The 63327-nt window shown below is 56.7% G+C and overlaps 4 protein-coding genes and 2 long non-coding RNA genes across 11 annotated transcripts in view; 2 read left to right on the top strand and 4 right to left on the bottom strand.

The window, feature by feature from the left end:
- Positions 1-4016: 4016 nt before the first annotated feature.
- On the bottom strand, positions 4017-14392 carry PLEKHO1 (pleckstrin homology domain containing O1). The gene is made up of 6 exons (XM_062632677.1): positions 14069-14392; positions 13183-13329; positions 7907-8047; positions 6841-6945; positions 5409-5510; positions 4017-5003 (listed from the first exon to the last, which is right to left on the bottom strand). Exons 1-6 carry the CDS (start codon positions 14096-14098, stop codon positions 4242-4244), a joined length of 1287 nt encoding a protein of 428 aa, XP_062488661.1. The 5' UTR covers positions 14099-14392; the 3' UTR covers positions 4017-4241.
- Positions 14393-21952: 7560 nt separating this feature from the next.
- On the bottom strand, positions 21953-42341 carry VPS45 (vacuolar protein sorting 45 homolog). Its single transcript, XM_062632699.1, has 15 exons — positions 42093-42341; positions 41874-42008; positions 41718-41778; positions 40544-40623; positions 39967-40035; positions 39582-39719; positions 39063-39173; positions 38713-38847; positions 38375-38488; positions 37702-37869; positions 35255-35413; positions 33620-33727; positions 33259-33380; positions 28791-28922; positions 21953-22190 (listed from the first exon to the last, which is right to left on the bottom strand). The coding sequence occupies exons 1-15, from the start codon at positions 42183-42185 to the stop codon at positions 22103-22105; spliced, it is 1713 nt and encodes a 570-aa protein (XP_062488683.1). The 5' UTR covers positions 42186-42341; the 3' UTR covers positions 21953-22102.
- LOC134170912 (uncharacterized) lies at positions 28289-28784 on the bottom strand. Its single transcript, XR_009967409.1, has 2 exons — positions 28644-28784; positions 28289-28599 (listed from the first exon to the last, which is right to left on the bottom strand). It is a non-coding gene; the product is annotated as an uncharacterized LOC134170912 (long non-coding RNA).
- Positions 42342-43180: 839 nt separating the features above from the next.
- CD48 (CD48 molecule) lies at positions 43181-45753 on the bottom strand. Its single transcript, XM_062632676.1, has 4 exons — positions 45645-45753; positions 43942-44262; positions 43595-43858; positions 43181-43412 (listed from the first exon to the last, which is right to left on the bottom strand). The coding sequence occupies exons 1-4, from the start codon at positions 45751-45753 to the stop codon at positions 43327-43329; spliced, it is 780 nt and encodes a 259-aa protein (XP_062488660.1). The 3' UTR covers positions 43181-43326.
- Positions 45754-46729: 976 nt separating this feature from the next.
- On the top strand, positions 46730-50586 carry LOC134170911 (uncharacterized). 5 transcript variants are annotated; one of them, XR_009967406.1, is made up of 3 exons: positions 46730-46931; positions 47239-47382; positions 47975-50586. It is a non-coding gene; the product is annotated as an uncharacterized LOC134170911 (long non-coding RNA). The 5 variants fall into 5 exon arrangements; XR_009967408.1 differs by having other exon boundaries at positions 46730-47382; positions 47975-48343; positions 48904-50586; XR_009967407.1 differs by having other exon boundaries at positions 46730-47382; positions 47975-48362; positions 48904-50586.
- Positions 50587-57162: 6576 nt separating this feature from the next.
- The window catches only part of OTUD7B (OTU deubiquitinase 7B), a 30835-nt gene continuing 24670 nt past the window's right edge, over positions 57163-63327 (top strand). For both annotated transcript variants that reach the window (XM_062632698.1, XM_062632697.1), the window contains exon 1: positions 57163-57213. The gene's annotated coding sequence lies outside the window, so the exon portion shown is untranslated. The remainder of the gene's footprint in view (positions 57214-63327) is intronic.

The following is a 63327-nucleotide window of genomic DNA, read 5'->3' as shown; positions in this document are numbered from 1 at the left end:
CAGGAAGAAAAGCTTCTTGGTTTGTTGGGTTTTCACCGTTTTCCTTCAATTTAGGAAGTTCTTTTCATCACAGCCATAAAATCAGTCAAAGCAAAGAGCAGACTGAGCCGTGGCCCCGGGTCTGTCCATAGGGAATGTTTCACTTACAGGAAGATCAGTGCAGATAGTTTTACCCAAAGGAACAACCCATTCCATTCCTCCCCATCCCAATCCCCCTTTTTTAAGAAGAGGAAAAGAGAACCTGGAATACAAATCAAAAAGGAAAAGAATTGATCGGAATTGAGTGCCAAGAACTTGTATGATGGTTGTAAATCTGACCTGGAGCACAGGAATAGCACCTTCAAAGAGCTGAAACGAGCCCGAGCCGTGCCGTGATGCTTTGCTTATGGACTGGTACCACTGCTGGCTCCTTCCCAGGGCCTGCTGTTCACTGCAGGCTCTTGCAGCTCCGATACAAACAGTTCCCTTCATCCAGAATCCATTCCTGATTTATCCCAAGGGGAGGACATGGCCAGGGAAGAGCTCATCTCAGTCTCCCCTCGGGCAGGTTAAAGCCATTCCCCTTGGCCTGTCCCTGCATCCCTTGTCCCAAGCCCCTCTCCAGCTTTCCTGCAGCCCCTTTAGGCATTGGAGCTGCTCTAAGCTCTCCCCTTCAGGAGCCTTCTCTTCTCCTCTTCCATGACCCCAGCCATAGGTGCTCCCTGTTGCAGATGCTCTTGGCTGCTGCGGAGCTGGGGCCATGCTGAGCCTTGGAAAACAGGCTTGGAGCTTCCCTGCACGCACATGGAGCACAAAGGGATCCTGCTCTTTGAATTCTGGAGATGCTCCCGTACAAGTGACCTGGTGCTGCTTGTTCCCCTGGCACATTTGGCCTTGCTGGGCTGGGAAGCATCCCAGGTATGAGCAGCAGGAGGGAAGGGGATGGAAGAGAAAGGTTTAAGCACCAAGGAGATAGGAAAGCAAATTCCAAAAGCTCTCAGCTTCCAAGTGGACTCTGCCCTTCACCCTGGTGCGGAGAGACCCGGGGTTGGGACAACTCTTCATTCTCCGTGCTGGTTTATTCACTTCCTGGAAAACCCTGCCCGGTGCTGAGAGCAGTTCCCACTGGAAGACACCTTTGAAAAGGATCCCGTTTTTCCAGGAGCGTTTGAGGCTTTGAAACCTTGGAACCTTTGGGAAGGATTCCAAGGATTTCGATGATGGGGGGGGGGGGAAGTGTTCTGGGGAAACCACAAAGCCATTCCCAAGCTGCTCCCAGCACCACCAATTCCTCCCCATTCCCTGGGGCAGTAGTTCACTGGGATGCAGGCGATTCCCATGCAGCCGCCCTCCCCGCTAAGAGACTCCAGAGAATCAGTGCAAGTGTGGCTGAATCCATTTATTATTGCAGTTTGTAGGGATTTTAGGGGGGAAAAAGGCAAAAAAAGAGCAAAGTTTCTACCCAGTCCTTTCCAATGTGGCTCAGTTGAGAAAAGAAGGGTGGGAATGAAGTTCAGTGCCTCCTCCCCTGCTTCTATGGCTAAACAGTCTAAGTGGGATCTGTCAAGGAATGGGTGGGAGGAAACGGGCTCAACCCACCTCTCCCTCCCTCTGGAATGGTCCCCTCCAGCATTCCCAGCCACGCTTCCTCGTCATTCCCATGTTCAAGGGGGGAAGAAGCAGCAGCACGATGTGACTGGCATGTTTGCATCCACATGCCACTCTGGCTCGTCGCTGGCTTTTTGTCTCTAATCCCAACCGTGGGATTGACAGAGGGGAAAACTATGCCAAACGACAAATAAAAGAGAATCCAAAGAGGGCAGAATTCCAGGTGGGAGAGGAGGGGAGAGGTTCCCATCCTTTCCATCTGTGCAGCATCTCAGGTCAGAGGCTCCTAATGTAGGAATGATGGGAGCATCGCATCAGGTGCAGAAGCCTCTAGGCTGGCTCTGGTGCATCCCTGGGCCTCCCGGATTGAAGTGTTCCCAGTCTGCTCCTCAGACCCAGCTGGATCCGGGCATCTGCCTGCGGAAGAATTCCACCATTCCGGGTGAATTTGGGATTGAATGAGAGCAGTGTAAAAATCGCCTGTGGGGAAAAACCAGCATCAGGCTTCTGGAAGGGGGCAGTTGGGAAGAGGAAATGTTTTCTCAGGGGGGTTTTAGGGAAAAATGGACATTTTATAGAATACAAAAATATTCCCAAGTGAAAAATAGACGTTTTCTACTCTGAGAACTCCTGGTTTTTCCTTCCTAAACGATTCCTTTGCCCTGGGCTCTGTCACAGATGATGCTTTCCAAGAGGGAACGTTTCCAATCGATTTGGGAAATAGGAAATCCTCACAAGATCCTATTCAGCTGAGATAGGGAGCAGGGAGGGAGATGGATCAGATCTGGGATCTTGTTTGGAAACCAGTCCTAAATCCCCTCTTGTGCTTGCCTGATGGGGTTGGAACTGGAGGAGCTCTAAGGTGCCTTCAACCCAACCCACTGCATGGTTCTATGATTCCATCGTTATCACCGTGCTGCTTAAGGTCATTTCGGATGAGGAGCAGGAGGATTTCCCTGCTTCCTGCTGACTCCAGTCCATGAAGCAGCCATAACCCACACCCCTCCCAGCCCAGTGCTCTCCAAGCCTCCAGGCTTGGATGTGCCACATCTGGAAACCATCTGCATGTTTCCCTCGCTCTCCCCATCAAAGAGCTGAAGGGCTTTATCAGAGAGGCTCTTTTTTTACTCCCTTTTAAGGATTATGGGTTTTCCTCTGATGCATCCAAATGGATCCTTCAAGTGTTAGCCAAAGGAAGGAAAACAAAAGGGAAGGAAGCAAACTGCTGGCTAAGGGACAGGTCCAACCTGCAACACGCAGCGCTGCAACGAGGGTGCTGCCGCTTCCGAGCAGGGGCACAAGTGATGGGTTGTGGCAAGGGCCAGATCTGAGCTTTGTAACGTGGGAGATCTGCAGGAAGCACCAGTAATGATTCCAGAAGTGATCCCAATGGGAAAGTGGGAGGAGCAGCAGTAACGGACCCCCTCAGCAATGCTTCCACACCAGCACCGAGAGCCTGAGGAGTGAAGACCAGCCCCAAGCGAGCAACCCGAGGGAGGTCAACCAGGAGCAGCCCCACCAGCAGCGACCAGAGGGGTCAATGTCCTGGGCTGTTTGCAGGGCAGGGAAGGGAATTGGGATCCTTTCGTTGGAAAACGAGGAGCAAAGGTTGGGCTTTGAGACCCGGGAGAGGCTTCACCTCCTCCTTTCTTTGTCTTTCTGCTTCCAGGCCTGAAAACTGAGCTGCCAAGTGCTTGGCATCGCCAGAGGAGGTACCTGAGCTCTCTTAGGGGCTCAGCTTTCACCTCCCTGGGCCTGATTCTGCTCTTAGGGACTATCCGTTGCAGAAACCAAGCCTGTGCATGCAGGAGGACAGAACCCAAGCTACCAGAATACTCCGGGCTCCTGTGCACAACCCCGATGTTTCCATTTCCCCTCAAAGCAAAGGCAAAAGAAGAAATGGTCATGGAAAAGCCAGAAAACACCCCCCAAAGAACCCGGATGGGCCAGCTCATAGATTCCAGGCTTTCATCCTCTGTTTGCATGGAAAGGAAGACATCGAGCTGCTAAGTCCCATTGCAAGGGGGTCTGGGAAGCATCAAGGGAGAGCCAGGCTTGGGCTGAACGCAGGTTGGATGCACAAGAGCAAGAGCTGCCGAGCCCAGGAGGTTACAGGAGGGACCTGTGCCAGGCCAGAGCTTCCAGGATCTTCAAGACAGTTCCTGGCCGATGGGGGTTTCCTGGGATGGGCACCTTTGGTTTGGTCCCTTCCTTCCAGGAGCACAGGGAGGGAGCGAGGCTCTTGGTCAAGGAGCTGCAATGCTCAGGGGTCAGAGCAGCGAAGCCAGGGCTCAACCAGCACAAGAGCATCCGTGCCCCCAGCGCTGCTCCGGGCATGCAGGGCCATTCCCTAGGGACCCGCTTCTGCCCTCCAGGCACGGCAGGAGCCGGGGGCTTGCAGTGCAAAGGGTGCTCTTTGAGAAAGGAGGTATGAAACTGGCAGTGAATTTATTGGAACACGGGGCGGTTGCAACCAGGGGATGCGGTGGAGGGAAGGAAGGGGTCAAGCTTTGAGAAGCGGGGTTTTGGGGGGGAACAGGCACCTTGTCACTCTTGGAACACTGTCAATAATAATAATAATAATAATAATAATAATTAAAAAACCAAAGGACCAAAGGGCCTCCCCTGCCCCTCCCTCCCCCCGGCGCTTGCCTTCACATCATGCTCTTCCTGTACTGTGAGCTCTGTCTGCCCCGCGAGTCCGACTGCTGCAGCTCCAGCTCTTTGTACAGGTCCCTCAGCTCCCTGATCTCCTGCAGCACCCTCTTGGCCTGGCTCCACGTGGACGAAGCCTCCCCCAGCAACCTCTCCGATTCCTGCAGGATCCTGTCAGAGTCCGACTTGGAGGAGGATGAGGAGGAAGAGGAGGACGTGGTGGTGGTGGTGCTGGTGCCGGAATCCTTGGGCTTTCTCTTGCCTTCCCCGTAGCCCTTCACCTCCGTCAGCAGTTCCTGAGTTTTTTCCAGTTTCAGTGCAACCAATTCCTGCAGCCGGGACAACCGCTCGGGCTCTGCGGGGCCAAAGGGAGCCTCCAGCCCCTTCCTCGGCGCCCGCTGGGAGGCAGAGTCCCTCCGGGACAGGATCTCTTCCATGGAGGCACATTTGTTCTTCTCGGAAAGCGACAGCTTCTTGGGGACCTGCGGGGTGTACACGGGGCCCTTGTCGATGGCCTCGCCGCGCTGCCCCGCTCGGACCCACGCGCTCCCGTCGCGCCGCGGCAGGCTCCCTGTCCGGCCCTTCTCCCACGCCGTGGTGTCCTGGGAGCCGGAGCGGCGCCGGCCCGCAGTGAGATGCGCCATCGACTTGTCCAGGTCCACGCGGAAGCTCCCTTCGCAGGAGCTGTGGTCCTCGGGAGAGGCGTCCTCCTCCTGGATCAGGTCGAGGGTCAGCATCCCATCGGAGGTTGAGGTAGATGCCTGGAGGGGCGAGGAAGAGCGGGCTTGGCGCAGGGATACGCGCGCACTGGGGCTCGACGCCTGCGCCGGGATGCAAAGTGGGATTGGGAATACTGGGGTGAGCTATGACAGAGCCCCAGCTATGTTCCAGCTGAACGGCCTCGGAGGAGCCATCTCGAGCTGTACCGGAGCTGGATGGCTCCTCTCCATTGGGAGCCTGAAGGGGCGTTCCGTTGGAAATGGGGTGCCAGTGGTGGGAAAGGCTCTGCCCGGGGCTCTGCTCCACAGGAGCGGAGGGCAGCACCCGAGGACCCTTAGGACAACGGCGGGCTCAGGACAGAGCTCACGCCCCAGCTCCTGTCGAGCTTCCCTACAACCGCAATGGGAATTGCACCCAAGGAGGTGCCGGGGATGGGGGGCACCTACCACAGCCATGAGGTGTCCCCGCGTCGGAGGGCGTCGGGAATGCTGGATTTTGGCTCTGTCCCGCGTTGGGTGGGCGAGGAAACTGTCCTCTTCCACAGTGACCTGCGGGGGACAAAGACGGGAGCACCCGGGGCCGCTCCTGGTGCCTGTTCCAGGCTGCGCTGGCTTGAAGGGACCCCAAAGCCCACCCAGCTCCAGCCCCTGTGTCCAAAGCCCCTCTCCAGGCTTCCTGTAGCCCCTTTAGGCACTGGAGCTGCTCTGAGGTCTCCGATAGACCTCGAGTTCACCTCTCAGAGTATGAAGGGTTTTGTGGAGCCAAATCCCATTCCTTATTTCATTTACTCCCGTGGGATTCCCTTTCCCTGGGACCAGGCCGTGTGCTGGGGCTGAACCTCTCCTGTATCCCTCTGGGCCAGCATCCTCCACACTGCTCCCAGGGGCCACCGCTGGCCCTGGCCTCACTGGTCCATGTGCTTACAAGGATGCCCGTGTTTGCAGGGAATGGGGTGGGGGAAGCTCAGAAGAGCCTCGGGAATGTTTCCCTGCTGCCTCCCCTCTGTGCTTTGGTGGGATCAGACCTCCTGAAGCCATTCCTGACCTGTTGGATGTGTAAGGATTTGGGTGCAGTCTCTCCCGGGAGCACTTCACACCCTGTTTCTGAGCCGCCTCCTGCTCTAAAGCCTTTCCTCTGCTCGGACCTGCCTTTTCCTTCACTGCAGGCCTTTGTGTGGCACCCCGGAGGACAAACAGCATCCCGGCAGCGGCCTCCTGGACCGCAGGGAGCGACACAGACCTGAGGCAAACCTCAAGCTCCTCCTGGTGTGGTCCCACAGAGCCCTGATGCCTCCTCTCTGCTCATCCCTCCTTTTGGAGCGCCAGCCTTGTCCTGACGGCAACGCATGCGCCGCGCAGGGATGAGGAAGCAGGATTCAGCATTCCTGGCTTGATCCTTGACCAGTAGGGAAGGATCTGCATGCACATGGTCCTGTTCTTCACCCCAGCCTGTGCCTTGGGTAGGTGGGACGCCCACGTGGTGCCATGAGGGTGCTCTGTGGGATACGTTGGGTTTCCCTCAATTCCTTCATTCGGTGCCACTGCTTAAAGCTTCTTGGCGAGCACGAGCAGAGGACGGGAGGGAAAAAGACTCTCCAAAGCCCTGGGAAACCATTGCAAGCCCATTGCCACCATCCCAAAGTGAAGGCATCGCAGTGGGGCCGGGGGAGCCTGGGCAGCTGCAGTCAGCGCAGGGAGGATCCAGCTATCCCCGAACCCATCCCATCGGGGCTGCGTCGGAGGGCAGAAGCCCCCATGGCTCTGCACCCCTTTCCAATAGGAGCTGGAGAGGGGAGGAGCTGCTCCAGCAGCGCCAAGCCCTCACCCCAGATCAGAGCTGAGCCAAGTCCAGGGTCCGGGAGCCCAGCGCCTTGCTCACCTCGTCCAGGATGCGGTTTTTCGCCCGGGTGATGGCAGAGTTGAGGGCGTTGATCCAGGATTCCTTCTCTTCGGGACTCACAGCCAGGAAGATCAGATTTGGGGCCTGCAAAAGAGGGAGCTGAGCTCAGCGCTGGCTCCTCAGGCTGCAGGGATGCTCTCCCCCTGTCCCTGCCCACAGGAAAGCCGCATGGAGCTGGCCCCGCTGGGATGGGCAGAGCAGAGCTGAGCCCCGCATGCGGGCTCCGGGGCAGAGCAGGGCAGGGCTCCTCCAGCACCCAGCTCAGCACCACAGTTCACCCCCGTGGCTGCAGTTCCTCCTTCCTGCCCACACAGGGCCTGGGGTTTGGCCCCATCAGACCATGAAGCAGCTTCCCTGGGCAGCTGCTGCTCCCATGAGCCTGAGCCGGGGGCACCTCCGGCTTGGCCGGGGGCTGCTGAAGGAGCCCACGGGTGGGTTCCCATCCTCTGGTGCACCCGGAGTTAAAGTCACGCAATGACAGGACAGGGTGCAAGGGGCCTTAAAGCTCCTCCAGCTCCAACCCCTGCGATGAGCAGGGACAGCTTCCATGGGGGCAGCTTGCTCAGAGCCCCATCCAGGATCCTTAGGGCTGGAGCAGTGTAAAGGCTGGCTCCAGAGAGCCGCAGCCCATAGGAAGCCCTGTTCCGGGGTAGCAGTGTCCCGGAGCTTTCCTCTGGGAGAGGATCAGTTGGGATGGGATTTGGGGATGGGATCAATTCCCATGCCAAATCCAGGCAGCAAAGCCCGGGCCCATCAGCATCCCTGATGGAAGAACAGAGGAGCACACTCAGCTAAACCACAGCTGCCTGCTTCCGCAGGGAAATTGCTTTGCCCTTGCTCCTGGCCCATGTTCCAGCACCTTTCCTTTCCCAAAGCTGGAATGCTCCCAGGGAAGGAGCTCCAGAGCCCCAGGGGCTCTCCCAGCACAAACCCTGCTGCTCCATCCCCCTCTCCCTCGTGCTGGGAGCCCTGCTGGGAGCAGGTAACCTGGGAGCAGCTTGGCCTGCACCGAGAGCATCCTGGTGGGGCTGGGAGCAGCACGCACCGTGTTGCCGGGCTGCCTGCAGTGGGCGAGGGTGAACTTGCTGTGGTTCTTCTTGCTTCTGCTTTTGGACTTCCTGAGCTCTTCACACTTCTCATAATCGCTCAGGTCGAACACTTCCTGCATGGTCTTTTCGTCCTTCACCTGCAAAACAGCAAAGGCACCATGAGAACCCTGCAGCTGGTGCAGGATGGGTGCTGGTGCCTCCCGGGTGTTACCCGGGCACCCAGACCTGGTGCTGAGGACACTGATGCAGCAATGGCACCGTTACTGGGGGGTGCCACTCATGGCTTTGGGGGGGAGCAGAGCAGATTTGCACCATGGCAGCTCTGAACCTGCTGGAATGAGGGGGCATAATTCGGATAACTGGGACATCCCGGTCTCCCAGGTTTGCTGCAGGTTCCTTTGGGATTTCACTGCCTTTCCCACCCCCAAAGTTACCGGGGCAAGGAGGAGGGATCAAACGCAGCACTGATGCTTGTGGACCCTCAGAACAAGCAGGATCCCCCCCCCCCAGCAGCAAGCGAGGACCCTGGGTACCAGGATGCTGGGAGGACGGGGGCTTGGATCTGCTGCCCAAAGGAGCCTCCACATCAGTGCTGGCAGCTCCTCTGGAGCAGCTCAACAGGAGCCTCGAGGGTGAAGCTCAGCATTGCTCTGCTTCACGTGGTGCCATCGCTGCAGCCTGTGCTCACAGCTGCGGCAGGGGGTGAAGCAGAGCCAGCACATCCCTGCCCTGTGCTGCGCTCCCTTCGCCAAGGGGCTCTGGACACAATTCCCCAGGGATCGCCCACATCACGGCGGTGCTTTGGTCCCATTCATGGGAGGCTTCAAGGGATGCTTCAGGAAGGTGCAGGGATGGATACCCCAGGGCCTGTGGGAATTCCCCAGGAGTTTTCCAACAGGATTTAAACACAGATGCTGGCTAGGTGCTGTGACCAGCTTTTGAGGCCCAGGGAAGCTGAGCAGCTGGACTCGCACAGGCACTGCAGGTCCTGCTCCATCCTTTCATCTCCTATCCCCACTCTCTTCCTTCAAGAACCGGGAAGCAGCCACCACACAGCTATTCCTGAAGGCCCAGGAGCCGCCTTCTATTCAGGTATGGAAATGGCCCTCCCAGCTGATGTCCATCTCTGCGTCCTCCCCATGGAAGGGAAACAGGCACGGGGACAGATCCCAAAGTGTCCCCACCACCTAAACCTGAGCCAGGTTGCAGGCAGGTGAGCCCCGGGGCTCTCGGTGCTCTGCTGGGCTGTGCCACAGCTGCAGAGCCAGGAGAGGAGCTGCGTTCCTCACATCCCAGCAGGAGCCAGGCACGGCAGCGCTCCCGGTGCTGTGGGATGCGGTGATGCTGTCCCATCGGATCACGAACCACGGTCCTCGGGTACCTCCCCTCCCTGGGTTATCACATTTCTGTCCAGCCTTGCACCTCCTTGTGCTGCCCAAGCTCCGTTTCCTCCATCCCAAACCCCTCTGTGATGCCAGGACATTAAACTGGGCTCTGCCCCAGCTCCATCTGCTTCCTGCCCTTCCGGAGCCGGTGCCACACACACACACACCCCCCCCCGGATCCCTGCCTCATTCCAGCGGGATTTCAGCAGAGCTCTGCCGGAATCTGTCCCTCGCTGTGGTGGAAGTGCTCAGCCTGAGGAAGTGAAACTTCCTCCATGCTGAGGGGACCACGCTGCAGATGCTGTCCCCACGTTCGCTTGACTGAGTCTGCAGGTTCCTGCTTCCCCCCGAGCCACGCGGGGACCTCCGGGGCACCCCAGGGATGCGTCACGCTCGGTGTTGTCTGATTCCTGCCCCTTCCCCATCCGCTTCCCATCGCAGGGGGAGCTGCTCGGGCCAAACCCCTCCAAACAGCTCCAAGGACAGCAGGAGCTCAGGCTGGTGACTGAGGAACAGAGCCCTGGCCTGGATCACTGCACAGGGAGAGCTTCTGCCTAAGAGCTCATCTCAGTCTCCCCTCTCTTACCAGGTTCAAGCCATTCCCCTTGGCCTGTCCCTGCATCCCTTGTCCCAAGCCCCTCTCCAGGTTTCCTGCAGCCCCTTCAGGCACTGGAGCTGCTCTCAGGTCTCCCCTTCAGGAGCCTTCTCTTCTCCAGGCTGCCCCAGCCCAGCTCTCTCAGCCTAGCTCCATGGCAGAGCTGCTCCAGCCCTCGCAGCATCCCCTGCCTGGGGCTGCACCCAGAGGGGCATCACCTCCATACCACATCCATGAGCACACAGAGCAGCCCAGGGCACGCCTGGGCCATGGATGTGGGCTCCAGACACACACGGGGCCCCTCATGCAGAGCACAGCAGTGGCTGCCGGTGCCGCACACACGAGGAGTGGGAGCCCTTCAGTGCTCTTGTGCCAACTGAGCCGCCGCTGTTGGCAGTGAACAAGAAGAGGCTTCAGGGAGCGTTTCCTCCTTCCCAGCTCCTCATCCAGGGGCCCGATCCTGCTGCTGCTGCCCAGCCCTGGGCTTCCTAAAGGGAAGCGAGGACCCGGCTGTGTCTGTGCCCGTGGTTCCCAAGTGCAAAGCAGGAACAAAGAGAAACCAGGGAACAATGACCAGAAACTTGCAGGAGGGAGGGACCGGGCCTGGAGGAGATCGGGAATGCAACAGGATCCTGAGGAGGTTTCCCTGCGCTCCAGCACAGCTTGTCTGGGCCTTCCTGCCCTGGATGCTTTGCTTTGGCTGGTAACCAGCAGGAATCAGTGTGGGTATTGATGGGATATTGGCACTCTGGGAGCTGCCTCTTGGAATCCCATCCCCGTTCCAGACTGGAGCTCGGCTCCGAGCACTTCCCCTGCAGCATCACTGCCTGCCCCACTCCCAGGGGATTCCGCAGGGTGCACGGACAATTCCCCTTCCTTGGCGCCCCGTTCCTTAGGCAGGTGAGCACTCCCCACCACCAGTGCTGCTAAACCCCCTCTGCCTTGGAGCAGGCGCCCACACGCGCGTTCCCGGCCGCGTGTGCCCAGCACCGGAGCCCCTCGCAGAGGTCCCCTCTGCCACCACGGCGGCCCCGGCACCACGGCGCTGCCAGAGCGGGGCAGGAGGGGGCTCGTGGTGCTCACACAGGGCCGCTGCAGAGGAACTTGGGGTTCCCCCCATCAACAGCCCCAGGCCCCATGGAGTGAACCCGTGCTCGGGCTCAGAGCGCGGCAGGGATGGACACGGAGACCTCCCCTGTGGAACAGAGGGATCCCAGCCTGGGAGGGGATGAGGCGAGCTGGAAGCTCATCCAAAGCCATGGCAGGGACCCCTTCCACCGGAGCAGGATGCTCCAAGGCCCTGTGTCCAACCTGGCCTTGAGCACTGCCAGGGATGGGGCAGCCACAGCTTCTCTGGGCACCCTGTGCCAGCGCCTCAGCACCCTCACAGGGAAGAGCTTCTGCCTAAGAGCTCATCTCAGTCTCCCCTCGGGCAGGTTAAAGCCATTCCCCTTGGCCTGTCCCTGCATCCCTTGTCCCAGGCCCCTCTCCAGGTTTCCTGGAGCCCCCTCAGGGCCTGAGCATCTTCCCTGGTGCTGGTTCCTGTGGGAGCTCATTCCCTTCCACAGCCTCTCCCGCTCCTTAGCCAAGCTCTTGCTGTCAGTTGGTTCTCCAGGGTTCAAACTCTTGGGGTACCAGAGGGAGCCGCCAGCGCCCAGCCAGCAGTGCCGGCACATCCCGATGGAACCGGCACCGTTCCAGCTGGTGACTGTGGCCGGGCAGGAGCTTGGGAAACGCTCTTGCTTCCCCAGACAAGACCCAGGGTACTTCCCATCAAAGGGAGGCTGCTGGGGGGTGCTTTGTGCCACATGGCACAAGTCTGGGATGCAGATGGAGGGTCCCGGAGGATCCTCCGGTGCTGACAGCCCCAGAGCCTTGTTCTGCCTTCGCTTTCTCCCTCCATTCACCCACATGGATCCTGCCCCTGCCCAGTGGTGCCGGGGGACAGGGACCCTGAGGGGTTCCTGTGTGTGGGGCTGAGTCCTCCCCACACAACCTCCTGCCAGCCCAGGGGTGGATCTCAGCTCCATTGGGCACCATCCAGACCCATCCCGACGCTGCACATTCCTAAGGCATCCCTGAAGCATCCTGCTGAGATCTGCCCAGCCTGCACTGACTTCACCATTACCTGCCCCAGCTGATTCCCTGTCCCTTCCCAGCAGTTCCACACAGGCTGCTCCAAGCAGGCAGCTCCTTATCACAGCATCATGGAATGACTTGGGTGGGAAAGGACCTTCAGATCATCTCACTCCACCTCCATCACCTGGCCTTGCTCATGGGAGCTTCTGTTCCAGCTCCTGGCTCCACCAGCACCAGCTCCAAACCCGTTTCTGCCTCTAAGCCTCGCCGAGCATTCCCAGCCTGCAGACAACGTTTATTCCCTACACCTGCGTGTGCCTCCGGTTCTGGAGCACCCAAGAGGGGAACGGGAATGAGCTGTGGAACGCCAGCCCCCAGCTAAGCACAGGGGCGCTCAGTCTGCTTTAGGCTGTGCTCTCCCAGCCCCTGCCCCAGCTGCGCTTTGCCACGTCCCGGGCTTCACTGAGCCTCTGAATCAAAGCACGCTCTGGGTCCTGTTATCCCTCCACATCCTAAACTGGTAACATCCGGACAACCAGGAATCACCCCTGCTTCCAGGGGGAACCCCCCCTGCTCCTTTCCCTGTCCTGGCTCCGGACTGCCCCTGTGCCTCTCCTGGCGCTAGCGATGAGTTCCACAGGGAGATGGATGGGAGGGAGGAACGCTGCTGCCGGGGGGATTCCTTCCTGCTGGATTCCTCCAGGCAGGGCCAGCCGGATGGATCCCAGCCGGCAGCTCAGCCCGACGCTCACATCCAATTAGGGCTAATGGGAGCAGCGCGTTAAATCCCGGTCCTGGCCGGAGCGCGGAGGGGGAGGAGAAGGGGGAATGCTCTTCAACAAGGTGTTGAATCCATCGTTAAATGTCCCCCCAGAGGCCCCGGGGAGGGGGAATCACAAGATAAGGGACCCCTGAATGCCCCGATTCCAGCCGGGAGGCGACAGCTCTTCCCTAACGGAGCAGAGCGGCGGCTGGGAACTTAACGCCGGAGGGCAGGCACAGACGGGAGCTGCCGCTTCCGCTGAGGAAGGATGAGGCTTGAACCCTTCCTAAGGGAATCCTCCCATGCGGGAGCGCGTCCCCGGGGCAGGGCTGCCAGGGCAACCCGGGGACCCCCCCCCCCCGGACACCTCCCGCATCCCGCCTGGCGCTGGGGCCGCTTTGCATACGCAGAAGGCCGGTGCCGGGGGGGGAAGCGCGGGGCCGAGCCTACCTCCTTGTCCGAGATGTGGAGCTGGTCCCCCTTCAGCACCGCGTACCGGGGCTTCCACAGCTCCCGGAAGATGCCTTTCCCGCAGTATTTCCGCACCCACCCGACCTTCTCCGGCGGCGCGGGCGGCTGGGTCCCATCCTGCTGCCCCTGCCATGGAGACGCACGGGAGGGAACGGGGGGAGAGCGGTCACATCCCTGCCTTCACCCCCTGCCCCCCCCCCCCCCCGCCACCCCCCCCCCCCCCCCCAAGCCCAACTTCGGCCTCGGCTCCCTCCGGCCCCTTCTCTGCACCCAAAGTGGGAGCCGGGGCCTCGGCTGCATCCTCTCGCCGCGGGCTTTTCCTGCCGCAGACATGGAGCGACAACAGGGATACGGGGAGGACAAGGCAGGGTTTCCCTCCGTGCCTTATATAAGGCCGTTGTGCTGGATCCAGCTCATCCACGGTGCCTTTGCCCGTGGAAAGAGGAAGAGGAGGAGAATTCCAACGGGCTCTTTGGGGGTTACTGCAGCGAAAAATGCAGCTTTGAGCCTTTTATAGGCACGGTTCATGCTGGAGGTGGGATCTGTGGGGCTTGTGCCTGGGGGCTCTCCACGAGCGGGGCCGAGGTCCGTGGGCACAGCGCACACGGACCCACGGCGCGGAGCAGGCACCCGGAGATGCGATCCGAAAGGGAAACTGCTCCGCACCGCCCAGCAAACAGCATCTCCCGCTGGATCCAGGAGGAAGGAGAGGCCCTGGAGACCGGGGGCTGCCTTTGGGTTTGTTTCCATCTGGTTGGGGTCCGGGGCGGGGTGGGGGGGGGGTGTCGCAAGGCAAAGGGAGCAGAGGCAAAGGGAACCACAGCCCCCCCCCCGAGCCTCCCCCAGCGCATCCCCATGGACTCACCCTTTTGGCAGGGTTGGTTTTCTTCATCATTCCTCGGTGCTCCGCACTGGAGGGCGATGGAGCGGGGCGGGGGATGCGGACAGGGGCCTCCCCTTGGCTGGGCAACGCGGAGGGCAAGGCCTCGGTGTCCGCAGCGGGGTTACAGCGGCTCCCCGGGTACAGGCAGGGGCGCCCGGGTCCCCAGCGCGTCCTCAGCCATGGAGCCCGAGCATCCCCCCCCCGGCACCCCCAGCGCCACCATCGCGCGGCTCCGCCGGGCTCGCACTGCGCGGCCCGGGGCTCCCGAGCTCCATCTATAGCCCTGCGCCGGTGACGTCTGGGCTGCACCGCGCGGGGCCAGCGCAGCGCCCCGGGCCCGGCTGCCCCTTTGTCTGCGGCAGCGGGGCCGCGCCGAGAGAGCCTGCACGGGGCCCTGAGCTGAGACCCATGGGTGCCCTATGGGTGCCCTGAGCTGAGACCCATGGGTGTCCTATGGGTGCCCTGAGCCGTGATCCATGGGTGTCCTATGGGTGCCCTGAGCTGTGACCCATGGGTGTCCTGAGCTGTGACCCATGGGTGTGCTATGGGTGCCCTGAGCTGTGATCCATGGGTGCCCTATGGGTGCCCTGAGCTGTGACCCATGGGTGTCCTGAGCTGTGATCTATGGGTGCCCTGAGCTGTGACCCATGGGTGTCCTATGGGTGCCCTGAGCTGTGACCCATGGGTGTCCTGAGCTGTGACCCATGGGTGCCCTGAGCTGTGACCCATGGGTGTCCTATGGGTGCCCTGAGCTGTGATCTATGGGTGCCCTGAGCTGTGACCCATGGGTGTCCTATGGGTGCCCTGAGCTGTGATCTATGGGTGCCCTGAGCCGTGACCCATGGGTGCCCTGAGCTGTGACCCATGGGTGCCCTGAGCTGTGACCCATGGGTGTCCTATGGGTGCCCTGAGCTGTGATCTATGGGTGCCCTGAGCCATGACCCATGGGTGCCCTGAGCTGTGACCCATGGGTGTCCTATGGGTGCCCTGAGCTGTGACCCATGGGTGTCCTGAGCTGTGACCCATGGGTGCCCTGAGCTGTGACCCATGGGTGTCCTATGGGTGCCCTGAGCTGTGACCCATGGGTGCCCTGAGCTGTGATAAATGGGTGTCCTATGGGTGCCCTGAGCCATGACCCATGGGTGTCCTATGGGTGCCCTGAGCCGTGATCCATGGGTGCCCTGAGCCGTGACCCATGGGTGTCCAGTGGGTGCCCTGCACTGTGATCCATGGCTGCCCCATGGGTGCCCTGCGCTGTGACCCATGGCTGTCCCATGGGTGCCCTGAGCCGTGATCCATGGGTGTCCAGTGGGTGCCCTGCGCTGTGACCCATGGGTGTCCCATGGGTGCCCTGATCCATGACCCATGTGTGCCCTGCTCCATGTCCCTGCTCATGTCCCTGCTCATGTCCCTGCTCATGTCCCTGCTCCATGTCCCTGCTCATGTCCCTGCCCATGTCCCTGCTCCATGTCCCTGCTCCATGTCCCTGCTCATGTCCCTGCTCATGTCCCTGCTCCATGTCCCTGCCCATGTCCCTGCTCCATGTCCCTGCTCATGTCCCTGCTCCATGTCCCTGCTCCATGTCCCTGCTCCATGTCCCTGCTCCATGTCCCTGCCCATGTCCCTGCCCATGTCCCTGCTCCATGTCCCTGCTCATGTCCCTGCCCATGTCCCTGCTCCATGTCCCTACCCGTGTCCCTGCTCCATGTCCCTGCCCATGTCCCTGCTCCATGTCCCTGCTCCATGTCCCTGCTCCATGTCCCTGCTCCATGTCCCTGCTCCATGTCCCTGCTCCATGTCCCTACCCATGTCCCTGCTCCATGTCCCTGCCCATGTCCCTGCTCCATGTCCCTGCTCCATGTCCCTGCTCCATGTCCCTACCCGTGTCCCTGCTCCATGTCCCTGCCCATGTCCCTGCTCCATGTCCCTGCTCCATGTCCCTGCTCCATGTCCCTGCTCCATGTCCCTGCCCATGTCCCTGCCCATGTCCCTGCTCCATGTCCCTGCTCCATGTCCCTGCTCCATGTCCCTGCCCATGTCCCTGCTCCATGTCCCTGCTCCATGTCCCTGCTCCATGTCCCTGCTCCATGTCCCTGCCCATGTCCCTGCTCATGTCCCTGCCCATGTCCCTGCCCATGTCCCTGCTCCATGTCCCTGCTCATGTCCCTGCCCATGTCCCTGCTCCATGTCCCTGCTCCATGTCCCTACCCGTGTCCCTGCTCCATGTCCCTGCTCCATGTCCCTGCCCATGTCCCTGCTCCATGTCCCTGCTCCATGTCCCTGCTCCATGTCCCTGCTCATGTCCCTGCCCATGTCCCTGCTCCATGTCCCTGCTCCATGTCCCTGCTCCATGTCCCTGCTCCATGTCCCTACCCATGTCCCTGCTCCATGTCCCTGCCCATGTCCCTGCTCCATGTCCCTGCTCCATGTCCCTGCTCCATGTCCCTACCCGTGTCCCTGCTCCATGTCCCTGCCCATGTCCCTGCTCCATGTCCCTGCTCCATGTCCCTGCTCCATGTCCCTGCTCCATGTCCCTGCCCATGTCCCTGCCCATGTCCCTGCTCCATGTCCCTGCTCCATGTCCCTGCCCATGTCCCTGCTCCATGTCCCTGCTCCATGTCCCTGCTCCATGCCCCTGCCCATGTCCCTGCCCATGTCCCTGCTCCATGTCCCTGCTCCATGTCCCTGCTCCATGTCCCTGCTCATGTCCCTGCCCATGTCCCTGCTCCATGTCCCTGCTCCATGTCCCTGCTCCATGTCCCTGCTCCATGTCCCTACCCATGTCCCTGCTCCATGTCCCTGCCCATGTCCCTGCTCCATGTCCCTGCTCCATGTCCCTGCTCCATGTCCCTACCCGTGTCCCTGCTCCATGTCCCTGCCCATGTCCCTGCTCCATGCCCCTGCCCATGTCCCTGCTCCATGTCCCTGCTCATGTCCCTGCTCCATGTCCCTGCTCATGTCCCTGCCCATGTCCCTGCTCCATGTCCCTGCCCATGTCCCTGCTCCATGTCCCTGCCCATGTCCCTGCCCATGTCCCTGCTCCATGTCCCTGCTCCATGTCCCTGCCCATGTCCCTGCTCATGTCCCTACCCGTGTCCCTGCTCCATGTCCCTGCCCATGTCCCTGCTCCATGTCCCTGCCCATGTCCCTGCTCCATGTCCCTGCTCATGTCCCTGCTCCATGTCCCTGCTCCATGTCCCTGCTCATGTGCCAGGTCACCACCGAACTTCCCGGCAGCGGGAACTGCGCCTGGGAGGGTTTTGTGCCCCTGTGCTCGGTGGGACAAACAAAAGCACTGTGCAAAGGGAGGGGGGGGCATTCCCTTTGGAAAGGGAGGGAGGAGGAACGGCTCCGAGGGTCGCCCCGCGCTGACGCCTGTGCCTCGGTTCCCCTTTTCCAGCATGGCGATGGCGACGGCTTTGGGATCAGTCACAGTTCCAATGGAGCTCAGCGGTGTCCGGATGCTCCCGTGCTGCCTCCACGCAGGTGCCCCAGAGCTGGGGCACAGTCACAGCAGCACACGTTGCTCCCGGTGCCCTTCGCAGGCTCTCGCTGCATGATGGAATGTTCCGGTTCATGGAATAACACTGGAATAACTGCCCTGTGCTTCCCGTCCCGTCTGCAGTCACCAGGGCCCCGCACCACTGGTGCTTCCCAGATGAACTCCGAGTCCAGGGCTGTGCTGGGGGCTTTATCCAGGGGTTTAGGGGCTGAAAGTCTGACCACGAGGCGCCTCTTGGGGCTTGGGAAGTGGATGGAGAGGATCCTTCCCAGCCACTGGAATTGCAGAGTCCCCATCAAGCCTCAGCTCTACACTTCCCACCCCGTTCCTTGGGTCACATTCCCCATTTCACGTAGGAGCTGCTAACCCAGGTCACAGCACCCCAGTGGTTGCCCCCACTGTTTGTCACAGCGGTGCCGTCACCATGGGGAGGCCTCCCCTTGCCCTTGGTGCTGCTCTGTGCTCCCGACCCCTTCCCATTCCCCCGCCAGGGAAGCTGCCGTGCACCCACACCAGCACCTGCAGCCCCATCCCAAGGAGGAGGAACTGAGCTCCAGTGGGAATCCTGGCGCTGTTGTGGTTGGAGCCTCAGGCAGTAACAGCAGTGAGTCACGTTCGTCAGGGATGTGGCAGTGATTCAGCTCTGGAAACATCAACACTTTACATGGGAGGAAGGGAGATAGGAGGGAGCCCAGCTCCGGTTTCCATACTGGAAACAGGCAGAGACATTCCCAGTGCTGGGACTGCCCCTGGGTATTGCTCACCCTGGACTGATGGGGCTGGGAGCGATGGAGGGGCTGTGGCCCCCTTTAGACATGTTTGCACCAGTGGAATTTCCTGTATGGATCTGCTTCTCATCCCTGTCCCCATCCCCATCCCCGTCCTCGTCCCCTACCCATCCCCATCCCCATCCCAATCCCCGTCCCCATCCCCATCCCTGTCCCCATCCCCATCCCCATCCCCCTCCCCGTCCCCGTCCCTGTCCCCATCCCCGTCCCCATCCCCGTCCCCGTCCCCATCCCCATCCCAGCTGTCTCAAGCCCTGTCTGATTTGATTCCCAGGGGATGTGGCCTCATGCCCACAGTGCCACCGGTGGATCTCACTCACCGGAATAGCTCATGGAAGGATTTAGTCCTTTAGGAACTGCTCAACAGCTCACCCAGAGCTGAGCATCCTCTGGGGAACTGTGGTCCGGGACCATTTCTTTTCCCAGTTAGGATTCCCAGAGGCAGTGTGGGTTTATTGTGGATGCAGGATACACCAAATGTACCTAATAACTCATCCCGCAGGAAAAGCCACTTGTGGGAGCAACCTGGACCATGATGTGGGTGCAGGAGCTGCGGGTCCCATCCTTGGAACGGGGCCTGAGCCTGGGGCTGAGCTCCTCTTCCCTCTCTGGGCGCAGGGAGCAATGGAGTTGCAGGAATGGCGATATCAGGGTCTGGGATTTGGTTACAGAGAACACAGCAACATCATTGTGCTTGGGACAGGGGCAGGGAGCCAGGGGAGGGAAAGGAAAGGACCTTGGAACAGGGGCCGGAGCTGAGCCGCGCTCTGCATCCTCCCGTGCTGCTGTGCTCCCGCATCCCCTTTGCGCTCCCGCATCCCCTTTGCGCTCCCAGCCCTGATGGTGCAATCCTGCTCCCGGTGCTGATCCACACTAAAGAGTTACCCAAATACCCCCTTGCTGCAGGAGCAGGACGACGAACGCCCTTTTACTGATGTGCTTAACCCCCCCCCCCCCCAGTGAATGGTGCCTCTGGAGAGCGAGTGGGGAACTGCTGCTTGGGGATGACTTGGGTTCAGTGGGGACACGGGGGTTTCCTGGACCCTGGAGACAAGGGCAGAGCTTTTGTCTGGGCAAAGGGGCTGGGGGGGGGGGGAGTTCACCCTGGGATGGACCTGGCATAGGGAATGCTGAAGGTCCCCTGAGGGGCCATCACCCTCCTCTCCTCTCCTCTCCTCTCCTCTCCTCTCCTCTCCTCTCCTCTCCTCTCCTCTCCTCTCCTCTCCTCTCCTCTCCTCTCCTCTCCTCTCCTCTCCTCTCCTCTCCTCTCCTCTCCTCTCCTCTCCTCTCCTCTCCTCTCCTCTCCTCTCCTCTCCTCTCCTCTCCTCTCCTCTCCTCTCCTCTCCTCTCCTCTCCCTTTCGGGAGCAGCAGGAGCAGGTCAGGCTGTGTCCGTGTCCTCGTGTCCGTGTGCTCATGAAGTACCTGCAATGCCACAGGGATTCCAGCTCAGCAGAACCAGAGTCAGAGCTGGAGCTGGAACCTGCCTCTGGCCTCCTCTCTCCTCCTCCTCCTCCTCCTCCTCCTCCTCCTCCTCTTCTCTCCCCTTCCCCAGGCTGAGCAAGGCCAGGTCTCAGCTCCAGGAGGGATGCTCTGGTCCCGCAGTGCTCCCGAGCTCTCTGCTGTCCCGCACAAGGCTCCCGCCGGGATGGCTTCATTCCCCCCCGCTGGGACCAGCCCCGCTTGTTTCAGGCAGCACCATTCAGCGCCCAGCACACAGAACCAGAGCAAACCCCTCCTGAGCCCGCAAAACCCCTTCGGTCTCAGCGAAAAGCCGGGAACAAAAAGGGATTTTTCTCCCCCCCCCCCCCCGGGTATTTGCTGCACGGAACCGTTCTGAGCTGTGATGTGAAACCCAATCCCCCCAGGCAGGACGGGGCTGCAGCGGGTTCAGCGCTGCCACGCTTGGCCTTGGCTCTGACACCTCCCTTGTCCACCTTCGGCCCCGCGCAGGGGCATCGCCTCCCTTTGCTCTGCAGGCTCATCCCATCCCCACACCACCTGCACGCTGCAGGGCAGGGAAACACACGAGCCACCCTCCCATCTCCCGTTCCTGCCCCTGGAAGCCGTGGCCAAGGGAAGAGATCACAAAGCCCTTTCCCGCTCTGCAATTCCCAATACATCTCCGTCTGCATCAGTCACTGTGCCAAGGGAAGGAGATGAATGGCTGAGCCTCCCCCCTTCTGCTCCGAGCACAGGAACAATACAAGCGTGATAAAGGAACTGGCCTCCACGAGCATCCTCCCACCTCCCACCATGGGCTCTGCTGGTTCCTTTCCAGCTCAGTGCTTTTTCCATGAGAAAATGCCCTGGGAAAGGGACTCTTCAGTGGGGGAGGACGTGTGTCCATGACGCCCTAAAGCAGAGGCACCAAACGCCTTTCCTTCCAGGCAGGAAAAGGGAATCTTCCTAAGACAGCAGAGGAGGCCCCTGGAGCTGCTCCTCGGCCCGGCCCATCCCATCCCATCCCATCAGTTAAAGAGCCCCCGGAAGGCAAATGAACAGCCAGGAACACCATGGGTTAAAGTTACCTGGAGCACGACGCCTGCATCCTCTGGCAGGGCAGGGAGCTCTGGAAGAGCAAAGCCCAGTGGCTGGGAATTGAAGAAAGCCCAACTGTGGCTGCAGCGTGCAAAGGGAGCAAGAACCCCGCGGTGCTGAGTCCAGGGCTGGGCAGCAGCACCACAGGGACGGGGAGCTGCTGGAGTGAGGCCAGAGGAGGGCATGGGGATGAGCAGGGGCTGGAGCAGCTCTGCTCTGGAGGCAGGCTGAGAGCTGGGCTGGGGCAGCCTGGAGAAGAGAAGGCTCCTGAAGGGGAGACCTGAGAGCAGCTCCAGTGCCTGAAGGGGCTGCAGGAAACCTGGAGAGGGGCTTGGGACAAGGGATGCAGGGACAGGCCAAGGGGAACGGCTTTAACCTGCCCGAGGGGAGACTGAGCTGAGCTCTTAGGCAGAAGCTCTTCCCTGGGAGGGTGCTGAGGCGCTGGCACAGGGTGCCCAGAGAAGCTGTGGCTGCCCCATCCCTGGCAGTGCTCAAGGCCAGGTTGGACACAGGGCTTGGAGCATCCTGCTCCAGTGGAAGGGCTCCCTGCCTGTGGTTGCAGATGAGCTTCAAGCTCCCTCCCAGCCAAATGAGTCTGATCTTGATTCTGACTCTTCTCATATCCAACAGGTTCCGTTGCTGCTGGAACACCTGTTAGTGTTAAAAAGAAATCCCAACACTTTTCCCACTCGGAACATGGGAGTGAAACCCAGGGCATGGAATTGTGTTGGGTTCTTAAGGCACACAGAAGTGACTAAAGAGGATTAAGGATGTAATTCTCCCTTATGAGGACTCACTGAAGAGACAAGAGCTTCGGTCAAACGGGTTATTTAATAGGACTCCAAATGTACACACAAGTGAGCAAGGGGCTCCCGGTGCCCCCAGCTCCCCGTCCAGGGGTGCACACAGGAGATGTGCAGGAGGGGACTCACACCAAGTGCCTGCCAGGTCAGGGGAGAGCTGCAGCGGTTCAGTGACCACCACCCATGCAGAGCCGTGCTCGTGCTGCACCTTGGGCCATGTCCTGCCCCAGCTCCAGCAGTGGCTGCCCCAATGCTGCTCGTGGTCCATGAAGGCTCCTGCCGTGCCTGGGGGCTGCTGCAGCGGCGGCGGCAGCGCAGGAACACCCGCTCCTGCTCCAAGTCCATGCGCTGGGGCTGTGGAAGCTCCGGATGAGGCCCCCGCGCTCAGCGCCTGCTGCTGGACCTGGGTGCTGCTTGGGAGCCCTCGGTGCTGCGGCCGCGGAACCCCGAGGCTGTGACCTCCTCCAGGAAGCTGCCGAAGCAAAGGGAAGGTGAGCGGGGAGCAGGGCAGCTCCTCAGCCCGCGGGGCGCAACGGCCTCGAGCGCTGGACCTGGGCTCAGGACTCATCTTCCCAAGGGAAAAGGCAGCGCCCCAGGAGCTGGTGAACAAAGGCAGGAAGAGCAGCTCCAGGCTGGGTTTGCTGCTCCCCCTCGGCCTTCCTGCGGGGAGGATGGGGCAGGAAGGGGCAGGGTGGAACCCTCCCGCTGAGGCATCCGTGCCACGGCACAGCCAGGGCAAAGCAGCCCCTTGGGTACCCTGGGGCACTGCCCAGCTCCTCAGCCTCACCTTCCTCCCAGCCTCACCTTCCTCCCGTCCCCACCTTCCTCCCACCCCCACCTTCCTCCATCCCCACCTTCCTCCCGTCCCCACCTTCCTCCCGTACCCACTTTCCTCCCGTCCCCACCTTCCTCCCATCCTCACCTTCCTCCCGTCCTCACCTTCCTCCCGTCCCCACCTTCCTCCCGTCCCCACTTTCCTCCCGTCCTCACCTTCCTCCCGTCCCCACCTTCCTCCCGTCCTCACCTTCCTCCCGTCCCCACTTTCCTCCCGTCCCCACCTTCCTCCCGTCCCCACCTTCCTCCCGTCCCCACCTTCCTCCCGTCCCCACCTTCCTCCCGTCCCCACCTTCCTACCATCCTAACCTTCCTCCCATCCCCACCTTCGTCCATCCACAACTTCCTCCCGTCCCCACCTTCCTCCCATCCCCACTTTCCTCCCATCCTCACCTTCCTCCCATCCCCACCTTCCTCCCATCCCCACCTTCCTCCCGTCTGCACCTTCCTCCCATCCCCACCTTCCTCCCATCTTCACCTTCCTCCCGTCCCCACCTTCCTCCCATCCTCACCTTCCTCCCGTCCCCACCTTCCTCCCATCCTCACCTTCCTCCCATCCCCACTTTCCTCCCATCCCCACCTTCCTCCCGTCCCCACCTTCCTCCCATCCCCACTTTCCTCCCATCCTCACCTTCCTCCCATCCCCACCTTCCTCCCATCCCCACCTTCCTCCCGTCTGCACCTTCCTCCCATCCCCACCTTCCTCCCATCCTCACCTTCCTCCCATCCTCACCTTCCTCCCATCCCCACCTTCCTCCCATCCCCAGCCTCCTCAGACCAGCTCCAGCTCTAACTGAGCCCTATGGAAACCTCTGGCACTGCCCATTCGCACAGCTGCCTCCCAGGCAGCACAATGCCGGAGCACATGCTCCGCTGCATCCCAGTCCCTGCAGGACCTCCCAAGGGAACTTCAGGGATTCTGGGGGCCAGCCCCCACTGAACAGCTCAGTTTGAGACTTAGGCACAAGTCTGACCTCTGAAGCCAAGTGAATGGCTCCACAAATGAGAATCTACACCGGTTCAGTGTGAGCCCAAATCTGCTTCCGCTCCTGTTCCATCCCTAGGAGCAGAGCCAGGTGAAGCACTGACAGCTTGGGGAGTCCCGTTCTGGAATGCTGGGGTGCAGCTCAAAAGCCTTCTATGGACACGGCTGAAGTCCCCAGCCCTGAGAGCCAACCCCTTTGGCAGCAAAGAATCCCGGCTGCGTGAGGCTGGCCTCGTCTGGAGCACAAACCAAGCATCCCCTCCTGCTGCTGCTCCAGCTCTGGGCTGCTGGAACATGATCATGGAAGCCTGGAGAGGTTTGGGTTGGAGGGACCTCAACCCCTGTAGGCACTGGGAGCTGCTCCAAGGTCTCCCTGCAGCCTTCTCTGCTCCAGGCTGAGCCAGGCAGGTGCAGAAGGCCCCTGCTGTGGGGCACCCCCAGGTTTCGTCCCATGGGGTTTAAAGCATCCCTGCTCAGTTCCCCACCAGCAGAGTGAAGGAATGAGTCAACCTAGAGACTGGCCGCATTGCCAGAGAAACCAGCCTCCTGGTAACTCCAGAGCCTATGTGGGAGCGTTGCTGTGGCTCTGCAGAGCCTTCAGCTGCCTCCCGAGCTGCAGCCCTCGTGCTGGGGACTGCAGTGAGGGAATGCCATGGGACACAGCTCCATTGGGGGCCACTCATCACAGCTCCTGGGGCTGCACACACACAGAGAGAGGTTCAACCCCGTGTCTTGTCCTGGGGATTGCACCAGAACCCCCAGAGCGTGAGCTGCAGGTCAGGGAGGGGATGCTCCCCCTCTGCTGTGTGAAGGGGAGACCTCAGAGCAGCTCCAGTGCCTAAAGGGGCTGCAGAAAACCTGGAGAGGGGCTTGGGACAAGGGATGCAGGGACAGGCCAAGGGGAATGGCTTTAACCTGCCCGAGGGGAGACTGAGATGAGCTCTTAGGCAGAAGCTCTTCCCTGGGAGGGTGCTGAGGCGCTGGCACAGGGTGCCCAGAGAAGCTGTGGCTGCCCCATCCCTGGCAGTGCTCAAGGCCAGGTTGGACACAGGGCTTGGAGCATCCTGCTCCAGTGGAAGGGGTCCCTGCCCGGGACTTCAGATGAGCTTTAAGGTCTCTTCAACCCCAAACCATTCCATGATCTCGCCACCATTAGAATCATGCATTGTGGGGGGGCTCAGCTGGTTCCTAAGGGGGGTACAGGAGCACTGCCTGTGCTGGTCACTGTGATCGCAGCAGTGGAGCCATCCCTCCTCCAGCTCCATTTGCAGGCATTCCTCAGGCATCCCAAGTTCCACACAGGGAACCTCTTGCTGCTCTTCCCCAGAACCCCAGGATCCTGCCAGGAACACGTGGGCACCCACCACTGCATCCCAGCTCCAGCTGGGAATGCCCCTGACAGGGTGAGCATCAAACCACCTGCAGGACCTGCCCTGACGGCTCCATCTCCAACCCCTCCCTCTCTGTGCAGGGAGGAGGACCTGGGGCTGGTCCAGCCTCCCCCCACCCAGAGGCCAGTACCCAGGGAGGGCTGCACCAGCACAGGGCTGACTCGAACTGGGTAAGTGGGTCAGGCTGGGTATCCCCTTGGATTAGCCACAGCAGCTCTGTGCTTAACCTGCGCTCTGCCTGAGTCAGCCCCATGCACCAGATGTTGATCCTCCTCCTCCTCCTCCTCCTCCTCCCAGGCTTCCATTTGTGGTGGATTATTGACCATGGTTTAACCCTTCCTCCTCCAAACCCAGCAGAGGCTCCTTGAATCCCATTTTCGTTGGGAAGCAGAGGGAAGCTGGAGCCACTGGCTCTGGCTGCCAGCCTGGAGAATCAGGGAATCCAGGAATGGTTTGGGTGGGAAGGGACCTTAAAACTCATCTAAAGCCCCGTGCAGGGACTCCTTCCACCTGAGCAGGCTGCTCCAACCTGGCCCTTGTGTCCTAACTCCACCAGTAATCCCCCGGCCTCCCTCTAATGAACTGTTGCTTATTCCTGCAGGATTAGGGTTGATATGTCACCATAAACAAGGAGATTGTTCTATTAATGCTCCGAGCAGCCCATGTAAGCACACTAATCCCCTGCTTTCATTGTTCTTACCCATCCAACTTCAATTGTGCTCAACATCTGTGGTGGGAGGGTGCGGGATGGCTTAAGGGTATCCATTCTGCTGCTTCACAGAGCAGGAGACCCTGCAGGCCTCCGGTGATGGTGATGGTGCTGGAGCTGGGGCAGCTGATCTGATTGAGGACCGTCTGTGTTGGCCTGTGTGGCACTGAGTTAAAGTGGGGGTGAGAAATGCTCTGCGTAGGGATGGGAGATGAACCGTGATGTGTTTGTAAGGAAGGTGCCAAGGTGGGAGCAGGCTGGACCCGAATCACTCTGTGACTCCAGGAAAAGCCAGGATCCTCCCTCCCTTCGCTGCACTGTGCTTCTCACCCCATGGACAGGGTCACTGCTCTGCCTGCAGGAGCTGCTCAGGCCACGCTTCCCTTGGGAAAGGCTTGAGCTCACTGACTCAGATATTCCATTATCATTCCCGTGGCCTCTCAGCATCTCATTCAACCCACCAGAGAAAAGCAAATCCCTTGGGACAGGGCTATTCCAGTTTGGAGTGGGACCCATCCTGGCGTTCCCAGGCAGGACCTTGTAGCTGTCAGCCCTAAACCAGCACCAGCCTTTGTTTGCTGCCCACTTTGAAATGCAGATTTTGATAGAGTCACCTTGTTCTTTCTGTAAGTAATTCAGAGGCTGCACCAAAACGTGGTCATGGGAGAAGCCCTCAACTGACTGATGCTTGTTTCAGCTCAAACCTATCAAGGTGGAGGCCAACAACAGAGCTGCAAATCACAGAATCCCAGCCTGGTTTGGGTTGGAAGGGACCTTAAATCTCATCTGCAGCCACAGGCAGGGACCCCTTCCACCGGAGCAGGATGCTCCAAGCCCCTGTGTCCAACCTGGCCTTGAGCACTGCCAGGGATGGGGCAGCCACAGCTTCTCTGGGCACCCTGGGCCAGCGCCTCAGCGCCCTCCCAGGGAAGAGCTTCTGCCTAAGAGCTCATCTCAATCTCCCCTCGGGCAGGTTCAAGCCATTCCCCTTGGCCTGTCCCTGCATCCCTTGTCCCAAGCCCCTCTCCAGGTTTTCTGCAGCCCCTTTAGGCACTGGAGCTGCTCTCAGGTCTCCCCTTCAGGAGCCTTCTCTTCTCCAGGCTGCCCCAGCCCAGCTCTCTCAGCCTGGCTCCTATGGGAGCTGCTCCAGCCCCACGGCCTCCTCTGGACTTGCTCCAGCAGCTCTGTGTCCTTCCCACATGGAGGACCCCAGACCTGCACTCAGCATTTGAGCTCCATCAAGGAGGAGAGACAGCCCCTGCTCAGAGACCTGCTGCACACACACAAAGGACACAGCTGCCCCCGGGGCACCCACCAGCCACCAGCAAAGCTGGGGCAGGCACCCAAAGCTCCAGCCACCGTGGCCCAGCCCTCCTGCTCACCCCACTGCTGACCTTCTCCTTCCATCGCTGCAAGGCCAGCACGAGGCAGGCTCACATTGATGCTGGTTCAAGTTTGATGCAGGCTGATGTCAAAAGCAGCCTCCAAATGCACTGGGACACTATGAAGTGACCCGAGTGGATCGGAACCAGGCTGTTCTGTGTCCCTGCAAGATGACGAGAGACTTCGCTTGTCTCTTCTCATCAAAGAGCAGCCAGGACATCTGCTCATCTCTTCTCCTTACTATTTCTAGGCTTGGTTACAACAGGATTTGGTTCAAAGGCTACTTTGTGAAGCAGAAGGTCGAGCAAGCTGGGTAATTTGGGCAGGAATCAGTCGATATGTGGGCTAATACAGACTTGCCTTTGTAACCCAGTTCAGAAAAGCAATTTACTTCTGGGTTAGCATCAGCTCCAACCATCTGACATGAAGCTAAAAGGGCTGATTTCAGAGCAGACACTGTGAATCTGGAGGCTTTGGGCATTTTAGGATGATAAAAGCCACTGGATTTCCTTGTGAGGGACTTCAGCTTCCCACTGCAGGCCTGTGCTTTGGGGTGAAGCTCTCCTGCCACCCCAGCCCAGTGCAGCTGCTGCACAACAGCTTCTCTCCCAGCACCTGGGTGTCACCAGCTCCGTGCTGCAGCACATGGGGGAGATGCCACATTCCTGCTGTCAGCCTCCCTCTGACACCCCAGGGGCCACGGACACATCCTTAGGGATGTGGTTGGAAGGAGCAAGAGCTCATCCTCCTGGGCTTGGCCAGCAACAAGCTGTGCTGACAGAAAGCAACCTCCCCTGGGCTCACTCAGTTGGGTAAACTGGGTTCAGGGGACATTGTTTGGACTTAGAAACACCAGATATTTCATAGGGAATCATGGAACCACAGAGTGGTTTGGGTGGGAAAAGACCTTAAAGCTCATCTAGATCCATGGGCAGGGAACCTTTCCACTGGAGCAGGTTGCTCCAAGCCCTGTTGAGCACTGCCAGGGATGGGGCAGCCACAGCTTCTCTGGGCACCCTGTGCCAGCGCCTCAGCACCCTCCCAGGGAAGAGCTTCTGCCTAAGAGCTCAGCTCAGTCTCCCCTCGGGCAGGTTCAAGCCATTCCCCTTGGGAAGGCATTCCATACTGACAGGAGCTGGAACATCCCAGACACAGGGACTGAGGAGATGAGTGAAGCTCAGTGTGGTCCGTGCTCAGATCCTAGAGGGACCAAGCCCTTACAAATGTCTGGCCTTCCAGGAAAGGCAACTGGAAGCACACAGCATTCCGATAAGGAAAGCTCTGTTCTCCAGGGAGCAATGCAGAAGACACAGCCAATACTCTGCAGGCTGGTGGGTGGCAGAGAGCCTGCAGTGGAATCACAGCACTTGAGCTAATCATAGGTACCTTCACTGCTAGCAAATGCACTTCTCCAGACTCCACCAGGGGCAATGAGAGCACAGCCAGGTCTATGCAGGTTTGAATCCCCGTGTGCTGCACCAGCTTCTCATTCAGAGCAGAGTACGTGGTGAATTATAAGCAGGAAAACCCACACACATCTGCTTCCCTGCCCTTGAGCTCCAGAAAACACACATTAAACCTTCAGCTTGGCGACATTAAACCTTCAGCTTGGTGACATTAAACCTTCAGCTTGGTGATACATCCCTCGGGCACAGTGAACAGGGCTGGGCTTGGACCCTTTACACACATCTCAAGCGGGATGAAGATCCCTCAGGAGCTGCAGATTCCTGCTCCTGTCAGCGGAATCCGGAGCAGAGAACCCGGGGTTACCTCTTGGTGTTGTGGATCGTGGTCCCACCGAGCACCACGCGGACACCCGGGTTGGTGCGGTTCAGGTTGTAGACAGCCAGCGCCTCCTCGTAGGTCGCCCCTCCAATGATGAACACGATGATATCCTGGGGCCTGCATCAAGATGCAACCATGGGGATGGGATCAGACAACACCCAGGGATCAATCCTGCCCTCCCCAGGCAGTGCTGAGGCAGCGATCCTGAGCACGTCCCTCCCCAGCCCAGGAGGGATGCGACCACGCAGCCCATTAAATCCCTGCTCCAGCACTGGCTCTCCTAAACGTTTACAGGAGGTGCACGCGGTCCTCAGAAGCCTCCTCAGCAGCACCCACCCGCTGCAGCCCGCGGAGCTCCTCCGTGACACATCCCCAATGTTTAATGCATGAGCCAGACGCCGGGGAATCAGGAGCAAGCCAGGAGTCACCCGAGGACAGCAGCGATGCTCCAGCCCTCCCGGGCTCGGTGTGAAGGGCACAGCTCAGCTGCAGGCGGCTGTTACCCTCCCTGGCCAGCATACAGCCACTGGATGGCAGAGGGAAGCAGCATGAGGGGAGAGGAGGGGAAGGAGAGAAGTGCCTTTGCACAGCACAGCACAAACCCAGCCATATGCTGTGCACATTCTGCCTTCAAAGGAAACTTGCAGCTTCCCCCAGCACCCTCCCCAGCCTCGGAAGTTTTCCACTTGCAGGGATGTGCTTGCAGCCCCTAAACCAGCTCTGCTGCCAGCTACAAGCTGAGAGAACCATTCCTGCAGGATCCCCATGGTGGATCCCATCCAAGAGAACCATTCCTGCAGGATCTCCAGTGTGGATCCCATCCAAGAGAACCATTCCTGCAGGATCTCCAGGGTGGATCCCATACAAGAGAACCATTCCTGCAGGATCTCCAGGGTGGATCCCATACAAGAGAACCATTCCTGCAGGATCTCCAGGGTGGATCCCATACAAGAGAACCATTCCTGCAGGATCTCCAGGGTGGATCTCATCCAAGAGAACCATTCCTGCAGGATCTCCAGTGTGGATCCCATACAAGAGAACCATTCCTGCAGGATCTCCAGCATGGATCCCATACAAGAGAACCATTCCTGCAGGATCTCCAGTGTGGACGCCATCCAAGAGAACCATTCCTGCAGGATCTCCAGGGTGGATCCCATCCAAGAGAACCATTCCTGCAGGATCTCCAGCGTGGATCCCATCCAAGAGAACCATTCCTGCAGGATCTCCAGGGTGGATCCCATCCAAGAGAACCATTCCTGCAGGATCTCCAGGGTGGATCCCATCCAAGAGAACCATTCCTGCAGGATCTCCAGGGTGGATCCCACCCTGTTGCTCATCTGTTTGAGTCAGAGCAGTCAAGTCTCTTCCCAACAAACCTGTTGCAGCCTCGAAAATCCCCTCTGCTTTCCAAGCAGGTACCTCTAGAACACAACCACTGAGGCGGTGGAAGCAGCAGCTTCATCTGCTCTGTGTAAGCTTTGCATCAGTGACAAAGCACATGGAGCATGAGACTGGGATGACCCTGGAATGCACCTGAACTCTGCTTCCTTCCTGCTGAGAAGCCAACCTGGGCATCCCAGCGATGAACATCAGGGAATGTGGCTCCAGGGCTCCTCAGGTGAGCTCCCAGTTTAACAGCTGAATATTCCAGCACTTCACACAGGAGGAAAAAGCAACTTCCTTGAATAACCAGGAGCCAAAGTTTTGCCTTAGAAAACATCCATGGAAAGCAATCCCTGCTACAGAGGAGCTGGAGTATATGATTCAGAACAGGACCACCCTCCCTGTCCTCCAGGGCAGAGTGTGTGAGCTCAGCTGAGAAAGCATCCAGCCAAATGGCTCCACATTCCATGCTGCAAGCTGCTGCTTCCAAAAAAGGAGACCTGATCCTCAGTGCCTGAGGGAACACCTCACCCATCCCTTCAGCTGGGTGTCAGCCAAAGACATGTCCAAAGGGTTCCAAATGCTTCTTCTCCTCAGGCAGTCAGCAGGAACACTCACCTTCACAAGATCACAGGCAGAAAGACTGTGTCCAGCCACAGAATGCTCTAAACTAGATGAGAAACTAGCTCTAACCTGAGCTGTGATGGGCCTTTAGACAAGGGAACTTCCTAAGACGTGTCAATAAGGAGGTAAATAACTGTGGTAACCTGGGAGAGACATAGGATGAGCTGAGCCTGGATCCCCAGGGACCTTTTCCTGCTGTTTCCCAGGCTGCTGCCTGGTTCTGGCCCTGGAGGCCCCAGGGTTGGTTTTAAGTGGAGCAGTGACGCTGATGGGCTGGGTGCAAACCTGCTGCTCAGAGACATAGCAAGGTGGAAGGGACTGCAGGCTTGAGGGATACAGGACCAGGATGATGTTTGTGGGAAACAGAGGAGAAGCAAAAGGAAGCAGAATTCCTCACTGCTCTCTCCTAGGAACCCTGTTCAGTGCTCTGCAAAGAGCCCCTTTCCTTCCCGCTGAATCCGGACCAGGAGCTCTTCCTCCCTTTCAACAACGATGCATTTAATACAGCAAGAAGGAAGTTCAAAAGAATCCTTTCCAATTCTTTGCTGCTCAGGGAACTGCTTCCCTTTGATCACAAACCACAAAGCTTTGGGCCTGGCCAGGCTGAACTCCTGCCACTCACTGCAGCACCAGCCTCTGAAGGTAGCGCAGCCCCGCTTGCCTTGTGGAATGATGGAATCCTAATTCCTCACTCAAAGTGGTCTGGCATTAAGGCAAAACCAACAAATGGGCTTTTGCTTCCAAACCTGCTTGCTGAAACCTGGTTTAGATGAGCCTCCATCTTCATGGTATTGAAGAGTCAGAGCTAACACGGGGCTGCGGCCCCCACTTTATGCAGCAGGTAAAGACCAGACCCAAGAGTATTTAGGTGCCTATTTTTGGTCAGTTGGGAGTTACAAACCCTCATTCTATCAGCTCCCAAGTCTTAAACCCAACCAGATCTCCCATTTCCACCCTCCTAACACAGAAACCACCCTCACAACCACATGCCCTTAGGCTTTGGGTCATTTTGCAAACATCTGAGCCAGCAGCAGCACCAGCGGACCCGGCCACTGTCTCAAGACCAATCCCAGACCATAGGAAGACTTTGATGAATTTAAAGGAAAGAAGAGTTTGGAAGCTCTGCCTTTGTATTTTGGGATTTACTTTAACAAAAGTAGGGCAATCCCATCTTTTAGCTGAGAGACAGCCTGTGGGGAAGGGAGGGAGGTGAATGCTCCATCTCTCTTCATCCAGCTTCTGGTTTCCTTCAGTTTGAGGTAGGGATTAACCTTTCTTTGCAGGTTATTTGGAGCAGGATTCTCAGGGGCAGGTTCCTGGGCCCCTTTGCCAGACACATTTTCAAGAGGAAACCAAGTGAAAGAGCTCAGGAAAAGGGAAGGAGGAACTGAAAAGAGAAGCTAAAGGCAGAAGAGCATCGCTGTTTCTGGCTAGCTCAGGCTGGGGGTGCCTGGATGCAGTTCCTGCTGTTCTGCAGGTCTCAGTTCAGATCTACCACCAACTGCATAATCAACCTCCTCTGGCTGGGCTGAAATCCATCTCAGTCAAGGGCTGGCCTCAAGGACAGTGGTTCTGTTGCTGTTCACAACTATCAACCCCCCCAAGCCACCCTACCCAAACCCCACATCTGATGTTAAAGGGAACATGTGGAGCAAGGCCGATGGGGTTTCTTTTTGGTCTACCAGGGCCATACTAAAGGAACTGTCTCTTGTCTGACTGCAATTCCTTCTCATTCAGGACTAAAATGACATTGGCAAAGATCCAGGGAATCTCTGGGCTGATTCTCCCCACGGATCACCTGAAGGAAGCAAAGCAATGGCAGGATCTCCTCCTCCAAGGAAACTACCACTGGGAGGTTCATTCCCAGGGAGGAAACTGCAGTGCCAAAGGAAGGATTTGTCCCAAATGCTGTCCGAGGAGGACTTATCCTCTCCCTACAGATACAGTGCCCTCACTCTGAGGCCTGTATTTACCTCTCATGACTCCAGTGACAGCAGATGAGCTGAGCTCCTGCAAAGTCAGCTAGAAGCAGCCAGGGCTCTTTTCAATCCCTGTTATTAGCCATATTCAGCAAGATCCTGTTCTCCTCAGGAATAGCAACTGGCTCAGAAGGGAGAGCTTTGCAGTTGGACTATTTTTGGGACTCTCCAAATAAACACCAGATGGCATGGACTGAAGTTAGGGGGCACGTTGGAATCCAGCATGTGAACATCCTGGCAGCAACGGCTCCATCCTTTACCTGAGCCCTTACAATGGCAATGTCACATCTTGGCCAGCAAGAAAAAGACAACCTTGATAGTCCTCTCCTTGGGAGTACAAGAAAGACCTACACAATGAAGCCATTTCTCTGCCAAGCCTAAACCTTGTTCAGCTACAACAAAGCAAGTGGCCACACGGGAAGGAGCTGCTGTTAGTTCCAAGCTGTGCCCCAACAGGCCCCACATACCTGTCACGGAGAGTGTTGGGACCCAGGTAGGGATACTGGCTGTCCTTGAGCTTTCCTTTGATGAGCTGATCTAGTGTCTCCTGCAGGAGAGGCTGGTGCTGGGTGTACACATTCTCAACCCCCTGCAGTGTGAGAGAAGCTCTTGTTAGGAATTCATCCAGCAAAGGCAGCAAGAGAAGAGAGAAGGTGGGCAAAGGCAGCATCTGATGGCTACATCATGTGCTCACCACCAAGCTCCAGCAACTAACTCCCATGGGCTTCAATGAGAATTATGCCCTCAAAGCCCAGTGCATTTCCTGGTGCACCTCTGACATCCCTGCTCTGTGAAACAGCCATCACTTCATCCAGGTCACATCCATACCTTCAGTCCTTTGAGGAACTGCTTGGTGATGGCTACAGCATCCTTGGGACTGAACAGGTCACTGCCCCGGACCCGTTTCCCTCCATACTCCACAACAGCAGACACCAGCTGTACAGAGAGAGGCAAAACCAGACCCCTGTTATCCTGGGAAGCAGCTTCCAGGCAGTTTTTGTCCAGTGAGGCTCAATGCAGGTACTGGAATGAGAACTGAGGAGTCAGGGAGATTGCTTGCAAGCGGATAATGCAGCAGAGAGGCAAAGAGGGAGAGCAGAAGCATTCCCCATACCCAGTGAGCAGCCAGTCTGCGTGACACTGCCTGCAGGAGGAAAGGGGCTTCATTTCCATAGTCTGCTGCAGTGAGAACAGATCTTCCAGACAACGTGACATCATCCTGCTTCTCCTCCTCCTCTCCAGCTGCTCCCTACACTTGCCAAGCCACCCTCTCCCTCCCAGCCCAGCTCCTTTTGCAGTCTCCAGAAGTCCCTATTCAGCAGGAGAAAAAGGGTGGGGAGGTGGACGGGAAAGAGGAAGGCAGCATGTCCCAGGCCCTGTTTACCTGCCACAGAGCCCTGCACACTGCCACCTCTGCCCTACTCAATCCTTCATGGAATCATGGAATCAACCAAGTTGGAAACGACCTTTAAGCTCATCCAGTCCAACCCTTACCCCAGCACTGCCAAGGCCACCACTAACCCATGGCACTGAGGGTATGGGAACACTTGCAGGGACGGTGACTCCAGCGCTGCCCTGGGCAGCCTGTTCCAATGCCTGAGCACCCTGTGGGGCAGGAATTGTTCCTCAGTTCCATCTAAACCTGCCCTGGTGCAGCTTGAGGCCGTTTCCTCTTGTCCCATCCCTTGTCCATAACACCTCTCACTTTGGAACTGGAAATTCAGCCTTTTAAAGGCTGAAACTCCTGCAGGCCCCAGCCAAGCTCCGGGCTGTGGTGCTATTCAACAAGAGCTGTGTTCAACCAACCAACCAACTCCACTCCACTTAATCAGAACCCCCCTGTGCTGAGCAGCATCAACAGGAGGTGAGCAGCAGGGCGGGGAGGGGACCCTGCTCCTCTGCTCTGCTCTGGGAGACCCCCCTGCAGCACTGGGTGCAGCTCTGGTGTCCTCAGCACAAGGACATGGAGCTGCTGGAGCAAGTGCAGAGGAGGCCACGAGGATGAGCAGGGGCTGGAGCAGCTCCCATAGGAGCCAGGCTGGGAACATTGGGGCTGCTCAGCCTGGAGAAGAGAAGCTGCGTGGAGAGCTCAGAGCAGCTCCCAGTGTCTGAAGGGGGCTGCAAGGATGCTGGAGAGGGGCCTTCATCAGGGACTGGAGCGACAGGACAAGGGGTGATGGGTTCAGACTGGAACAGGGGGATTTAGGTTGGAGATAGGGAAGTTTTGCATAAAGGGACACTGGGATGGGTTGAATGGAGAAGCTGTGGCTGCCCCATCCCTGGCAGTGCTCAAGACCAGGTTGGACACAGGGGTTTGGAGCATCCTGCTCCAGTGGAAGGGGTCCCTGCCCATGGCAGGGGTTGGAGCTGGATGAGCTTTAAGGTCCCTTCCAACCCAACCCATTGTCTGATTTCCCACCTGAGCCCCGGTCCATGCAGCTGGAGCAGAAATGCAGCCCTTACCTTGCGGTACTTGTCAGCCACCCCCCTGTTCCTGAGCTCTGTCATCAGTCCGGGCAGGCTGTTGCTGCTGTGGCGCTCGTAGTGCAGGGCATAGAGCATCACCAGGCGGGCAGCATCCAGCTCCGTCACCTTGGGGTTCTGCAGCAGGCGCCGCACGTTCTGCACCGGGACGAGGAGCAGCGTTAGCACACAGGCCTCCAAAGGACATGGGGTGAGGCTAACAGCAAGCCTGGCAACAGAGCTGCTCCCGGGGGGGATGCAGAGGGAGTTACACTGGGCCAGAACCACACAAGGTTTAAGGGAAGTACAGCAGAGCACAAGTTGCTCTGGGCTCTTTAGTGAAGCCTTGTGAAAGGGTTTAGATTCACAGATTCAGCTCTAGATGCTGTCATTTGTTTGAGTAATTCCAAAACTCCAGGCTAAAATCCTGGCTTTCAGGAGGATCCCCAGGAATTTTACCTGGGTAAGGACAGGAATCCACCTGCAAGGGGAGGGAGGGAGTCCCACAGAGACTCTGGTTGCTGGCAGTGTAGTGGCAATGCCTATGGAAGCAGGAAGAGTGTGAAACAGAAAAGCTATTGTCCCTCTGAGGAGATGGGCCTCAAACCCTCCCATTCAGCTCCAAGGGCTCATGTACTATGTCAGGATTAATAAGAGACCAAGGGCAGAAGAACCAAAATGTGCTGGGGCCACCACAGGAACAGCAGTTGCTGAAGTTACAGCAGGGGGGGGAACAATTCTGCCTTTATTTCATGCACTGGCTTATTCTCCATTGTGTCTGTGGCCTTGCCCCTTCCACTGCCATTAGGAGACTGCAAGAGGGAGCAGCCTGGGGCAGTGCAGCTACAGAGATGCTGATTCTTATGGAGAAAGAGCCCCCATTCCAGAGTTTTGCATTTATTTCCTATAGCTGCTACATGTTTCCAGTCCATCTCAGTTAGAAATACAATGGAGGCCTTTAGGCAAGTGGCTGTGAGTAAACTGCAGGCAGCTTCTCTGCTTTAAAATGGCACAGATACCAAGCTAGTGCAGATCAAGACCTCAATTAGCCCCAAGGTGAGCTGCAGGAAGCACCCTGCCATGCCAGGGTGGCACTGGGTGCAGGCTGACCTGCCTGGGGCTCTGGCCAGTTCCCAGCTCTCCTCCCCACAGCACTGGTAATGCACCAGCATCATCCCACAGGCTCACATCACCCCTTTCTCCAATGAATCAGAGATAACTCAAGAACAGACAGGAGGAGACCAACATCTCCAAACTGCTCTCCAAAGCCAAGCCCCTACATCCCAGCATTAATACTCTGTGCCTTGCCAACACCAGGTCACAGCACAGACACCATGGGCTGACGGGTTAGAACTCAAAGCGTCTGACTTTGAAACTGCAAAAGCTTGATCCAGAAACAATCATCGAGCAGGAGAAGCTCAGAGGCTGTGTTCAGCAAATGCATTTGATGGTTTGAGTCCCACTCCAGTACTTAGTCATCTAAGTTCTACCAAATATAAGCTATGGAACAACAGCTCTATGCTCACAAGTGTCTGTAGCTGCAATGACTTCACCAGGCCTGGACTGATTCACATCAGCTCAGGAGCTGCTAATAGATTACAGCACTTGAAGAATCTAATATTATCTCCTCTAGCCACCCACTCGGAGCACAGAATAACAAAGCTGACATGGATTTCAAAGCTGTTGGAGACACTAATCTTTATTTTCTAGCCTAACTGTGTGAAGGAGTCCATTACGTGGTGGAACTTCTGCCTTAGCTACCAAACATGAAGGAGCTGGCTTTAATGCCCAGTTACTGGTTGAACTCTGCTGTACCACAGTCACACCAACACTGCTCTTTGCTCCGAGTAGGCAGCAACCACAATTCATCACTGCTGTCAGATACTAGGTCAGGTCATGGAATCCAACCAGCCAGCATGGGGTCAAGACTTCAGTCTATCCTCAGCTATAACAGAAGCCTGTTAGGCTTTTTCAGCCCCCTCTGCCACAGATATCTTTTCTCTAAGAGGCTTTAAAATACATTTTCAAAGAAACAGATAAAAAAAATAGGTAAGAAAATAAAAGGAAAAGGTAAAAGGCAGCTCCTCAGTCGATAGCCCGTTTAGATTCCATTTCTCCTCCCCAAACCCAAGCCTCTGAACAGGGTTGTTTCCCTGGTGCCTGCCAGGAGCCAGCTGACTGCGTACAATGAAGGCACACTGCATTGTGAAATGGGAAGGCAGAACTTGCAAAGATGCTTCTCAAGCCAGTTATTAACTATGATTCATCCCTAGCTGAACCGAACAGGGAGGAGAAGAGTCATTCTCCCATCTAATGGGCCAACCCTGCAGGATTGCTACAAGCAGAACTCCCACTGACTTGCAGCAGCAAACCTCCATCAAGAGGGGAGTTCCAGGATCAAACCAGCTCGGTTCAGACAAAGCATCAAGACAAGAAGCCCGAGGTACCTGGAGAGCACTGGAATGGTCATTCTGGCATGCCAGCTCCTGCTCCACCTCCGACACCTCCAGCAGGTTCCGCTCAGCAACCAGGCGTGAGAGCTCCCCCACCACGGTGACGTGCTTGGACACCGTGCCCGACATCTTCTTGAACTGAGGGTAGTTCTCCACGAAGGCCTGCCATAGGGAAGGCAAAAGAGCTGCCCTTCAGGAGGAAAGAGAGCCAGCAAGAAGCTGCTCGGCATCACGGAATCCCACACTGGTTTGGGCTGAAGGGACCTTAAAGCTCATCCAGTTCCAACCCCTGCCATGGGCAGAGACCCCTTCCACTGGAGCAGCTTGCTCCAAGCCCCGGTGTCCAGCCTGGCCTTGAACACTGCCAGGGATGGGGCAGCCATAATCCAAGCAAGACAAGCTGTAGGGCTCTGGGGTTCCAGCAAGCTCTAAGGAGCAGCTTAGGAAGCAGGCAGGAGGAGCAGTGGCCTATGGAAGAGTGTGGCCTTCAGCAGAGAATCACTGTAACGAACACAGCACAAAAAGGAGGTTCCCACTCCCCAAAACTAGCACGCCACAGACACCTGGGCTCTGGGCACTGGTGGTGAGGGCTGTCAGTGCACAGAACGTGGTGACCTGCATGATTCTGCAATGCATGCCCAGTCAGTTGTGTGGAGATTGTCGGTACCTTCATATCTGCTATGGATTCCAACTTCTGCTGCTCCTTAGGTTTCCTCCTCTGGAAATCCTCCATGAGGTTCTTGATGTTACTGCCAATCTCTGCGAAGTTCAGGTACATGTTCTGTGTGGAACAAGACAAGGAGCTGACAGAGCTATCCCAACACGAGTCCTGATGCAAGCAAACAAGGTGGCACTTGAGCACTGCCAGGGATGGGGCAGCCACAGCTTCTCTGGGCACCCTGTGCCAGCACCTCAGCACCCTCCCAGGGAAGAGCTTCTGCCCAAGAGTTGATCTCAATCTCCCTCTGGCAGGGTAAAGGCAGTAAGATCCCACTAGGAACCTACATTGGCATAGAACTCATCATTCTCAGCAGACAGCACCACCTCCCGGAGGTCTTTGCTTATCCCCGGCACGCGGGAGAGGTCGATGCGGTTGTTGTTAATCCCCAGCAGCTCATGAACCATGGCCTGGTATGTCCACTAGCAACGAAAGAGAAAGGCAAATAGTAGAGACACCTTCCACCAGAGCAGGCTGCTCCAAGTCCCATCCAACCTGGCCTTGAACACTGCCAGGGATGGGGCGGCCACAACCAATCCAAGCAAGAGCAGGGTGAGTGCGTGGATGATCCAGCACCTCAATCCCAGGAGCCCATCAGCTATTAACATGTGCCCTTACCCAAGAGTGAGCCATTCACCTGGTTCAGGAGCGGGGTGATGGCATCATCAGAGCGGTCCAGAATGAGAAGCAAAGGAGGGACCTCAGTGCGCCGGAAGTCAAAGAGCTCGTATTCTTTGGTGATGACTTGCTGGGGAGAAAAGGTCCAAAAAGCCACCTGAGCTCATGTACACCTGCAAAATCTCCTCTTTGTTGGGATACAGGAGAACAAAAAGGGATGTCTGGTGAGAAGTAAGTGGTGCTGCTCTCTCGGGCTGCACTGCTGGTGAAGGAGGAACCCCTGCTCTCAAAAGCACCAGGGAACCTACTGCAACTGAGGGTGATGCTGAGGGGAAATGAGGTTCTTCACCTGCTCTTTGGCTGGGAGCAGGCAGAGATGAGGGATGTGACCTGCCCAAAGCCATGCAGCACATGACAGAACTGACGTGAACTGGCTGAAAAAGGGGATTTCTCTCAAATAGATCAAGAGGTAGAAAAAAGAAATGACATTTTAGTCCCTGCCAAAAATACTGAACATCTCTGCAGGTTCTCACCGGACCTTCACACACTCAGCAAGCCTCTTTGCTGGCTCCGAAGAGAGCTGGTACCGAATCATGGGACACTTCTTCAGGGACAAAAGCAAAGCTGTCAGCCCTTGAGTTGTCCTGGACAGCTGAGCTGGATCCCAGTTGCGACCCTGCAAGGAAAAGCTCTGTCATGGATCCACCATCCCCAAACTCTTCCTCACCTAAAATCTGATTCCTAAGCCTTAAAGGGAGCTGTAGTTTGAAGGAGCAGGTACAGTAGAGGCCACACTCTGCACTCCCCAGTGTCTTCTCACACAGACCAGCTCCCCTCTTCCAGACCCACCACCCCCCCAGCTTGCTGTGGCTGCTGCTCTCCCTCTTACCCACACAACAGGTCCTGGGGAACTTTTATCCTACCTGGCAGCAGCCCAAGAGGTTGAGAGAAAAAACGTGTGGATTCACTGCAATGTAATCGCCATAGAACTCCTGCCAACAGGGAAAGCAGGTACAGTCACAGGTCCTGCCAAGCCACCTTCAGCCCCAGGGGTGCATGTCCCAGCCCCAGCCACATCCCATGTCCCACCCCAATCCCCAGCAATGCACAGACATGGACTTGGATTATTTCTCCTTTCTCCAGCTGAGCCACACAAGCCCCTGCACTGCTGCTGCCAGCTCCATGCCCATCTGCCATGTACATGTTTAGTGCGTGGAGCTCTTTGTCAGCACCACAGACGTGCAGCAGCCCCATGAAACACAGGCAGCAGCAGAGCCAGGAGTGGCTCTGAAGGCTGCAGGGCAGGGAGGAACCGGGGAGCTCTCCTTCTCCCTTGTAATCCACATCTGTGTTCATCTCTTCTCCCATGGGAGGCTGCTGCAGCGCTGCTGCACGCTGTTCACGCTGTTCCAGAGCCACACTGCCCCACCTGAGCTTTTACCTTGTGTGCTGCTTTGGGGATAGAAGATCTACTAAAAAGAGCCAAAACAATCCCCTCACCTGAACTTCAGCCACAACCTCCTGCTCATCAGCCTCAGCCAAAGACTTGACATCACTCTTACTGATCACGTTGCTGAAGTCTGGAAGAGAACAACGGGGAGAGAACAGTCAGGCTCCGTGTGGGACATGGAACACACAAGAACACCATGGAATGCTCTCGCCAGGCTTTCCTATGGCAAAACAGAGCCCAAAGCAGAAGCACCACGGCCCTTCTGGCAGCACCGCAGAGCGGCAATGACATCTAGAGGCCACTTCAGCTCATCTCCCCTAACATCATCTGCTGGGACCGGGGCTGGAGGACTCCCCTGCAGCACAAAACCTGCTGAAGCTGCTCTGCTTTGCTTTTATTTGCTTCATAACTTGTACCTGCTTTCGTGTGTGCTCTTCCTATCGGAGCAAGCAGGGACAGGCCAAGGGGAATGGCTTTAACCTGCCCGAGGGGAGACTGAGCTGAGCTCTTAGGCAGAAGCTCTTCCCTGGGAGGGTGCTGAGGTGCTGGCACAGGGTGCCCAGAGAAGCTGTGGCTGCCCCATCCCTGGCAGTGCTCAAGGCCAGGTTGGACACAGGGGTTTGGAGCATCCTGCTCCAGTGGAAGGGGTCCATGCCTGTGGCAGGGGCTGGAGCTGGATGAGCTTTAAGGTCCCTTCCACCCCAACCCAGTTTGGGATTCTACAGTTCTACAATACAGATGTGGGACAATGGGGCTGCTCCCATGCACAGGCCTTTACTAAAATGCTAAGAACATGTAGATTCTAGTTTTCATGCTCTTTAAGTCACCAAATTCTATTAGGGAAGGGTACATGGCTATGAGATTAAACTGAAGCAACATAAGAGATCTTTACAAAGCAACACCATAAATCTGCATTCCTCCCATACAACTCAGCCCTAAACATTTCTGGGATTCTAATGCTTCACGTTGCTCTCTGGCAGGTTCAAGCCATTCCCCTTGGCCTGTCCCTCCAGGCCCTTGTCCCAAGCCCCTCTCCAGCTTTCCTGCAGCCCCTTTAGGCACTGGAGCTGCTCTCAGGTCTCCCCTTCAGGAGCCTTCTCTTCTCCAGGCTGCCCCAGCCCAGCTCTCTCAGCCTGGCTCCATGGCAGAGCTGCTCCAGCCCTCGCAGCATCCTCTACTGCAGTCAGTGCCGCTGAGCAGCGCTGCAGGCCAGGGCACACTCACAGATGAAGTAGATGCTGTACTTGGGCCTCCGCAGCTCCTGGATGAGGAACTCCACGTTCTCCTGCATGAAAACGGCACCAGGGAGGGGGCATTTAGGAAAGGCGGTGTGCGAGGGGCCGGGGCTGACCCGCACCGCCCCCGGGAGCAGGGCCCTACCTTGGTGGGCCGCAGGAAGCAGATGGCCTTGAGGTGCTTCATGGGCTCCCTGTTGGCGGAGTCCAGCCGCTCGAAGAGGTACACCTCCTTCTGCAGGATCTCGGACTGCGTGTACACCATGCTCACCACGCCGGTCTGCGGGCGGGAGCAGCGGCGCCGGTCACCGCGGGGCTGGGTCCCGCCGCTCCGCTCCGCTCCCCACCCGGCCCCGCCGCTCACCGTCTCCCGGTCCATGAGCAGCACCTTCATGCCCGGCCCGCTGTCCTCGATCATCTTGGACACGTACTGCTTGACGGCCAGCACCGCGTTCATCTCGGCTCCGTTCGGCCCCGCTCGGCCCCGCTCGGCCCCGTTCGGCCCCGCTCGGCTCGGCCCGGCCGCGCCGCGCTGCCCGCTGGGAGCTGTAGTCCGGCAGCGGGACAGCGGCGCGCTGGAGGGGGAAATGTGCACAAGGACTTCAACTCCCAGCAGCCACCGCGGCGCCTCCCGCCGGCCCCGCCCCCGGGGCACCCGGAAGCTGCCTCAGGGGAGCCCGGCCCGGCCCGGCCCGGCCCCTCCGCCGCTCGCTTCGCTGAGGGCGGCTCCTTTGGGCTGGCTGCGGCCCCGCAGGTTGGTTTGGAAGGGAGGGAGCTTAAAGCTCGCCTAAAGCCACGGGCAGGAGGAGCTGCTCGAGCTGAGCTGGGAGTCACGGGGGTGGGGGTAACACTAAAGCAAAGGGAAAAGGCACTTCACTGGGTATGGGGAGGAGGAAAACCCGGCCCAGAACGCAGTAACGCGGCTCCCCCCTCGGCCCCGTTCCCCAGCACCCGCTGCAGCTGCCCCAGGCCAAAACAGACACCTGGAAACCTGGCGTTTGGGGTCCCAGTTCAACGTGTTCGTGGACAGACCCTGCTGGAAGGAGAGGCAGTACCTGTGCCGCCCGCGCCTCCCTCGCAGAGGCAGCCAAAGGGGCCACCTGGGCTCTGCTCTGGTGCCGCTGGCTCAGGTCAAACGCGTCGTGCGCTGCCCATCAGCCATGTAAAGGGCATGACCGACAGCAGGCGACGGTCAGGGAGCTCCCAGGTCCAAGGGGAGCCTCGGGAAAGGCCCAGGTTGGGTTTCCCTGCAGGTCTCAGGGCCAGCAAGAGGGTTCCCGAGCAGGTAACCATGAATTCAGCAGTTGGGATTGCCAGGGTGCTTAAACCAGCCCTGCAGGAGGCTCAGGCCTGCAGGACGTGACCCCTAACTAAAGCACAGGAGAAAAGGGGAGGAGGGAAACTGAGGCACAGAGCAGCCCGAGCTTGGGCTGCAGGAAGCGGGCAGATGTGGAGGGACTGGGTGGGTGCTGCTGTAGCAGACACTGGTTGTGATGGTTCCCCTGAGCAACTGCATCCTTCTGTATTCAGCCGGGCTGGCAGCTTCATCCAGGAGCAGGGGTGATGAGATGAGGTGAGATGTCAACCACAGAGCGGCCTTAAGGCAGAGTGAGGAGGAGGAGGTGGAGTGCCAGGGCCACCAGCACGGTGGTGGTGGTGCAGGAGGCAGCACTGGAAGACTCACCTGGAGGCAGAGGGGTGGCTGTGAGCTGCTGAGCCCTGGCAGGGGACCCCCGAACCCCTGCTCATACAAGCTGCTGCCAGCCACCAACCCACCAGAACCATGGGCCACCTCCAGCCTGGCAGGGACCCGCTGTCCTCAGGGTTTGCAGCCCATCCACCCAAGTTCTGCCCTCTATGCAGTACCTGTCCAGGAGCACGGATGCGTGTAGATCAGAGAGGCGTTGTTGGAGGACACGGGGTTGCTGACCTTGCAGGTGTAAGTATCCGGTGAGGAGCTGAGGAGCACGTGCAGCTCAGAAGCACTGATACGCTTCATCTGGATCTTGGAGTGGGAGATCCACTCATAGGTCACTGCTTCGAGCCCCACTGAGCACTCCAGGGTTGCTTCGCACTGTTCCAGGTCACCCCTGATCACTTTGGCATTCACAGTGGGCTTTGGGACCAGCTCTGCAAGAGGCACCAGGATGTCACAGCCTCCCCCTTGTCCTGTCGTGGGATGCTGTGACAGCGCTCCCATGTTCCCAGCTCACCGTACACCGTCAGGAGGACGCTCTCAGTGAGCCCCTTGCCTGTCTCATCCTCCATGTACAGCTGGTACACGCTGCTGTCGCTCTTCTGCAGGCGGCTGATCTTCAGGGTGTTGTTGGAGAAGAGCTCCAGGCGCCCCCAGTAGCTGTTGTTGCAGTACCAGACCTCCCCGCTGCCGTCCCGGCCGGCCAGTTTCAAGTTGTTATTGCGGCGCCAATGGACTTCGTGGTAGGAGATTTTGCTTTGCAGGCTCGGACTGAGATATGCCACCCCGTGAACGGCCCCGACCACCTCTAATGGTGGCTTCTGGTGTGCCTGGGATGCTGGGAAAGTGGAGACCAGAGCTGCTTGGCCAGCTTGGACAAGGGGTGATGGGTTCAGACTTCAACAGGGGAAGTTCACATTGGAGATAAGGAAGAAGCTCTTCCCTTTGAGGGTGCTGAGGCGCTGGCACAGGGTGCCCAGAGAAGTGGTAAATGCCCCGTTTCTGGCAGTGTTCAAGGCCAGGTTTGACAGAGCCTTTGGTGACCATGGTCTAGTGTGAGGCATCCCTACACATGGCAGGGGCATTGGAACTGGATGATCTTATTGTCCTTTCCAGCCCAAATTCTATGCTTCTGTGTTTCTAAATTACAAATAACCCATTTGCTCACTGATTCATAGAATCATTATGGAATGGTTCTAGTTGGAAGAGACTTTCAAAGCTCATCCAGTCCCAACCCCTGCCATGGGCAGGGACACCTTCCACTAGGGCAGGCTGCTCCAAGCCCATGTGTCCAACTGTCGTGGTTTAAACCCAGTCAGCCACACAGTTTCCGCTCCCCCCTCCTCTTTCTTTCCTTCCTTCCCCCCCTCTCCCCCTCCCCGGAGGGATGGAGAGGAGAATTGAAAGAATGTAACTCCCATGGGTTGAGATAAGAACAGTGCAGTATCTAAGGTATAACACAGATGACTACTGCTACCACCAGTGATAATAATGATAAGCGAAATAACAAGAGAATACAATACCACCCCGAAACGAGCCCGACCGAGCAGTGAGTGCCCTTCTGGGTAGCTCCCAGTTACCTCCCGGGCATGATGTGCTGTGCTATGGAGCACCTCTTTGGCTAGCTTGGGTCAGGTGTCCTGTCTCTGCTTCCTCCCCTCCTCCCTGACAGAGCATGAGGCTCACGAAGTCCTTGGTCAGAGTAAGCATTACTTAGCAACAACTAAAAACATCGGTGTTATCAGTGCTGTTCCCAGGCTGAAAGTCAAAACACAGCGCTGCACAGCTACCAAGAAGGAGAAAAATCGACTGTTACTGCTACCAACCCGGCCTTGAACACTGCCAGGGATGGGGCAGCCACAGCTTCTCTGGGCACCCTGTGCAGCGCCCCACCACGCCTCTGTGTTCTCTCCGCCACGTTGCAGAGGCAGTTGGTTTCGGTATTTCCTCTTCCCCACACTAAGTGACCACAATGAAGTTGTTTTTTCCGTCGAGTTCATTTTTGTTGCTCCCCCTCCCTGACCCAGAGCAGCTCCTCACCCCCAGCTCCATGGTAGCCAGTGGGTCATTCCATGGGCACAGCACTGGGATGGGAGGAGCTGAGGTGGAGCGGGATACAGGGAGGGTTTAGCCATGAATGCATCCCCAAGGTCCCCACCCAACCCCAAAGCCATCTCCCCCCAGTGCAGCTCCCTCACTCCAGGAAACCCGGCACCATACCTTGCGTGATGCAGAGGAAGAAAAGCAGCACCACTCTGCTGTCTGCATCCAAACCCAAACTCCAACATGCAGTGGCTCCCCAAGGACCCCATGAACCCGTCTGCGCCATGTGACAGCCGCTTTTGTAAACCCCAAAGGCACATGCGCAGTTTCTTAAAACGCTGTTCATGCGCAGCATGTTCAGGCAGCAGCCCCAAACCTCCCCGTGGACACCACGTACAGCACCCCAAGGACCCCGACTCCCATCACCACCACTGCGAAGGGAAACGAAACGCAGACCCAGGGGTCTCCTCTTCCTTTACAGCTGCTGACACACAGGGATCCCATTTAGAGTCATTTAATGGTTTGGGTGGGAAGAGACCTTCAAAGCTCATCCAGTCACAACCCCCTGCCACGGAGAGGGACACCTTCCACTAGAGCAGGTTGCTCCATGCTTCTGTTCATGAAGCCTTTGCTACAATGGAGTCGATACCTGGTGCAGGGGAGGCGTACTCAAACCCAAGCTCCTGCGCTGGGCTCTTGTCGTGGTTTAAACCCAGTCAGGTAACTTGTTCACTCACTGCCCCCCTTCTTTCCCTCCCCCTACTCCCGGAGGGACGGAGAGGAGAATAGAAAAGAATGCAACTCCCAGGGGTTGAGATAAGAACAGTTTAGTAACTAAGGTATAACACAAATCACTACTGCTACCACCAATAATAATAATGATAAAGGAAACAACAAAGGAAGAGAATACAACACCTCACCACCAGCCAACCGATAACTCACCCCCCAGCCCGACCAAGCACCAACCCATACCTCCTCCAACCCTGCAGTCTCCCAGCCCTTCCGGCTAACTCCCAGTTACCTCCTGGGCATGACGTGCTGTGCTATGGAATACCTCTTTGGTCAGTTTGGGTCAGGTGTCCTGTCTCTGCTTCCACCCGGCTTCCCCTCCTCCCTGGCAGAGCATGAGGCTCACAAAGTCCTTGGCCAAACCAAAACATCGCTATCAGCTCTGTTCCCAGGCTGAAAGTCAAAACACTACACTGCACCAGCTACCAGGAAGGGGAAAAATGACTGCTACTGCTGAACCCACGACAGCTCTGTAATTCCTGGTTTTGCTATGTGATTTATTTTGCCTTGAGTGGAAAGTATTCAAAGCAGAGTTGTGCTGCTGAGATGCTTCACCAGAGACAGCCCTGCCGAAGGGGGCAGAACATCGGTTCCAAGCTTGTACCAGAGCTGCATCCTCCTACTACAGGTCTTTCACCTCAAAAGAAGAGGATCTAACCAGCAAGATGATTTCAGGTACAGTAACAGTGTCCAGAACCTCCCAATGCTGCGGGGCAGAGGCTGCATCCCCACTGCTGCCACTCCATTGCAGTGTCATGGGGCTGGGAGCCAGCATGAAGCCCCCTGGAGAGCTGGTGATGAGCACCAGTGCTCACAGCCACGATGCCCATCAGTGCAGGAAACCCCCCAGTACTCTGCCCTGCTTTGGGATCTACAGCAAGGAGGAGGATGGGGTGGTCCTTAAAACCTCATCAAGGAAAGACCCAATCCTTGTCCTCAGGGAAGTGATGTGGACTTCAGTTTGCTCCTGTTCTCCCCATAGTAGGTGCTTGGAGATGGGAATGGATCCCCCAGTCCTGTCAGGGTCCCTCTGTTGAGGATGGAGCAGCGTCAGTGAAGAGCCAGGGATGGGGAAGACACCGCTCACTTGTTCCACTGCTGGAAAAAGGTAAGAGAAGCTCAGCTGGTTCTGTGGGCTCAGGGGATAAATTACTCAGCACCACCAGAGCTCAGCCCACACAGCTTTAACAGGGAGAAGGGTTATTTCCTTTTGCTTTCTAGAAGTTTTGTTGCTGTTTCTGTTTAGACAGCAGCCAGCCTGCACCTCATATTGCTGAAAGCTTGGAGACATTCCCCATGCTCCAGCAATACAAGGGCTACATGCGGAGATGATCCATGGAGGTGTTCAGAGGCATCACCCTTCCCCTGGCGGCATTAAGCTGAATAGAGCTTTCTCTCCTTACAAGCCACAACCTTTTCAGTCCCTGGATTTAGAAAACCCCACAGAAAACTGCAGGCAAACTTCAGTTGTGATCAAGTGCTGAGGAATGAAGAAGTGAGTTGAGGAAGTTTGGCTTGTGACTTGAAACATAAGCAGAGGAAGGGCAGGAAGCCCCATCACCACTGGAAGGGCTGTAGGCTGGGAACACTTGTATAGTGTCAGGAGTCTGAGCAGAGTCGTTCAGTTGAAGAGAAATTAGAACAGAAACAGTGTGCATTCAGAGTCATGTCTTGGGTGTGAAGCTCCAAACGTTAAAGAAGCTTCGTAAAAGGAGTAGACCAAAAGGGTTGCTTTGCCAGTGCCTCTTGGAATATCGAGACATCGTGGATAACAGAGTGAGCTCCTGGATAACATCACCATTTGGAAAGTCACTGAACGCTAAGATTCAGCTCCCAGTTCACCACCACCAACCCCAACGTGCAAGAGCCCCTCGAGGGCTGGGGCGTTTTGAAACGGGTTTGGGCTGTGTTTCAGTTCCTGCAGCGCGCAGGCAGAGGGCGCCTGCGGAGCGGAGCAGAGGCAGCTCCGCATCCTCCTCCTGCGAGCTGGACGCTGTGAGGACCCCAGGACACGCAGAATCCATCCGGCTTTACTGGTCCAGCTGTTCTGGTTGGAGGAACGGCGCCGAGATGCAGCAGAGCCCCAGGTTGCGTAGTGTTGGCTGGGTATGTGATGTGGTCCATGGTGTGGGGCTCATCCTCTGCATCCCCAGGCACAGAAGCTGCAGGCGTGTCTTGACAGCAACAGAAGCAAGACACATCTCTGTCTCTGTGCCTCAGTTTCTGTGCCACACAAGGAATAGTCCAGCTGCTTTGTGTCACAAAACATCAGTAAAAGAGGGTGATAAATGGGCTTGGTTGTAAGCTGTAGCTGTAATGGAGAGATCTGCTTGCCTGATGGAGCATCAAACCACAGAAAGAGGGGAGATCTAAGATGAGATATTAGGAAGAAGTTCATAGACTGGTTTGTGTTAGAAGGGACCTTAAAGCTCATCTGCAGCCATGGCAGGGACCCCTTCGACTAGAGCAGGATGCTCCAAGCCCCTGTGTCCAACCTGGCCTTGAGCACTGCCAGGGATGGGGCAGCCGCAGCTTCTCTGGGCCTTCTCCCTGTCCCTGCTGCTCACATGCTGGTGATGCAGCCCCCGCACATGGGTGGTTCCTGGGCTGCAAGTGTACAAAATGAGGTCACCCTCCTCTTCTGCAGCACCAGCTCTGCTTGAGTCATGTCCAGGCACCCAAAGGAGCCTCTGCTAATCACCCTAAGAACAGCAGCTGGGATTAGGTGCTATTCCTAGAGGGACACAGCTAAAAGGGGCCGCAGGCAACGGAGCCAGCGCACCCTCGCTGGCACATCCCTATTTATAGACGACTGGATGAAGGAGTAAGTCCTGCCTTTCACTTCCAATTAACAACTCCCCTTTTCTTCATGGAGTAACTTCCACGTTCATTGTCCTTTAAGCACTTTGATTACCAGCTGAAATCCCAGTTTACGTTGCATTTTGCTGACCAGAATCCTCTGGTTCCTCTTTCTACAGAGTGCTCAGAGGCCAGGAAGGTTTTTTGCCAGTCCAAATCCAGTGTGTGTGGTTTAGAGGAGGCAGGATTTCTGTAGGAAAACTCCAATTCCAGGCATCAGATTTTACTTCTCCTCTTCAAACTGACCGACACCTCATTTAAGGAGGTAGTGGGGGGACTCACAGCCAAAGGTACTGCTTTACATGCATAATAATTGCAAACTAAGTTAAACCCCAGTATTTAATTGCATCCTATTGTTTAGATTGTAAATGGTTTAGTGTCTGGAAAGTACCATTTTGTTCTCTGTCTGTTTGCTTTGGAAATGCTTTTGTAACCATGTCAGTGATGGGTTTTTTTCAGCTAAATAAGCCCAGAGTGTTGTCTCCTCCTTAAATACATCTTTGTCCTTAAAGGAATACTGCCTTCCTGCAAACTTCCTACAAGGAAAAGCCTTTCCACCCAAGAAATACCTTGAATTTCCCCGTTACACCCCCTCCATGTGTGTGTCGTGGGATCCAGGGACCACATCAACCAGTGACTTGAGTGAGTCCAGCTCTGGAAATGGGTTGAGAATGAACCATTTGCTCCTAGCAATGGGCACCTTCAGGTCAGCACCAACAAACTCCCCTTCCTCTTGTGTCAGGAAAAGGGCAGGAACATCTCTAAGTATAGAGGAGGGGGGAAAACCAGCTCACTGCAGGCAGAAGGGAGCTGAAATCCATGCAGACGCTGACAAATAGAGGAGTTGCCTGGAAACAGTTGTGTCCTGTGATGAGTTTCCTCCTCTGGTTTTCATTAGTACAGAACCACTTCTTTACGTGTCCCTCTCCTGGGTGCAAGAACAGCATCCCAGGCCCTGGGCTGGTTTCTTATGGCTTGAGAGAATCCTGACCCTTTCCCTGTGCCTCAGGTCTTACTCTAAAGCAACACTGGTGGCTGAAACATCTTGTGCCACAGCATCCAGGGCTCCTGCTCTTGGCAAAGGAATAAGGTTTGGATGAGTTTCCATTTTTGAAGCCAAAAATGAGTTGGCTTTCCTATTAGCTTTGCTTGTCAACTGCCATTTAACCCTCTGCTTTTCTCCTTGGGCTACAGAAAGAACTTATCACACCACGAGTAAGCATGTCTGTCGTTCCTACTTCATTATCTGTCATGAGTAAATCTAGGTACCTCCATTTAAGTGCCTTGGGAACAATGTCTGCATCCATTCAGCTGCCCTGCAGTAAATCTGGTGGGTTCCTGCTGGAAAACGAGCACACTTCAGTAGGGGCAATGCTTTACTTCACCTCATTCTTTTGTCATAATCTGATTGTGTTTCCCTTTCAACAATAACAAGGGGAGAAAAAAGGGGGCGAATAAACAAGTAAAGGTGCTTTTGGGTCCAGAATCTTCTGCGGTTGTCTTATGGAAACCGTGCATGGATGTCAGTTATGTGCCTGGATATCTATGTGTATGGATGTCAGTTATGTGTATGGATATCTATGTGTATGGATGTCAGTTATGTGTATGGATATCTGTGTATGGATGTCAGTTATGTGTATGGATATCTATGTGTATGGATGTCAGTTATGTGTATGGATATCTATGTGTATGGATGTCAGTTATGTGTATGGAAATCTGTGTATGGATGTCAGTTATGTGTATGGATATCTATGTATGGATGTCAGTTATGTGTATGGATATCTGTGTATGGATGTCAGTTATGTGTATGGATATCTATGTGTATGGATGTCAGTTATGTGTATGGATATCTGTGCATGGATGTCAGTAGTGTGCCTGGATATCTATGTGCATGGATGTCGGTTACGTGTATGGATATCTGTGTATGGATGTCAGTTATGTGTATGGATATCTGTGTATGGATGTCAGTTATGTGCCTGGATATCTGTGCATGGATGTCAGTTATGTGTATGGATATCTGTGTATGGATGTCAGTTATGTGTATGGATATCTGTGTATGGATGTCAGTTATGTGTATGGATATCTATGTGTATGGATGTCAGTTATGTGTATGGATATCTGAGCATGGATGTCAGTTATGTGTATGGATATCTATGTGTATGGATGTCAGTTACGTGTATGGCTACATGTGCATGGATGTCGGTTACGTGTATGGATATCTGTGCATGGATGTCAGTTATGTGTATGGATATCTATGGATGTCAGTGTGATGTCTGTTATGTGTCAGTTATGTGATATGGATGTCAGTTATGTGTCTCGATATCTGTGTATGGATGTCAGTTATGTGTATGGATATCTGTGTATGGATGTCAGTTATGTGTATGGATATCTGTGTATGGATGTCAGTTATGTGTATGGATATCTGGATGTCAGTTATGTGTATGGATATCATGGATGTCAGTTATGTGTATGGATATCTGGATATCTGTATGGATGTCAGTTATGTGTATGGATATCTGTGTATGGATGTCAGTTATGTGTATGGATATCTGTGCATGGATGTCAGTTATGTGTATGGATATCTGTGCATGGATGTCAGTTATGTGTATGGATATCTGTGCATGGATGTCAGTTATGTGTATGGATATCTGTGTATGGATGTCAGTTATGTGTATGGATATCTATGTGTATGGATGTCAGTTATGTGTATGGATATCTGTGTATGGATGTCAGTTATGTGTATGGATATCTGTGTATGGATGTCAGTTATGTGTATGGATATCTGTGCATGGATGTCAGTTATGTGTATGGATATCTGTGTATGGATGTCAGTTATGTGTATGGATATCTGTGTATGGATGTCAGTTATGTGTATGGATATCTGTGTATGGATGTCAGTTATGTGTATGGATATCTGTGTATGGATGTCAGTTATGTGTATGGATATCTGTGTATGGATGTCAGTTATGTGTATGGATATCTGTGTATGGATGTCAGTTATGTGTATGGATATCTGTGCATGGATGTCAGTTATGTGTATGGGTATCTATGTGTATGGATGTCAGTTATGTGTATGGATATCTGTGCATGGATGTCAGTTATGTGTATGGATGTCATGTGTATGGACATCATGGATGTCATGTGTATGGATATCTGTGTATGGATATCTGTGTATGGATGTCAGTTATGTGTATGGATATCTGTGCATGGATGTCAGTTATGTGTATGGGTATCTATGTGTATGGATGTCAGTTATGTGTATCGATATCTGTGTATGGATGTCAGTTATGTGTATGGATATCTGTGTATGGATGTCAGTTATGTGTATGGATATCTGTGCATGGATGTCAGTTATGTGTATGGATATCTATGTGTATGGATGTCAGTTATGTGTATGGATATCTGTGTATGGATGTCAGTTATGTGCATGGATATCTATGTGCATGGATGTCAGTTATGTGTATGGATATCTGTGCATGGATGTCAGTTATGTGTATGGATATCTGTGTGTATGGATGTCAGTTATGTGTATCGATATCTGTGTATGGATGTCAGTTATGTGTATGGATATCTGTGTATGGATGTCAGTTATGTGTATCGATATCTGTGTATGGATGTCAGTTATGTGTATGGATATCTGTGCATGGATGTCAGTTATGTGTATGGATATCTGTGCATGGATGTCAGTTATGTGTATGGATATCTGTGCATGGATGTCAGTTATGTGTATGGATATCTGTGTGTATGGATGTCAGTTATGTGTATGGATATCTGTGTATGGATGTCAGTTATGTGTATGGATATCTGTGTATGGATGTCAGTTATGTGTATGGATATCTGTGCATGGATGTCAGTTATGTGTATGGATATCTGTGTATGGATGTCAGTTATGTGTATGGATATCTGTGCATGGATGTCAGTTATGTGCATGGGTATCTGTGCATGGATGTCAGTTATGTGCATGGGTATCTGTGCATGGATGTCAGTTATGTGTATGGATATCTGTGTATGGATGTCAGTTATGTGTATGGATGTGATGGATGTCAGTTATGTGTATGGATATCTGTGTATGGATGTCAGTTATGTGTATGGATATCTGTGTATGGATGTCATGGATGTCATGGATGTCAGTTATGTGTATGGATATTTATGTGTATGGATGTCATTTATGTGTATGGATATCTGTGCATGGATGTCAGTTATGTGTATGGATATCTATGTGTATGGATGTCAGTTATGTCTATGGATATCTGTGATATCTGTGTATGCATGTCAGTTATGTGTATGGATATCTATGTGTATGGATGTCAGTTATGTGCCTGGATATCTGTGCATGGATGTCAGTTATGTGTATGGATATCTGTGTATGGATGTCAGTTATGTGCATGGATATCTGTGCATGGATGTCAGTTATGTGTATGGATATCTGTGCATGGATGTCAGTTATGTGTATGGATATCTGTGTATGGATGTCAGTTATGTGCATGGATATCTGTGCATGGATGTCAGTTATGTGTATGGATATCTGTGTGTATGGATGTCAGTTATGTATCTATGTGTATGGATGTCAGTTATGTGTATGGATATCTGTGCATGGATGTCAGTTATGTGTATGGATATCTGTGCATGGATGTCAGTTATGTGTATGGATATCTGTGTATGGATGTCAGTTATGTGTATGGATATCTGTGTATGGATGTCAGTTATGTGTATGGATATCTATGTGTATGGATGTCAGTTACGTGTATGGATATCTGTGCATGGATGTCAGTTATGTGTATGGATATCTGTGTATGGATGTTAGTTATGTGTATGGATATCTATGTGTATGGATGTCAGTTACGTGTATGGATATCTGTGCATGGATGTCAGTTATGTGTATGGATATCTGTGTATGGATGTCAGTTATGTGTATGGATATCTATGTGTATGGATGTCAGTTACGTGTATGGATATCTGTGCATGGATGTCAGTTATGTGTATGGATATCTGTGTATGGATGTCAGTTACGTGTATGGATATCTATGTGTATGGATGTCAGTTATGTGTATGGATATCTATGTGTATGGATGTCAGTTATGTGTATGGATATCTGTGTATGGATGTCAGTTATGTGTATGGATATCTATGTGTATGGATGTCAGTTACGTGTATGGATATCTGTGCATGGATGTCAGTTATGTGTATGGATATCTGTGTATGGATGTCAGTTATGTGTATGGATATCTGTGTATGGATGTCAGTTATGTGTATGGATATCTGTGTATGGATGTCAGTTATGTGTATGGATATCTATGTGTATGGATGTCAGTTATGTGTATGGATATCTGTGTATGGATGTCAGTTATGTGCCTGGATATCTGTGCATGGATGTCAGTTATGTGTATGGATATCTGTGCATGGATGTCAGTTACGTGTATGGGTACCTGTGCATGGATGTCAGTTACGTGTATGGAGATCTGTGCATGGATGTCAGTTATGTGTATGGATATCTATGTGTATGGATGTCATTTATGTGTATGGATATCTATGTGTATGGATGTCAGTTACGTGTATGGATATCTGTGTATGAATGTCAGTTATGTGCCTGGTTATCTGTGCATGGATGTCAGTTATGTGTATGGATATCTATGTGTATGGATGCCAGTTATGTGCATGGATGCCAGTTATGTCAATTGGCCACTCCATAAGGTTTTGGGCAAACGTTGAGTGAGTTTTAAGGCAAGAAAAGCTCTTTCTTGCGGAGGCCTTTAAGAGTTGTCTTTGCAGATCAGTCCAGAGCTATCCCATTGAGCCCAAGTTAAGCCGAACAGACTTTGTGTCGGCAATCCTTGTGTTTTCTCATGGAATCATGGAGGGTTTGGGTTGGGAAGGACCTTAAAGCTCATCTAAAGCCACGGGCAGGGACCCCTTCCACTAGAGCAGGTTGCTCCAAGCCCCTGCGTCCAGCCTGGCCTTGAGCACTGCCAGGGTCATCATCCTGCGTTCCTCTCCACCAGTGAACTGGTTCAGCACCACTGGCTCAGCGGGGCTCTGCCTCACCTCACTTCTTCAGTGTCTCAGCACTGCTCACCATCTGCTGCTCTGCCTTTATCCCCCTCTCCTCCCATCCCTGATCCTCTTTGTGGCACTTCTTTATCCAGCGAGTCACCGCACGCTTTAACCTCCATCCCTGCAGCGCCGGGAAGCACCCCAACGGTGCTGCTGTGTCCCACTGCCGATGCCCCTGGAAGCGTTTCCAACCTGGTGGATTCAATGCTTCCTCCTTTGCACAAACACTGCAGCCGGGAAAGGGGAACAGAACCCCCCTGGGGGGCCGGGCGGCACAAACTGTTCTTTCTTTGCTGGCCCTTTCTCGTCCCGGCCACCATAAACAATCCTTTTGTGTGCGATACAAACAAGGCTGGGCGCTGGCGGGGAACAAAGGCGCGATTCAGGCCGGGATCAGCTGAACCCTGCGCATGATGCTGCTGCTCCCGGACCCCCAGCGCGGCCGGTCCCACCCAGGCCTGCAGCAGGGAGATGGGGCAGAGCAGCAAATGGGGCCGCAGGGATGCGCTGGCGGGGGGGGGCTGGAGCATCTCCTATGGACAAGGAGCTGGGTCTGGTTCGTAGAAGAGCAGAGTGAGGGGGCTCCCATCAGTGTACAGCGATAGCGCGAAGGTGGTGCCAGGAGGATGGTGCCAGGCTCTGCCCAGTGGTGCCCAGGGACAGGGCAAGGAGCAGCGGCCGTGAACTGAACCACACCAAGCACCACGTCACCACGAGAAGAGCTCAGTGCTGAGAGTGCAGAGCCCTGGCCCAGCCTGCCCAGGGGGTGCTGGGGGCTCCATCCCAAAGCCCCATGGACACACTCCCCCAGGGTTCAGTGACACCCCCAAGCCGTGGAGCCCCATTGGGATCTCCCAGCACATCCCACAGCGAAGGCACCGGCACCACGGGCTCCTCGCACTGGGCACTGAGGAGCTCCACACTGGGGGCTCAAGCACAATGCAGGGGGGTTCAGGCCCCACACTGGGGGGGTTCATGGCTCACTTTGGGGTCTCAGAGCACAAAAAGGGGGTTTCATGCCCCACACAGGAGGCTCAGGCTCCCCATTGGGAGGGTTCAGGCTCCCCACTGGGAGGGTTCAGGCCCCACATTGGGAGGTTCAGGTCCCACATTGGGAAGGTTCAAGCCCCACACTGGGGGGGTTCAAGCCCCACATTGGGGGGGTTCAAGTCCCACATTAGGAAGGTTCAAGCCCCACACTGGGGGGGGGTTCAAGCCCCCCTTTGGGGGATTCAGACCCCACATTGGGGGGTTGAAGCCTCACATTTGGGGGTCCAGGTCTCACACTGGGGGGTTTCAAGCCCCACATTGGAGGGTTCAGGCCCCACACTGGGACGGTTCAGGACCCACATTGGGGGGTTCAGGCCCCACACTGGGGGGTTCAGGCCCCACATTGGAACAGTTCAGGACCCACATTGGGGGGTTCAGGCCCCACACTGGGGGGTTCCGGCCCCACACTGGGATGGTTTAAGCCCCACATTGGGGGGTTCAGGCCCCACACTGGGGGGTTCAGGCCCCACATTGGAGGTTCCAGGCCCCACACTGGAGGTTCCAGACCCCACATTGGAGGTTCCAGGCCCCACACTGGGGGGTTCAGGCCCCACATTGGAGGTTCCAGGCCCCACACTGGGGGGTTCAGGCCCCACATTGGAGGCTCCAGGCCCCACATTGGAGGTTCCAGGCCCCACACTGGAGGTTCCAGGCCCCACATTGGAGGTTCCAAGCCCCACACTGGGGGGTTCAGGCCCCACCGGGGCTCGCTCCGCTGCGCCGTCACGGCCCGGCCGCACGGGGGCGCTCTCCCCCTCCTTTCCTGCGCAGGCTCCGTGGAGCGGCCGGGGGCAGGGGGCGTGGCCGCAGCTCCGCACGCCATTGGCCACGCGCAGCCGGGAGGGGCGGGGCCGGGCGGCCGCGTGCGCCCGCCAAAGCGTTCCGGGCGGGAACGGGGGCGGTGCCGCGTGTCCCCGGCCCCCCCCCCCCCTTCCACCCCCCCCCGGGCGGCGGCGGCGGGGCCCGGAGCGCGGCCGCGCCATGGAGCCCAGCGCAGGTAACGCCGCGATCGCGCCCTGTGGGCCCCGAGAAGGGAGCGCGGCCCCGGGGGGAGCCCGGCGGGGTCAGCGCAGCGGGCGGGGGTAACGCGGGGCCCAGCCCCGGCCCTCCGGGCACTTCCCGGTGCGGTCGCCGTCTGTGACCGGGGATCCATGGGGCTCCCCGGGCTGCGCCGAGGGGATGGGGCCGGGCCCGGGCCCCTTTGGGCTCCACAGCGGCGGCTCCGGAGCTGCCCGGTCCGGGCGGCGGGGGGGAAAGGGCAGTTCCTGGGCCGGGTAACGCCGGGGGCGCCGCGGCCCCGGAGCGCTTTCGCCGTGGGTGCGGAGCCCGGCGGTGACTCAGGGGCCGGGGCAGCTCCGCAGTCCCCGCTTCAGGGAACGGCTCTGCCCCGTCCTGGGAGTCGCTGACGCAGGGAGCGCGGTAACGGGCGCGGGCCGGGGCCTCCCGGGTCACCGTGAGCCGGGCGGGGCTGCGTTTGCAGCGCCCGGGGGGGCTCAGCCTCCGGTTGCGGGGAGAGCGAAGGCGCCGTGGTCGGGTTGAAAGGGGCGGAGAAGCGGAGCTTGGTTGGAGTTGTGTGGATCCGCCAGTGCAGGGGCTCGGCTCTTCACAGAACCGTGGAAGGGTTCGGGTTGAAGGGAGCTGGAAGCTCGTCCAAAGCCATGGCAGGGACCCCTTCCACCGGAGCAGGATGCTCCAAGCCCTGTGTCCAACCTGGCCTTGAGCACTGCCAGGGATGGGGCAGCCACAGCTTCTCTGGGCACCCTGTGCCAGCGCCTCAGCACCCTCCCAGGGAAGAGCTTCTGCCTAAGAGCTCAGCTCGGTCTCCCCTCTGGCAGGTTAAAGCCATTCCCCTTGTCCTGTCCCTGCATCCCTTGTCCCAGGCCCCTCTCCAGCTTTCCTGCAGCCCCTTTAGGCACTGGAGCTGCTCTAAGCTCTTGCCTTCATGCAGCAGAGGGGAGCATCCCCCCCATGTCCTGCTCATGCTCTGGGGGTGCAGCCCAGCACACAGGATCCATGTCAGGGTTTGAGCCATTGTTCTGCCTTCGGGATGGATCAGGAAATTGCTTTGTAATTTAGCCTGAAAAGCACAAAAAGAGGAATTGATGCGTGAGTGATGATGAGGATATGGGAAGAGCCTTGGACGTGATGAAGCTGCTGTGTTTGTGTTGGAGGGTTTTCTATGGCTTGGAGGCTGCCGCCGTGTTCATCATCGCAAGGTTTAGGCTGATCTGGGTCTTGGAAGGGGCAGGGTTGTATTTGGAGCAAAGGGAAGCAGGTGATTGCGGCTCCGCAATAGGGTCAAGTTTTATTTAGCAGCAGTTAAACACATGAAAACCATCCCGGTTTTATAAACTTCCCTGTGCCTCTTGCTTAACCGTTGCTTCGCTCGTGCCCTGCCTCTTGAGCAGCAGCGGGTGTTTAAATGCACCTCTTCCCTGCTGGGAAGCCTCCCTTCGCTGGGATGCCATCGCTGTCCCGAAGCAGCCCAGGGCACACTGAAAGGCTTCCGAGCTCGGCTTTGAGGCTGGCGCTTCCCAAGGTGGTCAAAGAGCTGCTTGTGCCAAGCGGGAGATGCTGGAGCCTGACCATGGGCTGCGAATATCCCTCCTTTAGTGGGCTGGATTCCTCCTTGCAGGGCGAGTAAAGACACTGGGGCAGGCAAAGTTGTGTAGCTGGAAAAGCTGAGCCTGATGGCTGGAATTGTCTGCATCAGGTCACGCACGATGCCTGGGTTCTTCTCCATGGAACCATGGAATGGTGTGGGTTGGAAGGGGCCTTAAAGCTCATCCAAAGCCATGGGCAGGGACCCCTTCTACCGGGGCAGGATGCTCCAAGCCCCATCCAGCCTGGCCTTGAGCGCTGCCAGGGACGGGGCAGCCACAGCTCCCCTGTGTCCCACCACCCTCCCAGGGAAGAGCTCCCTCAGCTCGGACTCTTTTCCTCGTGCCCTGGATGAAGCGGAGCCGCTCGCTCCGTGCCCACCTCGCACAGCACCTAAGTGGGAGCTCAGCGCCGGGGAGGAAGGTATTAGGTCAGGTCAGGCTCCGCGCTAATCCCGGCTCTGTTTTGGCTCTTCTCGCCTGCGTTAGGTAACCTGCAGTGTCAGGTCAGGGGTGCTGGATGGGGGCAGCACCCCGGCGAGGAGGAGCAGGAAGGGAGGAACCTCCGTTGGGGTCCTTCAGGTCCGGCTGGCTTGGAGCCCATCAGGTTTGCTCGGAGCCGTTGTGATGAGGCTGGGGAAGTGAAGGGCTTGATGATGGCACCTCTGGCTTGCACCATGGGGCAGGGTTTGGTGCCCGTCTGGAGGGGGTCAGTCCGGCTCCCTCTGTGGGTTCCCGGGTGGATGTGTGGTGCTGGAGTTCAGTGGGTCACATCCTGCTGCCTTGGGGGGGGCTGCCTCCAAGTGGAGCTTTGCAGAGCAAGGAGGGGGATACAGGGCAGCAAAAGCTCCGGCAGGAGCAGGTCTCTGGATCTTGGCACCTCGGTTCCCATCTGAAGGCGCCCATTGGAGGCTCCCACTCGGAGGCCCCCCAGGTCCTTTCTGCCCCTGGAGCTGGTGGAGGTGCCCGGCCAAGGTCGGGCGTTGACTTTGTGCTGCTGGATGGAGCCTGGAGCCTGGCTCAGGTGCTGCCCTCCTCAGCAGCCACAGGGAAGAGCCAGTGCAGTTCAATGCTCCTAAAATCCTTCTGGAAACACCTCTTTAAGCGTAGCAAAGGGCGCTGGATACAGGGAACCCACATCCCCTTTCATGATGAGTTCTGGCTTTAACCTTGTTGTGTTCTCCATGATCCCCTTGGTTTAGCATTCCAATGAAAGCCCCTCAGAGTGATGATCCTGGAGCTGACATCCGTCATTCCCGTCCTGTGGCTTGGGTTTGTTTCCAGGGGAATGCCTGTTGAGGTAAATGTGTTGGGTGACTTCCCCTTCCTCGTGCCCCGGGAGGCACAAGGGATGAAGCTGAGCACATTTCCTTGTTGGACCTTGCTTCCTCTTCACCTCCTCCCTCGGTCTCTCCGTTTGCCTGATGGAGCCGGGGCAGGGAGGTTCCTGCAGCAGCCATGGAGGATGCGGATGCTCTGAGGCTCTGCTTCTGCTGAGCTCCTCCCAACCTCCTCGGGTCTGCCCCGGTGTTGGGTTATCCTGTGGAGAGGAGCGAGGCAGGGAGGTTCACGTGGCTTTGGTGTGTTCCTTCTGCCTTCGATCACGGAATGGTTCAGGTTGGAAGGGAGCTTAAAGCTCAGCACCCTCCCAGGGAAGAGCTTCTGCCTGAGCTCATCTCAGTCTCCCCTCGGGCAGGTTAAAGCCATTCCCCTTGGCCTGTCCCTCCATCCCTTGTCCCAGGCCCCTCTCCAGGTTTCCTGGAGCCCCTTTAGGAGCTGCTCTGAGGTCTCCCCTTCCCGCAGCAGAGGGGCAGGATCCCCCCCAAGCTGCTGCTCATGCTCTGGGGGTGCTCCCAGCACAGGGGGAGTTCTGGGCTCAGGCGCTTGCTGAAGCCAGGTCATGGGGAGCCCAAGTCCTTCTCCTCCCTTCCTCCAGCCTCCACCCATCCTGTGCTCGTGTTTTAGGTGCGCTTTTGGCATCAAGTGTTTCCATTTCTGTTACTCAGGTTTTCCTTGTGCAGGGGTTAACTAAACCCGGCCCCATCCCAAAGGCTGGGTCTCGTGGCCGGTGCTTTCCCGGCCGGGTGGATGCAGGTCTGTGTGGATGGAGGATCCCCGCGGCGCTCCGGGATGCAGGGCTTTCACTCTCTGCTCCGTGGGTGTGGTGACCAAGCGAGAAACCCTGTTTGTGTAAGGCTCAGCCTTGTTCCAGTTGGGAGCAAGGTGTGACTCACGGCTCCGGGTAATCTCCCCTCTGCTTGCTCCATGGGAAACGTCGCGGTGCTCCGGCCCTGCGAGCTGGGGGAAGCTGTTACAGACCCGTGGATGGGTGTGGGTGGGGAGGGACCTTAAAGCTCATCTAAAGCCCTGGACAGGGACCCTTTCCACTGGAGCAGCTTGCTCCAAGCCCCATTGAACGCTGCCAGGGATGGGGCAGCCACAGCTTCCCTGTGCCAGCGCCTCAGCACCACTGACTAACACAGGCTCAAAGCTGGAAGGTTACAGACAAATCAGTGCCCACCTTGAGGTGTTTGTAACAAAGGTGAAGCCATGGGCTGTTGGTTAAGTCCACAGCAGCAAGGAGAGGAGAGGAGAGGAGGAAGGGGCCATGAGCTGCTTGCCACGCATGGAGGAGCCAGGAGGGAGCAGTGCGATGGCTGCCAGCCCCCCAGGTCTTGCTCAGAGCTTCCAGCAAATGGTTTCAGGCTGATTCACTGGGGTTTGGGGTTTGTGTTGTCCTGTCCAGAGGGGAGGAGCGAGTTCATCGCTGCTGGAAGCACTTCACCCCGTTCCGCTGTCATGCCCCAACACGCTGCCATACCGGGTCCTCCCGAGCTGGAAGGAACCAGCCCTCAGCAGTGGCTAACGAAGGAGATGCTTCCACCATGAGAAAGCCTTTGCAGGCAGCGCAGGGTCTCGTACCAGAAAGCTCACCCTGAGAGATGCTGGTGCTGCCTCAACAAGTCCCCAGGCTCGCCTCGGGAACCAGGAGTCAAGCCCAGAGCCAGGCTCTTGGAGGTGCCGGGAGGGTGCCTGGATCTCAGACTAAAACCAAGGCAGCCGGAGGTGTCCTTCACCCTGGCCATCCTCTTCCTGCTCACTCGAGGGGCTGGACACAGCAACTGCATCAGGAAAGTTCAGTTTCAGCCCAAGGGAACCGCTTCACTTGGTGTCAGAAGCCCTTGTGCAGCCTCACTTGGTCTTAAACTCTGGCTTTTAAGTCAGTGTTGCACAGGACACCAGCAGCGAGAGGACTTTCGTCATCAAGCGCATGCAAATACTCCCCTTGCACCACGTGTGTTCCATGGGCTTCCTGCTGCTTCTGCCAGCTGGACAGACTGAGAGCTGGGCTGGGGCAGCCTGGAGAAGAGAAGGCTCCTGAAGGGGAGACCTGAGAGCAGCTCCAGTGCCTGAAGGGGCTGCAGGAAACCTGGAGAGGGGCTTGGGACAAGGGATGCAGGGACAGGCCAAGGGGAATGGCTTTAACCTGCCAGGGGTTTGCTGCCCAGGACTCACCTATCTCCTGCCTCCTGCAACTCCTTCCAGTGTCTCATCAGGGTGAGGCTTAAGGAAGCTTTGGACAGCATTTTACAAGCATTAGCTAAGGAAATGTTGTGACATCCCTGCGGGGTCGGGGGTTTTACCTTGCCCGTTTCCATCCATGCAGGCACCAGAATGGTGTTGCTTTTGCACCGAGGTTTGTGATGATGGCCAGCCCTTGAGGCTGACATTGCAGCAGCCTGCTCGGCAAACATCGCCATTCCCAGAGGTTTGGGAGTGTCGACGTTATCCCGTGCCTGCGGGGGACAGCCAGTGGAAGCGTGAGATGATGTAAAGAGGCTTCTGGGGATTGGAGCATCCTGAAAGCTGAGCGGCTTTCAGGCCAGCTGAGGCGGTGGATGTGGTGAAGGTGCTGCTGGTGGCCTGCTCATGGTGATGCCTGGAGCTTGCGTTTAACAAGGGTGTTTCGAGAGGAGGAGAAGCTGCAGTAGGGTGAAGGTGGGTTCCACGCTGAGCTTTAGCTCATTTCTTACCTTTATGGCACTTGGTGGCAGATTGGAGTCGTGTTCAAAGCCAGGTTGGAATGGGCTTGGAGCAGCGTGCTCCGAGGCAGGGGTTTGGAACTGGAGGAGCTTTAAGGTCCCTTCCAACACAAACCATGCCGTAACTGTGATGTGAAAGGAGCGCGGGTGCTGGCGCTTGGGACAAGGGAGAGGAAAGGTCAGCCCTGCGAAACCCCGCTCCGTGGGGATGGTGACACAGCAGATCCCGGGGGGAAGCGTGGTGCCGGGAGCTGAAAGGTGCCAGTGTTCCCTGCACGGCGGGGGTTGCTTGCCCCGGGAGCACCGGTGGCGGCTCAGCCCCGTGTCTCACCCGCATAGCTCAGCCCTTGCATCACGGCAGAGGCGTTGCTGGGCTCGGAGATTCCTGAGGGCCGAGGACATTGGGGTTCCTGCAGGCAGGAGTCACGCTCGGTTCACAGCAGCCCGGGCTCCGCTGTTGGCTCCAGG

This window comes from Pezoporus occidentalis, unplaced genomic scaffold (assembly GCF_034315485.1).
Source record: "Pezoporus occidentalis ecotype Australia unplaced genomic scaffold, CSIRO_AGI_Poc_V1 ctg393, whole genome shotgun sequence".
Classification (NCBI taxonomy): Eukaryota; Metazoa; Chordata; class Aves; order Psittaciformes; family Psittacidae; genus Pezoporus; species Pezoporus occidentalis.
Note: the sequence above shows the minus strand (reverse complement) of the source record. Positions and strands in the feature narration are given on the sequence as shown.

What these genes read in the sequence shown, in the direction of transcription:
- PLEKHO1 (XM_062632677.1), bottom strand. Translation starts at nt 14,098, where the DNA reads ATGATGAAGAAAACCAACCCTGCCAAAAGG. An exon ending in TCCACATCTCGGACAAGGAG is followed by an intron (nt 8,048 to 13,182) that starts GTAGGCTCGGCC and finishes GCTGTTTTGCAG; the next exon opens with GTGAAGGACGAAAAGACCAT. An exon ending in GCAGGCAGCCCGGCAACACG is followed by an intron (nt 6,946 to 7,906) that starts GTGCGTGCTGCT and finishes CCTCTTTTGCAG; the next exon opens with GCCCCAAATCTGATCTTCCT.
- VPS45 (XM_062632699.1), bottom strand. Translation starts at nt 42,185, where the DNA reads ATGAACGCGGTGCTGGCCGTCAAGCAGTACGTGTCCAAGATGATCGAG. An exon ending in TCACCCCGCTCCTGAACCAG is followed by an intron (nt 38,848 to 39,062) that starts GTGAATGGCTCA and finishes TTTCGTTGCTAG; the next exon opens with TGGACATACCAGGCCATGGT. An exon ending in AATCCATAGCAGATATGAAG is followed by an intron (nt 37,870 to 38,374) that starts GTACCGACAATC and finishes TCCCTATGGCAG; the next exon opens with GCCTTCGTGGAGAACTACCC.
- CD48 (XM_062632676.1), bottom strand. Translation starts at nt 45,753, where the DNA reads ATGGCGCAGACGGGTTCATGGGGTCCTTGGGGAGCCACTGCATGTTGG. An exon ending in CGTCCTCCTGACGGTGTACG is followed by an intron (nt 43,859 to 43,941) that starts GTGAGCTGGGAA and finishes TGCCTCTTGCAG; the next exon opens with AGCTGGTCCCAAAGCCCACT. An exon ending in GCATCCGTGCTCCTGGACAG is followed by an intron (nt 43,413 to 43,594) that starts GTACTGCATAGA and finishes CTCTGCCTCCAG; the next exon opens with GTGAGTCTTCCAGTGCTGCC.